The sequence below is a fragment of the Perca fluviatilis genome, chromosome 18 (genome assembly GCF_010015445.1).
Source record: "Perca fluviatilis chromosome 18, GENO_Pfluv_1.0, whole genome shotgun sequence".
In the NCBI taxonomy this organism is placed as follows: Eukaryota; Metazoa; Chordata; class Actinopteri; order Perciformes; family Percidae; genus Perca; species Perca fluviatilis.
The window spans coordinates 16,789,872-16,861,584 of NC_053129.1; the positions used below are offsets into that span (position 1 = coordinate 16,789,872).

General features: G+C 41.5%; 4 protein-coding genes across 11 annotated transcripts in view; 2 read left to right on the top strand and 2 right to left on the bottom strand.

The window, feature by feature from the left end:
- Window positions 1-2,566: 2,566 nt before the first annotated feature.
- LOC120547035 (estrogen-related receptor gamma-like) lies at window positions 2,567-33,194 on the bottom strand. Of its 2 annotated transcripts, none has more exons than XM_039782386.1 (8): window positions 33,013-33,194; window positions 17,624-17,878; window positions 17,341-17,498; window positions 15,815-15,931; window positions 10,012-10,122; window positions 9,305-9,487; window positions 4,835-5,104; window positions 2,567-4,395 (listed from the first exon to the last, which is right to left on the bottom strand). In XM_039782386.1, exons 2-8 carry the CDS (start codon window positions 17,863-17,865, stop codon window positions 4,151-4,153), a joined length of 1,326 nt encoding a protein of 441 aa, XP_039638320.1. In that variant the 5' UTR covers window positions 17,866-17,878; window positions 33,013-33,194; the 3' UTR covers window positions 2,567-4,150. The 2 variants fall into 2 exon arrangements, with proteins under 2 accessions (XP_039638320.1, XP_039638319.1); XM_039782385.1 differs by lacking the exon at window positions 33,013-33,194 and adding an exon at window positions 23,464-23,887.
- Window positions 33,195-35,780: 2,586 nt separating this feature from the next.
- Window positions 35,781-46,112, bottom strand: gpatch2 (G patch domain containing 2). 6 transcript variants are annotated; one of them, XM_039782296.1, is made up of 10 exons: window positions 45,914-46,111; window positions 44,812-45,055; window positions 43,844-44,391; window positions 43,152-43,216; window positions 42,873-43,070; window positions 41,691-41,802; window positions 40,414-40,453; window positions 40,170-40,243; window positions 39,855-39,943; window positions 35,781-38,190 (listed from the first exon to the last, which is right to left on the bottom strand). In XM_039782296.1, the coding sequence occupies exons 1-10, from the start codon at window positions 45,961-45,963 to the stop codon at window positions 38,021-38,023; spliced, it is 1,590 nt and encodes a 529-aa protein (XP_039638230.1). In that variant the 5' UTR covers window positions 45,964-46,111; the 3' UTR covers window positions 35,781-38,020. The 6 variants fall into 6 exon arrangements, 5 of the variants coding, with proteins under 5 accessions (XP_039638230.1, XP_039638231.1, XP_039638229.1 ...); XM_039782297.1 differs by having other exon boundaries at window positions 40,170-40,234; window positions 43,841-44,391; XM_039782295.1 differs by having other exon boundaries at window positions 43,841-44,391.
- Window positions 46,113-47,662: 1,550 nt separating this feature from the next.
- Window positions 47,663-66,742, top strand: lpin1b (lipin 1b). 2 transcript variants are annotated; one of them, XM_039781872.1, is made up of 20 exons: window positions 47,663-47,899; window positions 55,162-55,365; window positions 55,476-55,571; window positions 57,192-57,478; window positions 58,580-58,666; window positions 58,765-58,882; window positions 59,007-59,316; window positions 59,691-59,784; window positions 60,548-60,732; window positions 60,815-60,908; window positions 61,123-61,192; window positions 62,389-62,481; window positions 62,560-62,621; window positions 62,728-62,866; window positions 63,031-63,179; window positions 63,928-64,014; window positions 64,292-64,444; window positions 64,611-64,725; window positions 64,867-64,970; window positions 65,093-66,742. In XM_039781872.1, exons 1-20 carry the CDS (start codon window positions 47,825-47,827, stop codon window positions 65,265-65,267), a joined length of 2,697 nt encoding a protein of 898 aa, XP_039637806.1. In that variant the 5' UTR covers window positions 47,663-47,824; the 3' UTR covers window positions 65,268-66,742. The 2 variants fall into 2 exon arrangements, with proteins under 2 accessions (XP_039637806.1, XP_039637807.1); XM_039781873.1 differs by lacking the exon at window positions 47,663-47,899 and adding an exon at window positions 51,161-51,564.
- Window positions 66,743-68,336: 1,594 nt separating this feature from the next.
- The window catches only part of gnpat2 (glyceronephosphate O-acyltransferase 2), a 14,901-nt gene continuing 11,524 nt past the window's right edge, over window positions 68,337-71,713 (top strand). Inside the window, exons 1-3 of the mRNA XM_039781875.1 lie at window positions 68,337-68,470; window positions 69,886-70,086; window positions 70,195-70,371. Coding sequence (XP_039637809.1) covers window positions 68,459-68,470; window positions 69,886-70,086; window positions 70,195-70,371 — 390 coding nt within the window. The 5' untranslated portion in view covers window positions 68,337-68,458. The remainder of the gene's footprint in view (window positions 68,471-69,885; window positions 70,087-70,194; window positions 70,372-71,713) is intronic.

The following is a 71,713-nucleotide window of genomic DNA, read 5'->3' on the forward strand; positions in this document are numbered from 1 at the left end:
AAATTCAAAGATCAATCAAAAATAAAGCACAGTAGTTTTATATGTCTAATATGACCAAAGGAGATCTTTTTGACTGAAATGTTTGATGCAGTAACTTTGTAGAAAAACTCCTGATGGAGACAGTGGAGAGTGTTAAAGAGTTGTAAATGTAACATGTAACTCATATTCCAATATATATTTTCTCTAGTAGCATCAATGTTCCAAACTCCATTAGAAATATATTACTTTTGGATAGTTACATCAATTAAGGATGACAAACAAAAGCTGTTAATCAGAACAAAAACACACTTGAGCAAGTTAGGAAATCCTGATAATAACAATCATTGCATTATTTTATTTTCAAGGATGACATTGCCTTGAAAATGTGGGCTCAGCGTGGCCATTTCACATTCTTTGTGGTGAAACTCAGCAGGGTTAACTAAACGTAAAGACACAGTTCCTGTAACACAAGACGCACAACTAAATGTTTGAACGCAATGTTGCTCCATAATAATTATACCAAAACAAAGTGATTATTTAACACTTTCTTTGAATCTGTAGCCATCGACTCCCCAGTTCCAGACATCACCACCCCTTTATAAGAGGGGGCCCCCCACATTAACTAACTGCTCATTTGATTTATTTTTACAGAAGAGCTCTCCTCAGTCTAATACCCTAATCAGCATTCATACCTTGCTGTGATGATTCGGGACAATGCTTTTTTATTGAGGAAGTGATCTCACCCTTGAGTGCCAGAATCAGCCTTTTTTTACAGCCCATCTCCTCAGGGCCCCATCCATCACCAAGGTGTCTGGGCGACACGGCCGCTAGACACATACTAACTCATTTAAGGAGAGGGACATACAGGGATATATCACTCAAGACTCACTTATTGACGGCTGATGTGGTGAAACATCTCCAGCCGGTTCCAAATCCCTCGGTGTACTCCGTGAGTTTTAACCACAGGGAAATAGGGAGATTATTTATCTGCTGACGGATGAGGGGGGATAAAGGACAAATGGGTTGACTTGGATTTGGATTTGTCTTTCTATCTATTCATCCATCTTTATTCTTCAGGTTTTGCTGGCATTGTCTCCTCTCCTCTCCTCTCCTCTCCCCTCTTGTACTGTATACAAACATGCTCACAAGACACTGTATATGAGATATATTTTTATATATTAAACTAGAATCACTATTCATATGCCATATAATATTGTATACATTGATATTCAATGTTATTCTGCTATGGTATACTATTATTATTATTAGTATTATACAGTATTATTACTACTATTACATTGCACTATTACTATATTATATTTAACAAAATACGTTAAGCAAATATTATTTATGTATTTAAAACAGAGTATGTAATAATGTATGTAAATGCAATAAAACACAGCTCTTGGTTGTGGCCCCCAAGGCACTGCTCCAGAAGGTTGGAGCTCTCATCCTGGATGTTGATGGGTGCGCCATCTGCCCATCCTCTGAGGTCTGCAACCTTGGTGTAATCCTGGACTCCACCCTCTCTTTCCATGCTCATCAGATCCATCACCAAATCCGCCTTTTTTTTAATCTAAAAAACATCTCCAGACTTCGGCCATCACTCTCTGACTCCATGGCATGACTTCATTACCTCCCGTTTGGACTACTGCAATGGAGTCCTGTCTGGGGTCCCCAGCAGAACCCCAGACAGTATGTCCAAAACTCTGCCGCCAGGGTCCTCACCCACACCAAGACCTGGCAGCACATCACTCCAAACCTCATCCATCTTCACTGGCTCCCAATTAAGTCCTGCATCACATATACAAATCCTCCTTACCTACAAATCCCTCCATGCCCTGGCCCCACAGTACCTCTCCAACCTGCTCCATCCATACACCCCACCCCGAAACCTGCAGTCCTCAGACGCTGGCCTGCTCTCCATTCCCCACACCAGACTCTGTACCTTCGGAGACAGAGTCTTTAGTGTTGCAGCCCCATCCCTCTGGAACACCCTCCCTGCAAATGTCCGAAATGCTACATCCATGGACATTTAAAAAAAAACTCCTGAAACAACACCTGTTTACCACAGCCTACAACCTCTTTTAGTTTAGCCACAGTGATTCTGTAAAGTGTCCTTGGGTTTCTTCAAAGGCCCTATATAAATAAAAGATATTATTATTTGCTTACAACTAGTGTTATAACTAGTGTTTATATACTGCTTATTAAGGCTAAATAGGGGGTTTAAGTGAAGCATTACCAAAATGTTATTACTTTTTACCTGAAACTATGTGTTGAAAGGGAGTTTCCTTTCTCAGGATGGTTGTATGATGAAGCGATGAGTCGACCGCCTCTGCTTCCGTCAGCCTCAACAGGCATCTGATGACCAGCACTCCCCGGAGCCACTGTTAGACTTCATTACATTATAGCTGTTAATTATAAATCTCCATCCAACTGGGCTGTGATGGCCTAAATGTGCCATAATAGGCCTTACGTGGAAATGACAGTCCATTGTCAAACAGTGCAGAATTGACTGCAGCCACTTAATGAATTTGTTTCATAGCACTTTCTTCTCTTTATTGAGAAAGACAACACTGAGATGATATGAGCTTTGCATTAAGGGGATCATCTTTATTGCCCAAGAATCCACCTGAGAATGAAATAGCACGGCACAGCTCATCCAAACAAAGCTTATTTGCATCTTCAAACATCTCTGTTGGCATAAGACATGACGTATATACAGCAAAACGTACAGTACATACATTTAATCATCTTGTCACAAAAATATGCACATTGTAGCGCCACAGTACCTTGAGTAAAATAAAGGAGCAAGACGTTTTATTCATTGTACAGAATTTCCTTCCAAGTTTCATCCCTTCCTTTAATATGTGCGAAAAAAAAAGACAAATTTCAGATATAACTACTCTTCACACAAAACACACTAACAGATTAACAGAGCGCCATCACCAGTTTCCCCAAACGTTATGGCTAAAAGGAAAAATGTGTGCACAAATTTCATCCTACACATAGACTTCTACAGTAGAAAAGACATCAAATGCCTCGCTAATCCAGATTATACAGTATGGCAGCAATTTTACATAGTTAAAGTTATATCTACGTGTCTACCACAACTCTACAACATTATGATCTTCAAGTACGCACTCGTAATCATGTTGCCTTGAATTTCATGATATGGTACACATAGGTATCAGTGCTGTAGCAGAGAAGCTAGTAAAAAAATTATTCATTTAAATATCATTTAAAAATCTTTAAAAAAATTATTATCCACTGTAATTGCTTTAATCTACTCCTCATTAATGCCACATTAGTAAATAAAAAAACAGCAAACGAACAGAGCCACTTTTAAATAAATATCACTTTGCTATTGTACAATTGTATCATGTATCATTAAGTACTATTTCCCTGACATTTTCTACTAAAATCAGGAGGCCAGTTATTGTTTTATGAGATTTAATAGCTTCCCTTTAATCATTTATATATGAATGTACTGAATAGATACTTTTGGATTACACAACACAGCAGGGATGCAGGTTTACATGAAATGTCTTATAGGCCATATAATATTACTGTGGCCATATGCTGGTATTAAAAGTATGAGTCTTTACTCTTTGGCAAGACTTACCTCTAAGGACACATTTACCTTTCTATACAAAAAAAGGAAAACAATATCAAATCATCAAAAGGCTCTAGAATGCAGATTAACAGGCTTCAAGACAAATGAAATAATCCATGAGGATCTTCAAGTACCAGGTGGTCATTTGACAAAAGAAGCTCTACTTTTGGCATGTTACTGTAAATATCTCTAGAAGGCGATTTCTTCTGCTTTAATGCTCCCTGTCCGCCTGCCTTCGAACTTTCGAAGCAGGTCAACGCGCTTAAATTAGTGTCACAAACAGCAAAGATGACAATGTCAAGGAGACACTAAATGCAAATTAAACTGCTCCATTCAAACTTTCATTTTGAGTAGGAAGGATGTTGCTCTAAAACTGTTCCATCTGCTTGCCTACAGAACATACTTCCCGGCGATTGCAGATTCAAAACTTGTCAAAGCTGAAATGGAAAAATACATAGTGTCAAACCCCACCATTACCCGTTATCCTTCACTCCCTGTCATCCTAACCCGCTGCGTCGGGGGGCAGGACCAGGCTGATGGCTGTCTGTGTTCGGGTCAGGCTTTGGCTTCCAGCAGTTCGAGGAACAGTTTGTGCATGGGCACCCGGCCGTCCTGTTTGATGCTGCAGAAGTGCTGGACAGCACGAGCAGCCGTCTGACGGAGGAGAGGGAGGGTCATGATCAGTTTGCCGGCCCGCCGAGGGTCCTCTGGGTGGTGGGTGGCCTCGTAGTCCTGTAGGGCCCCGTGAAGGACGTCCTGGAGTCTCTGGACTGCCTCGGAGTCCTCAATTTGCATGGAGTCTATAAGGAGAGATGCAATTGAGGAATTAAGGTATGTCAAGCAATTAAATGTGAGTCAGGGGATCACCAAAGTTATTAGGATTCATTCTCTGGGGACCATGAATGTCTGTACATTATAGTGATGGCCAAATGAAGCTCCATGAAACTCCCTGAAGCCTTTTCTTTATTTTCCGAGCCCACTAAATGGAGCTCTCTGTTCAACAAAACCCTCGAACCCTCTAGTGTGCTCCAAAAATAAAGAAAATGGGTCACGGAAATTCATGAAGCTTCATTTGGCCATCACTGGTACGTAGTTTCATGGCAATTGAATAGTTGTTGAGACCAGGACCAAATCTGCGGACCAACCGACAGACATTGCCATCCATAGAGCCACATGCTATCATGGCTAAAACTTGTGCCGATACAGAGCCTAAGAGCCTCATAATGCCTAACTTAATACCTGAGTTAGCGAGCGCGATAGCCTTGAGGACCACAAACTCCTCCTTCTCCAGCCCCATGGCTTTATACTTCTTCACCAGCTGCAGGATGGCGTTGTTGAGGTCGAGCAGCCCAGCCAGCTTCGACTGCTCCTCGTCCATGATGTAGTCCTCGGCGTACACCAGCTTGTCCTCCAAGGCCAGCGAGCGGAACACCACTCGAAGAATCAAAATCTCCATCCAGCCGCTCTGCAGTAGACTCATCTGGTCAGCCAGAGAGAGGGAGGGGAAGCCTAGAGAAACGAGAGGATCAAAATGAACCAGTTACTTGGGATGCAGAAAAGAAAGAATTTAAAAAGGGGCACTCCGCATAGTGATGCATTCAGGTCAGTTTACTTGTCATGGTTAGTCCTACTAGGCCTGTAAAAACAGCTGTATAATGTCATCTTGGTTCGGGCGTGAGGCTGCTTAAAAAACCTGCTTTATAAACTTGGGTATGGAGTTTGAAAGAAGTGGGCATTTAAATTCTACTGAAAGATGCTATTAGGTTGCATTATGGGAATTGTAGGATCAAGCATTTTTAAAGAGTCTTACTCAAACAAGGGACCAAAAGTCGGGATATATCAGCCTCTGCTGCACAAATTCTTATTTTAATCTGTCCCTTGCAAATCGCCCAACTTTATGAAATGGCATTACGAAATTGCTGTAGAACTCCTTAAAATAATTTGGTTCAATTATTTCTTGTATCCAAATTCCCTCAACCTGCTACGTCATTTCCCATAGTTTCCAAGATTAATAATAATGTGTATTCAGTATAATAATATCATGATGATACAGATTCCCTCATATGAAGACCACATTGCAAAGGGAATGACAAAGGACAGAGGGAGTGAACAGGGGGTGAATTTAATTACACTCTGTGGGACACACCCACTTTGATTGACAATTACACCCCACAGGAGCATGATTAAACCTGCTCACGTTCCCCGCATAAACCTGCATACACACACTCACACACACGTTTACTGTAATTAAAACAGATGATTTTACAGAGCAAGGGGAGGAGGGGGAGGCGTTTGTGTTTTTGACACCATCGGTGATTGTTATCAGGATCCACTGCTCTTTACAATCACCACGAGGACGTCAGTGGCGCCCATTTCCCCACTATCGCTCCCTGATTGATTGGAAACGCTGTCTGTGCACAATTTCATTGGTCGATAGGGATCAGTATTCTGGCACTTGACCATTGATCAGGGACAGAGACCTGTGTGAGTGTGTGTGATGAAATCCCAGGCAATATATTGATAGATTTTACAAACAAATACAAGTTAAACCTTCAATAAAGAGAAAAGAGCATGTTTTAAAAGGAAAGAAGCAAAGGGCACTGGGGGCAAAAAGGAGTGCTGACATTTGGGGAAAATTCTCTTGCGGCATTAGTTGTCTCATAACAACCGCAACGCACAGCCAGTCACACCACAGTCGTTTTTAACACACACATTTGACAGCCAACTTGCAGCACAGACTCAAAAAAGGCCAAAAGCAAAGAGGGCAGTTGGTCTTTAGCCAGCTCATCTGCCAGTCTGGCCCTCAGACTTCAGACCACATGACCGTCAATCTGCCTGATAAGAGCGGACACAGAAGAGGGGGAGCAGCGAGGACAGTAGCCCCATCACACTCACCTCCCCCTGGGCAAATAACTCAGATGGCCCAGGCCACTTTGCCCAAGACCCTGGTTCTCCCAGCGATGGGGGCCGTGTGGCCTGCCACTCATCCAGAGCTGATGTGACATGGCCATTACGCTGCTAGGAGGGGGCAGTCTTTTTTTGTAATATTTATTCTCTGTGTGTATGTCTCTTCTATCTACCTTTCTTTCTTTGTCTCGTGTCAATGGAGTGGCCGTGGTCTCCTTTACCGTTTCAATCTGTTCCTTCAATGATGTTATTGAAACTTCTGTCTCGTGATCGCTGTCATCTCATCTCGAGTCAACCTCATTTTTTCATTTCTATCTTTTTCTTCTATATTTTTTTCTCTTTATCTGCCTTTGTCCGTTTTGCTCTCTGTCTTTATCTATTAAATAAAAAATGCTTCTGTGTATTTGTTTTGTACCTTTGACCAAATGAAATCCTTGATAAATAAAGTAAATTTGTATAGATTTGATTTAGTCTATAGCATCTTAAAAGTAAAGAAAATGCTCACTAGATTTTATCTCAGCACAAAATAATGAATTACATTTTGTCTGACAGGCAACCAAAAACATGAAATGTTTTATAATAATTACAAACAGAGGGAAGCTAATACCAGCATTTGTAAAAGGTGTAACCAGAGAATGTTTTGTATTTACTTAAATGATGAAGGACTTATCAATTGATTGCCACAAATCTATTAGGAAATACACGTATTTGCTTTCTTGTCGAGTCAGATGAGGATATCGATACCACACTCATATCTGCCTGTTGAATATGAAGCTTCTGCCAGCAGCCAGTTAGCTTAGCTTAGCATAAAGACTGTCAAGTGCTAGCCTAGCTCTGTCCGTAGGTAACAAAATCTACCTACCAGCATCTCTAAAGCAGTAAGTTATTGAAATCTTCACTGTGGCCAAGTCCAGCAAAAAATAATAATAAAAAAAAGACGGAATACAGCAAATTGTATGTTTCTTGTTTCCAGTCTTTATGCTAAGCTAAGCTAACCAGCTGCCGGCTCCGGCTTTGATTCTTTTATGTATAGACATGAGTGTGGTATCGATCTTCTCATCTAACTCGCAGTAATTCACTGACATGAACCGTAACTGCGTGCTTATGATCTCGGTTTTGAAATGCGCCTTTTGTTGCATTTTGTTTTGTTTTTCGTGGCGTTTCATAACTTTAAGTTAAATGAGCTTGGCAGTTTGATGAGTACATAGCTCCCTGTCTTTTTCTCTCCCCTCAGGTGGGTATCTGCTGTGTGTACGGGCGCTCTCCCAGCCAAACCCTCCACTGGCAAAAGGGCTACAAATACACCCATCAGTCGGACTCCGTCTGTCTCGTGCGTTGACAGTAAAGAGCCGTCAACAGGAGAAAAAAGAGGCAGACAGCCTGGGGGGGGGGGTGAGGAGGGGGAGGAGATGCTCTTCTTCCTTTTCTCACAGAACAATGGAAATGCTGATGAGGGACACCAAACACCAACACACACTCAAATGGTTGCTTCATGTCCACTTTGTAGAAAGAAAGAAATACAGGGACAAATATAGTACACACGCACACACATGCACACACACGCACACGCGCTCGCTCGCGCGCGCGCGCGCACACACACACACACACACACACACACACACACCTGCTTTGTTTGTTTTGTAAGCATTTCAGAGATAGGACATCAACAAAAAGCCCAGGTGTTTCCCTGGTGATGTTTTGGGTGTGGATAACCACGGCTGATAAAGCAGTCAGGGCTTCAGTTAGAGGGGAAAAGACGATGAGAAAACAGCACAGAAGAGAAATCCAGGGAGATGATAATGCCTCTAGTATACTGGTCATTGCTGTAAAATAATTACTCTACGCTAGAATTTAAAATACATTTCTGAAGATTTTCTGAGGTTGGTATATGACCGAACCCCTGGCAGACCACTGCTTTTAATTTATAGAACAGGCAACAATTTTGACAATCGATCGACAAAGTCATTTCTTGTCTCATCTTGTTCCAGCTTTGTAAAATGTGCTTTTTTGTGTTTTTTCAAACTGAATATCTTTGGGTTTTGGACTGTTGGTCGGCTAAAAGTAAGACATCAACTTGTGCTATGTGAGATTGCAATGGGAAAGAAGAAAAGAAAACACACGTCTCTGTGTGTGAAAAGTGCAAGAGCTGTTTTTTTTTTGGGAGTGTGAAGGTCTCCAAAGCCAAGTATCAAATAAATGTCCTGCAAACCTCTGTTGCCACCGCATACAATTACGATTACAAACAGCAACAGACTGTAGCTACATACCAGCGTTTTAATCCCACTAAGCTGTCAGAATGCACTTCCCGTCTCCTTTCCACTCTCTCATCCAAAGGGGAAAAAAAACTCTGGACATTCTGCTGTTCCTGTGTCAGAGGAGAAGCTAAGTGTGTTCCAAGTATCAGGAGGATTTCCGTAATTCAGAGACGGCCGCGGCCCAGGAAATGAATTAAAACTTCCAGGTGGCCACTGGTCATTTGGTTGTTATATTAGGAACACACATTGGTCAGCGCACACACACACACACACACACACACACACACACACACACACACACACACACACACACACACACACACACACACACACACACACAGAGGATGACTGACGGATAACACAGAGTCACGCCAACATGCCCTCTCTCCTGTGGGCATCTTGGCAACCACAAGTCACAACAATCTCCTCCTCTGATCTGATTATAGACTTAATGTGAGCTAATGTGTGCGGTGCAGTGTGTGAGCAAACAACTGCCTGACTTGACTGACTTGAGTGACTGACTGACTGACTGACTGACTGACTGTACCTGGGATGTGTTTGGCCCAGCCGATGTTGACCACCAGCTCTCTGTCAGCCAGGTCGCACAGCGTGGTCAGAGCCTTGATGTCGCTCTCAGGTACAGTGGGGTCCGGCATGGCGAAGATGCCCTCTGGCTCTGCCACCAGCAGCAGAGACACCACCTTGTTTTCTACCACACCGCCAACAATGACTGAAAGAGATGGAGAGAGTAAATGTTTTTATTATCATAACCACCTCTATCTAAATATAACCAGTTATTGTATCAAAAGGGATAAAGTGTTCCTTTATGGGTTGAGAAAACGTCCCTACTTCTAACTTGAAAACCCCACAGGATTATCTGAAAAAATGCATGGTATTATGTAAAAAAGATGAAAATGGGAGGGCTGTTTTTCTTAGTTAATGAGAAGTTGAAGTTTTGGAGATACATGGTTTTCACAGGACGGCAACATAGTCCGTTACAGCCATTCAAAGCGTTCCACGTCTCACATTAAAAAAACTAATGTTGGCATTGCTTAATGCCAACTTACTAGCAAATACGAGCTATACAAAATGATTGTTACGACAGACAAAATCACAGAGAGCATGATATGGACTGGCGGACCACAACACAGATAAAACCAGAGCCTCTGATATCTACAATAAAGGAATTCATCATCATAGACTATTACAGTCGGGTTCGCAATGCCCAATGTAAGTTATTTTTTGTACACTTACATGTTCTTTTTTGAGGCAAGGCATTCTGTGGGTGCAGATACGGGCTGTTCTCAGCGTCGATTCTCCTCTTGTACTTCTGTCTGCCGCCTCGAACCCGGTCCAGACGCACACCTACAGAAACACAAACACAGGGACATTAATGATGCATTTGGTGACAGTCACACACATCCCTGATAGATATGTACACAAAAGGTTGCTTATAATAAAGATTCAGTAATGTCAATTTGACTTTTTGATTAGTATTTCAAATACTATTGAAAAAAAGAATTTCACGTTTGATAGTGAGAGATGTAAGAGAGTGAAATCAGAGTAAACATGTTGAAATAGTAATATAAGTATAAGAAAAGTACGTAAGTATAATAATAATGTTCATTTGGAAATTGTGTGGATTTTAAACAAAGTAATCAGATTAGTTCATCTTCCTTCATTAGCATTAATGACAAGAGTGATGTCTGCAGTGACTCCAAACACAGACTAACAAACTACATTTCAAACTGCTAAACAGTTATCAGAAAGCGGCACCATGTGGCTCCAACCAATGTTGAGTCAACCATCAGGATGTGGCCCAATCATCGGCTCTCGGGTCTCAACGATCCAAAAGGAGACATGAAAGGGACATGTCTGATCGTGGCACAGCATCCTGTAACACGACACGCAGGAACTTCAGAGCAGCCGATGACAACTGCTCATCTTAACGAGCATTTTGGTAGCCTCATCACCACGGTAATGTGGATTTAAGTAAGCAAGTAAGTGTGTGTGTGTGTGTGTGTGTGTGTGTGTGTGTGTGTGTGTGTGTGTGTGTGTGTGTGTGTGTGTGTGTGTGTGTGTGTGTGTGTGTGTGTGTTTGTGTGTGTGTCAGTAGAACTGGTGTATCTCTAAAGAAAATGTGTCCGAGTGTGAACGCGACTCAGGGAGCCTTCAGTAGTGGTATTGAGTTACTTGATCTACACAGTGTAAACGGCCATAGTGACCCTGAATAGATCTGTATAATGGCACTCTGAGGGTATTATTTGCCCACTTGACACCTCACAGTGACACTTCATCCCTTTGAGCCTGCTGCCTCCAGTACTTATTCTTACTTATGCAGATATTTATGGAGAGCATGCATGAACATCCACATTAAATGACATAACTTCCTTTTAATCAGGCATTTACAATGTGTTGTAGGGCTGAAAGGTTTTTTTTGCATCATTGGTTTGTACAAGTTATTTTATAGTTAAGCCATTACCATAACAACACTTTTATAGAATTGCTGCTTTATTTGTTAATGTACCATGAACAGATATAGGTAAGATGGAAAGAGGGGGCCACTCCTAACAAAGAGATGGTGTGAGAATGTGATCTGTAACATTTGCTGTAAGCTAAAAGGCTCCCCAACACGACTGCTATAAAATATAAGGCTCAGATGTTGTATGACTGTCTACTTCCATTATTTAAAAAGGTGGACAACTGTGACAGATAGACGCTTGCAAAATCCCTACCGACCCACCTCCTTTAAGGTCCTTCTTATCTTACATGAACAAAATGTTCTGCAAACATATTTTACATAAGGGATTTGTATATTTGAGTTTTTCTCTAAGCTCTTCTGACTGGTTTGAAGTGGGTGGGGCTCAACTGGGAAAATAAGTGATATATCATGTACAGTATTTCCCTGCACCAATCAGGGTTACGACAATATTTGAATGAAAATCTGAAGACGGGTGTGGGGTTGTTTGCTAATGTTAGGAAATCTTAAGAAAAACATAAAATGTGAAACCAAGTCCTAAAAGAGTAATGGTTAACATATAAGCAACCACGGAGCTCACGTGTCAAAAGATCTATCGCCATGACAACTTAGCAAACTCCATCTGCTGATGAAGACATTGTTAGCCTACATGGTTGACAAAATTTTTTTTTAAAGTTTAAATCCTATTATATAAGTTATATGTACAACAACCAAAGACATAAAATTATCATTAAATCGATTTTGGATCATATCATCGAGCCCTGCTTCAAACCTTTGGACATTACATCTGGTTCAACGATGGTAAGATATGGGCAGGCAGTTTTAAGGGTTAAAAGGAAGAAGTGAAGAGCTCGTGCTGAAGAAGATGAAGGGGGAATTAAGGAAGAGATTGGTCGGGAAAACGTAATGCTCCCTGACCCTCTGGCGATGTCACGAAGGGGCAAAGAGGAAGTGTGGATTATCCTGGGCACTTGGCAGGTGCCACTCCGAAGGTGTGAGATGAGGGATGAGGGCGCTTACTTGAGCAACAGATTGAACACAAAATGCTGGCAAACACTGGATTAAATCAAACGACTACTTTGGTCACCTGATACGTTGGAAAAGTGTGATGTATACGGGTATATTTGTGTGCGTGTTTGTACTCAGATCTGATTCAAACACACACATCAGAGCTAAGTGTAACTCTTCACAGTGGAATGTGCTGACAACCAAAAGGCCAAGAATAGCTTTGGTGGATAAAGACACACACACACACACACACACACACACACACACACACACACACACACACACACACACACACACACACACACACACACACACACACACACACACACACACACACACACATCCTCCCTGTTCTTCTGTACAGCCCATCAGAGTTCGATAAACACAGACTACTCAGACATTGATCTATTTTTGGCCGCTTTCCTCACTCATCCTTATTTTGAGGGTGTCTGGATCTTCACACGGGAGGCTTTACTGGTTCCCAAAACACACACAGTGCAGCAGGATCAGGAACACGGACATCCAGTCTCTGATCTGGACTGATCCAGGTTACTGTGTTCTGTGGCAGCACTCCCCCCCCCCCCCACCACCACCACCGCCGCCTCCGTCACTGCTGCCACAACCAGCATGTGTTCAGTATAAACAATCCCCCGCGTCTCAGATATTGTGACAAATGTACACAATGCCACTGTGGCGTTACATTCCCTGTATACTGCTTCTCAAATGAAAAGGATTTGGAAAGTTGGCAGCGAAAAGCACACATAGTCTTTCCGTTCTGCGATGCTTTTCTCAGAATACAGATTAACACGGGATGATTAACACACCTGAGACTAAATAACTTCAGGGCAGGCAGCAGGAAGTGGGGATGAGTTGGGGAAGAAGAGACAAAGAAGGAGAGGAAGGTACTTTACAGAGGTATTGCTGCACCACTGACCATTAAAAGCATAAACCATTAAAATACAGGATCACACCATTACATCTGTATGATAAACTGTATCTTTAATATATTGCGCACATTTTGCCAACATACATGTTTTTACTGCCCTTAGAAGCGACAGCAACTGTAATATTGAGCACTAAACAGGGCTTAATCAAATCCTGCCCAGGGTCTATATGTCTTTTAGCCGTGTATATAATACGACTCTGACTCTCCCCATTAAACCTCACAGCTCCTCTGTCTCAGCCTTTACTGCGGCCTCTCCGGGGAAGAGGGGCATTACGAGACACGATGAAGCGCATTACGAGGGCGCTTACGACGGGAGTTACGAGGGGCAGTTCGCATTTCACGGAGGTCCAGGAATCCCACAAGGCATCTGGAGGAATTTACGAGGGGGGAGGGAAAGCAAAAGGGGGTGGCGAGAGAAGACGGGGGTTGAGAGGCGGACTGGGATGCTGTTGATTCCCCGACCCTATTAAAAGCAGCTAATTTAGAAAAATGGCACACATACACACTCACAAAAGCACACAGAGGTGTGCGCATAAAATGTGAGTGCAGGCTGACGTGTTTAAACCAACTCTTATACACAAACTGATACGCGTGTAAAGATGCTATAATTCTGTGTATCCATAACTCACACACACACACACACACACACACACACACACACACACACACACACACACACACACACACACACACATTTAGGAACACACAGCAGCAATAAACAGATGCTGCTGTGTGTTTGAAGATGAGTAGGTGGGATTAAAGGATCATTCCAGTTTATTACAACTGGGATCATATTTTCATAGTTTTGGACACCATTTCGATTGGTTATGATAACAATATACTTGTGATATAAATTGCTGAGAGCAGGAAATACGGCGACTGTGCAACAACAAAGTCTGATGGAGCAAGAAAAGGTCAGACAATGCGATGTGTGCACAACTGTGATAGCCGTACAAATGTGCCGTACGTTACAGCATGATATCAACAAAACGTTTGGATTAGAATTTATAGTTGACTCTTATTTTATCTTTTGAATAAATGTAGCTAACGTGCAGCTTTGTATAAAGGCCTGGTCACGGCAGAATCTAAAATCGCGAAATGTTTCTAAGTCAATTCATTTCATCGATTCAAGTTAAACTTTAAGAACTTTGATCTGAAAATTCACGCAGTTGACTGCTAGCGAGCCGGAGAGTCCAAAATGAAGGAAGCTAACATAGTTGTGTCGTGCCATCCACTTTAATATAATTCGTAAATGAACTGCTCCACAAAAGAAGCATGGTTTCTGAGACAGAAGTCGGGGGTACAAATACTTTTTTTTTCTATAAACTGCAAACTTATCACCCCATTTGCGACCTAGCTAACAAGCTGCTAACTGACAATCAGTAAGCAAGCATTTCTCCCCTTTTAAATAACTCCTTAATGACTCTGAAATGGTGTACACTTAAATGCTTCATCTTTACATTTACTATCTGTCATCGTACCGTCACAGACACATACACACACTTTTTATCTGCCCTCCCCTCTATATTATCATCTCGTGGCTCCACACAGCATGCAGCAAGTGGCTACAGTAGGAGGTCGCTAATGTTTTCCTTTTTGAGTCACTTCTAAATCTGGACAACAATATGTCACCAGACAGGCACACAGTCAGACTAAAGGAGCACCTGACCGCTGTCACAGACTCTGTGTGGTACATGTCACCACTCTTAGTCCATTTTTTTGATCATATGTAATGAAGTTTGGCACCGTAGAGAATAAATTAGCCGTACAAAAGATGTTGGAATGTGAAAGCCTGCTAAGATTATTTGTTGTATTTTATATTTATTCAACCTTAAGTTATTCTGTGCATTGGTATAAACCACTGTAGCAAGGCACCACTGTGTCTATAATTCAGATTCAGAAATTAAATAAATAATTATTGTCCAGCACAAAGCAGCATGCTGGGTTAGTTAGGTAACTTGTCCCATTCTCATTAAAGTCCCCACTTGTAAAAATGTATCTCCAATTTTTTTTCTTTCTTTAAATGTCCGCACATTTTCATTTTTGCAAAGTCTTGTCCCAGGAGCCCCAGCAACGATTCGCTCGATTATTTCGCGAGCTGCTGCAGTGTTGCGCACACACCTACATGTGCACACACTGGCAGTTTTCCAAAAGCTATTTCTGAGAAACACTTGGAAGCAAAAACTGACACAATTGAACAGTTAGTAACCCCCTCCTCCCTGTCAAAGACGCGGATATGCATTGTTCAGCCCTATGTTTACTACACATACACAGACCTACACACACATCACAGCTGGCACGAAGGGGCTGAAGTTTAACTGTCATAGGTTTTAGGTTTCACTGGAATCTACAGAACTATGGTACATGCCATCGGCAGTTTATCAGGTGAGGCATTTAGAGAATCACATCTGGTAATTGGGGTATTGCTTTCAGGAATGCACAACATAGAAACTGCAGTCAGACTTGTGTTAGTGTTTACCCTCTGGGTGCTTTTTCTCTGTCTCAACTGTTTAAAGGATGAGGTTTGAACTTCTGCCAAGACTACCAACAGATCAATTGCAGAAAAAGAAACTCAAACAATGTTTTGACCCAGGTCTGAAAGTGATTTTTGGTGTATAGCTTACCTTCTCTCAACATGCCTACAGACAGACATTTCACAAATCGACAGGCCTGGCAGGATTTTCTCCTTCTCTTGGTGATTTCACATTCATTGGACGCTGGGCAGCTGTATTCAATGTTACCTAGAGAAAAAGAGAGTAAATAATGTTTTTGAAATTGCAGTGAAGCAATAATTGAACATTATTCTTACATTTTTTTCATTTAATTTTGACAATATTATCTCATTGAGATTTAAACTTGACTTTCACTAAAATGTGTCACAGCACACAATCTTAAAGGGGTACTCTAGCAATTTAGTGTTGTACTTCCATAAAGTTAGGCAACTCACAAGAGACAAATTAAAAAAAGAATCGTCGTAATTGAAGCAGACGACACTGAGATATCCTGGCTTTTATTTCCTTGTGTGGGTCATGCCCTCAAAACACAGGATCCTACACTTCCCATAATGCAACTGAAAAGAGTCCATAGTTGCCTGGTAATTATGTACACCTTTTAAACTCCACACCACTATTTTTTGTGCCTCAGGCCTTCTGTTATAAATTTGCGATCTCAAACAGAAATGGAGATGACCCTGATGATATCACTATGACATCATCAGGGTTATTTTCTCAGACTTGACAAAGCTCCCTCCAAGCTTCAGACTTTACTAACTGTTTTTACAGGCTGTGAAGTATTCCTTGTAACGAGTAAACTGATCTCCATGTGTGAAATCAGTGGAGTGCACCTTTAAATCATTGGGCATAAACGTATCTTGTGATTTGTAAAACACATTTAAAAAGACATTTTTTACAATGACAATTTGACTTTCACTCACAATCATCAATGCAATCACATACAAAAACACATGTTCCTAACACCTAATTGGGAGTAATAGCCATGGCAGCCAAAAGTGCGCGTTAAGCCTGATGGCGTTCAGCCAGTTGCGGTCACTCTCAGCTGCCACACTCGATCAGAAACAGGAAGTATCTGATGAGCCAGACATCAGATCTCCCCGGTTGACCTGACAGTCATTCATCCTGTTTGCCCTTTGATCCCATCTACAGTAGCCAACTTCTACAGACCGAAACGCATCGCAGGTCCTGCCGCGGCCGCAAGCCCACAGAGAACAGGACAATCCTTTTAAAAACACCCACACTTGCATGCTACTGCCCGCTGCCCCTCTCAACTAACAGCTTTCAGGGGTGAAGTGATTGCGCATACATTCAACACCTTATGTTATCTGAAGCTTCAAAGCCCAAACTTAAACATGTTGACTATATACACAATGCTACAACAGCATATCAGCTGTTTGCAAACAGGTCTTCATTTAAAGCCTTACTGCAGTTTGAGACAGGAGGCGGAAGCTGTGAGCTAACTGATCGGGGTTTGTTATTACCAAAACACATGACTGCATATGAACCATGTTGCTAGCAAAACAGGTTTATATGATGCAGGAAGGCATTATCAGCCATGCAGAATAAACTAAGTATAAAGCTGAGCGTGGAACCTGCGCCTAAATTTGTTTTTTGTGTGTGTGTTGTCTCTCTCTTACCCTGGATGGTCCTCTTAAAAAAGGCCTTACAGGCTTCACAGGAGGCCACGCCATAGTGGTAGCCCGAGGCAACGTCACCGCACACCAGACACACGCGCTTGGCCACCGAGCCCAGCATGAATTCACACTTCACTTGGCTTTCTTCCTCCACAAACCTCCTTGATAGAGGTAGAGAGAGGGAGGGAGGAATTGAAGGGGACACAATCAGAGGAATGTGCTCAGATAGTAATAGTGCTTTCCTTTAAACACACAAAATAAGGGACAGTATAATGTATACACCAACCTATTTGCCCCTCCATTGTTGGCCAATGCCGCTGCGTGACCATAGAGGCCTGGCGAGTCCAGCCCATTGCTGTGATTGTGATGGCCTTTGATCAGGGGCCCGTAGCTGGAGTTTGTGTCGGAGGAAGAGCTTCCAGGACTGGGCTGAGCCGGGCTGACGTCGCCCTGAGAGCTGGGGCTGGGGCTGGAGGGCTCACGCTTTATAGTGGAGGGACAGGTGGGGTCCAAGCCCCTCACTGACATCCTGTCCAAATGTCTGGAGAAAAGAGAGGAGAAATATGCACCTTATTGTAATACATATTCATGATGGTGAACGATTTGACTCTCAGGTCAGCTTTATATAATGGGTCACCTTGGTATTGTCATAAATATTAATGACTGGCTAGTTTTATTAAGTCAGGCATAATTAACACAGATAGTAATAATGTAATTTGCAGCTTGGAAAAATCATTACCATTAATCTATGGATTCATGTGTATTTTCTAACCATACACAGAGCTACAAACGAGCTACAAAAAAGGTTCAGAAACCTCATGATATTTTCTTTCAACTACACCCTTTTTTTTCTTCTCCCGATGCATTCGCCGACCTCCGCCTCTCCATCTCCACGCCCCTTCATTCATGCATCCATCCATCCCAGTCTTATCTAAACCAGCCGTTTGTGATTTCCCACGTATGCAAAGCTGCTGTCCATTACACTGTTTTGTTTTTAAAAGAAAAAGATTGCTTAAGCAAACGTAGGGAAATAGACAAACCAGCAATCATCCGCTTTATCATCGCCATGTTCAATCCAGACATGGTCGTCTTTCCCTTTTGTATTTTTCTCTCTCTCTATTGTTTCTTTGTGTCTCTCAGTTACTCGTCATACTCGACCTATCAAACACTCTACAGTCTACAACAGTTTTACAACAGCTTTTTTTCTTACTTTTAGGAAATCTGGAGATATTAAAATAATCCATTGAATGAGACATGAACAAAAGCTTTGTAATGCAATAACTAAGAAAAAATGTTAGTGCTAGTTCATTTTTGTGGGTATTGTGCATGGACAGCCAACGTAAAAAACCCTAAAAAGGACAATAATCTAGTTATATATGTTCTAATGGGAAAAATAGACATGTCTTTTCTTTTTATGAATACATCCGTTATAAGTGCTTGAAATAAATCTTCCTCTGCCTGCATGTTAAAGCGTGTATCATTACTTTATTATTGGATCGAGATGTGACCACAACAGACTCTCTGTCACCACGACAAGGAGAAAAAAACCAGCTGAGGTGTACACTAGCCTCACAGGCATGTGATCCGCACTCACACACGCACACTCACACACATCCAGAAAACACACACACACAGTGGCGTCAGGCGTTCATGTGTGGATGTAAAAATAAAAACCATAGACAGGCTCCGACTTTTCTACACACACTTCAGACTCATGGGATCAGGAGCATGTTCAAGCTCCCTGCACACGCACACTTACAGACACATTTTAAAGCGAGTGTCTTCATAAACACCCCGACACATACTGGTATGCAACTGTTTGCCGCCAGGCCAACTTTAAAAAGACCCCCTCTGTCTCACTCTCTTTCGCACACTTCACACACACACACACACACACAGTATCCACACAGTCGCACATATCTCCCACTCTAATCTTGTCCTAGTGAGGTGGATGTCCAAATCAGTCTATTTCCTGCTATGTAAATCAGTCTTTTGGCTTGGCCACAAGTCATTTGGTAGGTAAAAAGACTGGCTGCTTTTAACCACCTCCAGAGTAAACTATGGGCACGCACTATTGACCACTCTACAAACCCACAAAGACAGACACACAGATGCACAGACAGACAGACAACAAATACCAAGAGAGCCAACAGTAGGCTTCTCTGTAAGAAAACCAAGCAACTGTAGCAACGTAATCACCACCTGCCGTCTTAGGTGGAGCTATCATTAATTTACGTATCGGCAGTGCAACACTTGACATAATTTCCCTTTATAAAACCTGCAATTTTTTTTGGCCCATTTACACAGCAGACTCAGAGCAACATTAGCATTTATTTGGAGTTGCGTCTCTTGTCATCTGATGAATGAGTCCAATAATCACTGTGCTTTTAGCTCTGTTTTGGTCTCCACAGACTCCTGAAAGAAATATCTCTTTAGCTGCAAAATGCTCCACAATGTTCAGCAGACTTGTCAATTTTGTTACTCTTTCCTTAAAAAGCTCTACGGTTGGAAATTACCTCAATAAGAGCAGCAAGAGTGAATCAAAACAGTAAAATTGTGGACCATAAAACCAAAACAATTAGCCTATGGATGCTAAAAAGCTCTGCAGAGTTGGGGGGGAGGGGGGACTGTGGTGATAATTTGCTGTGAGTAATTTGATCCATTGCTGGTATAAAAAAATTAAATTAGTGCAGCTTTAGATGCCAAAAAATATTATTTTATCGTCAGTACTGATAATAAGGTATCATATCAGCACTAGTAATGAAACATTCCCAACAATACCCAACTCTTGTCTTAAGCAGACAAATTTTACCGCAATAACCAATGAACAAGAGTTCCCCCCCCACCACCACCCCCCCTTACCATCTTTCACCTCTCCAATCCACTTTGAAGACGATAAAAACAGTACAGTGTAGAGATTTTTAGTTTGCTTTTAAAGTGACTCACAGGTTTACTTATTGGCTATCCATCACAGGCGTCCATATTGCTGTGTCAAGTCTCTGACAGGTACAGAGTGAGATATACTTTGTGCTCTCCCATTATAATGCATCATGGGGAGGAGGAAGAGGAGGAGAAGGAGGAGGAGGGAGTGTTGGTGTTTTGCTTTCATAATGAAATGGCATTAGAGTGGGGTGATCAGATGTGATGTAATATTCACTCTGACAGATTACTAATCTACAAGTCCACATAAAAGCCCATCAAAAGACTGTTGGTGCAGCTCCTACAGCGGCATGCAGCAGGCATAAATCAGGGAGGTGTGTGTGTGTGTGTGTGTGTGTGTGTGTGTGTGTGTGTGTGTGTGTGTGTGTGTGTGTGTGTGTGTGTGTGTGTGTGTGTGTGTGTGTGTGTGCGTGTGCGTGCGTGTCAATGAGCATTCAAAGTTATCGTACCTTACCCCTTTGTGTCCCAGTATCCAAAACAACTCTAATTGCACCTTGGCAACAAAGGCCAAAATTCAGCGTGAAACGACAAGGAGACAGAAAGCGAGAAGAAGAAGAGAGGCGGGAGGAAATTACAAGAGAGGCAGACAGATAGAGGGAGTGTGAAAAGGCAATGTAGGGACAGAAGGAAAGGGGGCAGCCCTGTGGCTCATTAACCTGGGGGTGTTGAAAGAAAAGAGAGAAGGCAACACTCACTTTCAAATGAGAAGTCATAATGCAGACAATGACCCAACGGATGGAGGGAGAGTGAGAAGAAAACAGGGAGTGAAAGAAACTACAGAAGGGAAGTGACCAAGATATATAAAGACAAATCTAAAGGCCTCGAGGAAGTGAAAATAAAACTCAACGCGACTAAGATTCTCCCTGCAATATCACAAAAAACCCCACAAATAATGACAAACCTTTTAGCCCTAGCCCTGACCCTGAGGAGCAGTTATTTAGGTCAGCGGGGTCTCAGTGGTGTTTTTTACTAACAAGCCAGTAAGAGATGAGCAGGGATCAGTGGCACCCCTAGCCAGCAGTAAGAGCCTTAGTCAGGCTTTGGACGAAGCTGTTAGCAGGGAGATGAGGTGCCTGTGGCTGGAGCTTTGGAACCCGCAGGCTCTGGATAGCGTGCCATACCGGAGCGGTCATCAGCGGCTACTGCAGCCTTTTCTCCCATTATCTGGTTACTTCTGTCACCAGCAATCAGCCGGCATGTACGTCCACACGTCTGCTCGTCTTCTCCCCTCTTTTTGGTCCGTCTCCAATTCTCTTCTCATCTTTCTCTGCTAGGGAATGCTACTTTCAATCCCAAAAATGCATAATGAGATGTTTTCTCAGAGCAGAGTGATTATGCCACAGCTGATGAAAGCGCAGCAGTGATGATAATGAAGGTGATTTTTTTTTTTTTTTATGATTACAGAAAAGAAAGGCAATCAGAAAGCTGTCCCGGGGTAATCAAACAGCTGCTTCGCACATCTTTTCACAGGTTTTCGGCTGCTTTGTGAACGTCGGGAAGATTTTCACCAGCCTTGGATGACTCAGGCTGTTCTCAAACTGGTCTCACCCTCACTATCAACAAACAAACAGGCTGAACAATGACAATTGTAAGCAATGCAAACAAACCTCCTCACCAGGGAAATGTTCATCTAAACTTCCCCAAAGCACAGAGGAAGAAACTTTATAGACTAACACTTACTGACGTTAATCGTTTCCTTTTACACCTCAATAGAGTTGAAAGGATTAGTCAAATCATTAACTAATCGGTCAACAGAACATTATTCAGCAACTATTTTGATCACTGATTAATAATTTGAGACATTTTTAAGGAAAAATGCCAAACATTCTCTACTTCCTTAATCTAAATCTTCTCTGTTTTATATATATATTTGGATTTTGAAGGTTGGTTTGACAAAACAAGCAATTTTAAGATGTCATCTTTGGTTTAAAGAAAGCAGGATGAGTGTTAATTACTATTTCATAGACTACAGGATTAATTGATCAATCGAGAAAGTAATAATAGATGCTGCAAGAATTAGAAAAGACTGCAGGCATAAAACTGGTAATCAATGACAAATATTTACAACGGCTTAATTCAAAAGAAGATAAATGGCAAACACAAGTATGATTTTAAACATTTCTGCTTGCATTCCTATAAAAGACACAATGAGACTGTGAATTATAACAAGTGGATGAGCAAATTTTGTAAAAGTAGAAGTCAACAAATTTTCTGTAAAGGTAGAGGTTTAGTTTAGTTTATTATAAGTATCCCCATTAGTTGACGCCTAGACGACCAGTCTTCCTGGAGTCCAAAACCCAATCAGACAATATTTAAACATTTCATGACATGCAAAATACTTTTACCACTTGTGTTATCCTTTCTCAATCACACTCATGTGATGGACCCTGATTCTCACGCTCCAACTCTCACAATGTGCTGAGTCATTTTAACCCTCATGTTGTCCTCGGGTCAAATTTGACTCGTTTCCAAAGTTTTTATATCATAAATTTGGATATATTTTAACCAAATTGCCCCAAAATAACATGGATGATTCCATAACACACTCTTCACAAAGGAAATTAATGATCAGATCTCTATTTTCATAGAATTTTGGGTGCTGTATTAAATGTTATTGCATTATCCTGACTAAACTTTGACAGATCTGTGCTTATCCATTACCTTCATTCCTCTGATCTTAACCATTAGTCAAAATCATTCACAAATTCTGCTTTTTTCTTACACAAAAATGTCATATAAATGAGGTTTACTGACCATGAATTCCAAAAATAAGTGTAAAACTATTGCAAATAAATAGGTCTAGTGGTGAATATACTGGTGTTAATGGGAAAAAAAGTGCCAAAAACATTGAAATAAGAACCAAAACCGTAAAAAAATAAAGCACGCATAACGTGGGGAAAAAGCAACAAAAACGTAAAAACAGTTTCTAAAAGAGTGTTCATTTTGACCCGAGAGGACAACACAAGGGTTAAGTTGATTGACTCAGATCAACTTGAAAATCTAAAGCATACAGTGCATAATACCTGTGCAGCACAGACATTTTAAAAAAGAACATTTATCTCAGTCAAGACATCATAAGGAAACAGTCATAACTTTCACACTCAACTTTTTGCTACACCTGTGTGACACTTGAGAGTATACACTTCATGCTCTGTGCAATCATTTTTGCAGGGTGAAAGTACTTACTCTGTGTCAGAGTGGTAGGTGAAACACTCTGGGAGGTAGAGGTCGACTAAATCCATGTGCACTCTGCCACCATGCTCTGACGAGGAGAAAAATAGACGTCTGTTTGTGCCTGCTTGCTCTGCCTCTTCTTTCTCTTTATCACTTATCTCCCTCTCCTCTGCAGATTTTGAAGACTGTAGGCTATCTCTCACTGCACTGTTTGTCACTATCTCTTTACTCTCCCTTCAAACTTTGTCTCCATCTACTGCCCTCTCCTCTGTGCTATCACACTCTCAGCTCCTCTCATTGTCCCTGCGTCTGTCTTCCTGTCACTCGCACTTCTCACCGACAACCCCCCCCTGCCTTTGAAGTCCTGACTGGTGGACTAGCTGACTGTGTGCACGACAAGGGTCTCCAAGCGAAGCTGGCCCTCATGAATACTTAGCCACACCATTTGAATGGCCTCCCCCCCCCCTCCTCCCACTCCCCCAGAACGCTGAGCTGGCAGCTGATTGGCTGTCCTCTGAGCCAATGAGAGACAGTTTCTCACTGGGGCAGGTGGATATGACAACAGAGGATGTTTTAGATTTTAGTTCTTAGAAAGAGCTTCATATGGGAATGTGGAAAGTGACTTCTCACATGAAAGGCATCAGAAGTTGTTATTATAGCACAGCATTGTATATTGTTGTATCGTTGTAAGTTATTGTAAGACCTGGAAATTGTATGCTGTATATGCATATATATTTGCTTTGTAATAATATGATTTTGTGAAACAGGGGTAGGACCAAATAAGCTATTTGCTTCCGCCTGCTCCTTCTCAAACTAATCCTTTTTAGTTTTTGTTAAATTCTGATTGTTGTGTTTTATTTTGTTGTTGTTGCGTTTTTATTTTCTTTTGCAACATTGTTGACTGTTCAAGATAAATAATAAATGAAACTAAATGAAATAGTCATTACTTATATATGCACTGTTTTTGTGAAAAGCTTTTACTCATTTTTTTGTCAACATATCACAAAACCTTACAGTCAAGCATCATTATGGTCTCATTCATTTTTTCAAAAGAAAATGTGATAAAAGAAACACCATCAGACAATTTTAATCTGATCTAATTCTGGATCTAATGCTTGGTTGATTAAGATTAAGATTAAGTGATACTTTATTGATTCCGCAAGGGAAAATTACATTTTTACACTCGGTTTTTATTACACACAGGCCCGAAATACACACACATATGCCCAGAACAACAGATGATTAGACCTACAGAAAATAGATCTACTTTAATAATTAATTATAGGCATTTATCAAAGAATATATTCTGTTTTCATCTCTGTTTTCATTTCAAGTCAATGCTACGTCTAAAATAAAATCAGCATCTTCCCACACATATATGAATGAACATATGGGCATCCAAACAGTTTGAAAGCAAGCCTTAATGGACTTACTGCTAGTACTTTTATCCGATCTAATCAGCTATGGCTATGTGCCTAATGTGATGGTCTTCGCCTTTCGCTGACATCGTACACATGCACGCAAGTGCTTGGCATGGAAAAAAGGTTAACATGTGCAACAAGATATAGTGTGAAAGAAATGTCAGTGCACAGGAAAACTGGACTAAATGTACAATGCACTTTTCACAGTTACACTTTGCTGTGTCCAAATTCAAATTTCCCTTTCCCTATGTTGTTGGTTCATACAATATACAGTATGTAATGGGGATCGATTTTGATCACACTTGAAATTCTACAATTTACCCTGCTTTGGTTTGACGAGAATCCAGTAAATAATACCTGTAATATTATAAAACAGTAATTCATCTAATCCATCCACTAATAAATACTATAATTTCTCCAATGAGAGTAAGTAGCCTGGGGTCAAATGAGTCTTATGCAACCTGTTGTCACTATACGTCCTAATCCACTTAAAAGACAGATGCACAGGTGATTGAGTCCATGTCCACAAAAATCCCTCTTTATGCAGAAAATGAGCCTTACAATGTGTTTGTTGAGCAGTCATGGGTCAAATTACGATGGTTACACCCCGAGGTCCCAACACAGGCCTCAGTGTGGATGCTTGCCACTGAATAAATTATAGTAATATCACAGTATAGAGTAGAGTGCATCAAATATTTTCATTCCACATTATTCCGGTTGTTTCTGAATTAATATAGGACACAATGATAGGTTGGTACAGCAATGACTCTCCATCAATGTACAGGAGAATATTTCCACTTTCACAGCAAATTCCACCTAGGTTTTAGAACACAATAGAGTCTGATAGAGAATCCAACTTTGTGGATTAACTTTCTCACTGAAAATGCACCCTGTGGCTTTTAACATACAGTGATGGAAGAACAATAGCCAAGAATTCCCCCAAATTAATACAGTTTGAAATAATAATGTAGCATCAAAAATGCCCATATGTCAAAGTGAGTTTGGTACACGTAAACCTCAGAATTTCTGCTCTTTTCATGTCAGTCTCAGCCTGTCTCTTCCCCTCTCGTCGACATGATGTTGTTCTCGTGCTCTGAGCTGACCCTAGCCTAACCAACCTCCACAGGAATGAAATCACCTGCACTAATCTGTTGCTCAGATAAAGGCCAGACAGCAGACTGCATGGAGTGGACCTTATCTCATTACTCGCCACATGAAACAGCTCGCCAACAGAAAAACAGCAGCCACACACACACAGACATGCAACACGTGTAAACAAACATACCAACGCACGCACATGCAAACACAAAGGAGAGAGCACATATACAAACCCACAAAAGATAAAGAGTGTGTGATTTCTAACCGTAAAACGCAAGAAGCCAGACACTGAGTGCTACTATCGTATCAAATCTCCTGAAGTTAACTTATCACATAAAACATTATCCACACTGAGAAATTATCTTTTATAAACCATTTAGGGAACTGGATGTTGACGTTAAAGTAAGTGGCTGTTATCGCTCAGTGGCTTTTAGTTTGGCAGCTGCCATCAATGGATTCTTTATTTGCTCAAGCTTTTCACATATTCAGGTTGAAATCAAAACTTGAGATTAATAACTTTTATCAATGGTTGACATTTTCCTTGGCACCGGCTCAGTGGTCTTGAGACGTACCACAACAATAGCAAGGCACACTTGAGTCAAGCCAAAGTGGCGTCAAGCGAGCCACTTGAAGGACCAAAAGCTCCAGAGTAGTTACATTTTTCTGATAATTGACTCATTACTGTACAAAAGCTTCTTGTTTCACTTTGCAGTGGCTCTATTGTCAAAGCTTGATGTTGTTTGAGGTAATGTAAATAAAAAGGTTACAGACTGTAACTCATTGAACTTAACTGGTTGATTTAAAAAAGGTTGAGAATAAATTCAGATTAGGGCTGCAAATAATGATTATGATGTCAAATAATCTATCAAATTTTTAGCCATGCTACTGCCATGGCTCCAGGCATGGCAAAAATATTGGCCTGTCAGTCGGCTGGTCCTCCATTTTGGTCCAGTGTGAAATGTTATAACTTTGGTTATCCCTTAACTTTAATCTAGCGCTATAATCAGGTCAACATTTTTATGTGGTTTATGACTAAATAGCCTCAGCTGTAGGCTAATTTGTGTTTACTAATTAGCAAATGTTAGCAGGCTAACACGTTAAACTAAGATGGTGAACATGGTCAACATTACCTGCTAACATCAGCATGTTAGCATTGTCATTCGCTTGTTAGCATGCTGACTTTAGCATTTAGCTCAAAGCGCCGCTGTGCGTACAGCATCACAGAGCTGCTAGCATGGCTGTAGTCGTTTTATTTGATCACTGATTAACAAAGGCCCTCACAAGTTCACAGAGTCCAACATAACATATTCCATTAGCTTGTTTTGTCCAAATAACAGTCCAGAACTCAACTGTATTTAATTTAAAATGATATGAAGCACAGAAAAATAGCAAATTCTCACAGCTGAGAAGTTTTTTCTTCCCTGCAGTTTTTGACATTTTTGCTGGGTAGCCTAAGTGAAGTTTTATGATTGCTGTTGATATATTTCTGTCGATTGACTAATCAATTATCTAATTCAGATTGCACAATACATTTGTGGGATCTTAAAAAGGTGAGCTAGACCGATAAATCATCCATTTACATCTGTTTTACATCTGGCTGGGGGACTACTGATGAAAATTAGCACTTTTGAGCTAACTCAGGCACATTTACATTGTTTTAATGTTGATTAATGTTCACTGTCCCCTTTCAAATAAAGACAACAAAAAATCCATGCTGATATACCAACCAATGTTAGCTTATAGCAGATTTACACTCACCTAAAGGATTATTAGGAAGATTTCTAATTAATGCAATTATCTAATCAACCAATCACATGGCAGCAGCTTCAATGCATTTAGGGGTGTGGTCCATGTCTAGACAATCTCCTGAACTCCAAAATGAATGTCAGAATGGGAAAGAAAGGTGATCTAAGCAACTTTGAGCGTGGCTTGGTTGTTGGTGCCAGACGGGTTGATCTGAGTATTTCACAATCTGCTCAGTTACTGGGATTTTCACACCTAACCATTTCTAGGGTTTACAAAGGATGGTCTGAAAAAGTTAAAACATCCAGTATGCGGCAGTCCTGGGGGGCGAAAATGCCTTGTTGATGCTAGAGGTCAGAGGAGAATGGGCCGAGTGATTCCAGCTGATAGAAGATCAACTTTGACTCAAATAACCACTCGTTACAACCGAGGTATGCAGCAAAGCATTTGTGAAGCCACAACACGCACAACCTTGAGGCGGATGGGCTACACCAGCAGAAGACCCCACCGGGTACCACTCATCTCCTAAAAATAGGAACATGAGGCTACAATTTGCAGCAGCTCACCAAAATTGGACAGTTGAAGACTGTAAAAATGTTGCCTGGTCTGATGAGTTTCGATTTCTGTTGAGACATTCCGATGGTAGAGTCAGAATTTGGCGTAAACAGAATGAGAACATGGAGCCGTCATGCCATGTTGCCACTGGGCAGGCTGGTGGTGGTGGTGTAATGGCGTGGGGGATGTTTTCTTGGCACACTTTAGGCCCCTTAGTACCAATTGGGCATCATTTAAATGCCACAGCCTACCTGAGCATTGTTTCTGACCACGTCCATCCCTTTATGACCACCATGTACCCATCCTCTGATGGCTACTTCTAGCAGGATAATGCACCATGTCACAAAGCTCGAATCATTTCAAATTGGTTTCTTGAACATGACAATGAGTTCACTGTACTAAAATGGCCCCCACAGTCACCAGATCTCAACCCAATAGAACATCTTTGGGATGTGGTGGAACGGGAGCTGCGTGCCCTGGATGTGCATCCCAGAAAATCCCCATCAACTGCAAGATGCTATCCTATCAATATGGGCCAACATTTCTAAAGAATGCTTCAGGTACCTTGTTGAATCAATGCCACGAAGAATTAAGGCAGTTCTGAAGGCGAAAGGGGGTCAAACACGATATTAGTATGGTGTTCCTAATAATCCTTTAGGTGAGTGTATTGGTATTGGTTTAATAAGGTCATTAAGTAACAAGAAATTGCAGGAGGATAGAAATGCCATTGATATGTTTAAGATCATTTAGAAACACTGTCTGTATTCTACATAGTCTGTCTATCAGAGAGCATTGACAAGTTTGTTTTGAAACCGTAAATAATGGATGGTTTAAAAAAGTATTTTTTAGCCAAAATATATTTAAAAAAATTAAACTTGCAAAAAGCAATATCGGTATCAGCCTCAAAATAGTAGGGCTATAAAGGAGTTTTAAAGTTACTAACACCAATTGAAACCTCCTGCTGGATGTCAAAAATGTATTTAGACCTAGTAAAGAAAACAAAAAGGTACAAAAGGGCAGCTTGTACAGTTCAGATGAAATAAAACCTAAGGGGCTTATAAAAAACATGTAATGAAAAATGACAAAAGCGCAGAAGACAAATGACAAGTAAACTGAGCAAAGAGGACAATGACATGAAGCAAAGCAAAATCCAGAAATAACAAGAAAAGGAAACAAGCTCAATGCAGCAAATGAAATTGAACATGCATGGCTGCAGTTAAACATCGAAAATATTTTTACACCACTGAGGCTGAACCGAAGACAGGAGTTCAATAGCTGCTCCGGATGGACGCTGCCTGTAACAGGGCGCCCAGCTGCCAGCTATTGACCAGATGCATCCCGTTTTCTCTAAAGAAAAGTACGAGTGAAGCAGACACCCTTTGCAGTGAGTGTGTGTGTGTGTGTGTGTGTGTGTGTGTGTGTGTGTGTGTGTGTGTGTGTGTGTGTGTGTGTGTGTGTGTGTGTGTGTGTGTGTGTGTGTTCACCCCTTTCTCCTCATCCCTAAACTCACAGCCACCAAATCTCAGCCTCCGGGGACAGCTGTCGGATTGACTTCCAAAACTGGACAGTCACTCTGCAACTCCAACCCCCACCACACACACATGCACAGGCGCAAAGACGCACAGGCGCAAACACACACATGCACACACACACACACACACACACACACACATGCGGCCACAGCACACACACACACACACACACACACACACACACACACACACACACACACACACACACACACACACACACACACACACACACACACACACACACACACACACATCAGCCCTCAGATCTAGTAAGTGTAATCTGCTTAGTTTATGCCTGACTCACAGTCATCCATCAATTACTGAGACAGAGGGAAAGACTATTGACACTGTGTGCAAACACCATTGTCTCGCTGCGACACACAGTACCTCTCAGACACTTAAATGGTTCACAAAAGAAGTGTGTGTGGGAGGGGGCATTGGGAAGTAAAAGAAGAGAAAGAGAAAAGGAAGAAAGCGGAGAAGAGAATTGAGAGAAATCTGATATAGAAATGGAAGAGCTTTGTTCTGTATGCATGCTGTACAGTTTGGTATCTTTAAATAGATGGATGGGAGGGAAATGATACATAAAATGATGCATTGAATGACAGATTGAAATAGGATCAGTTTCACTATATTGATCTGGAGCGCACCGTACAGGGATCAAAGGTCACACACACCACGTCCATACCAGAAACCTTAGAAAGCCTCTGGGAGAAGCTTAAAGCAACGTAACCACTGAAATGTCACTTAGAGCTACTGGGACCTGCTGCAGCTATCCTCAGGAGGGTCAATGGTCTTTAAATGGTTTTCACTAATCTGGACATCCTACAGGAGGAAGTGAGTCAGTGCTGGGAAACATTAATGCACAGGAAGGCATTTAGGCAGGCAGAATTTCATTAGGGCTAATTTGGGATCATTTTATGAATATTTGAGACTAAATGCACAGAGAAACACTGTTGAAATGCAGGCTCTTACAACTTACATACACTAATATCTTGGCTCGACTGCCCCCTAGTGGACAGATATCTTTGACATTCACAGTACAGCATCCTGCCTTCAACTGACCACAAGCTTGATAAGGGTTGCTTGTTTAAAAGCACTGTTAACTCTAATGGAACTGTAATGTGACTGAAGTTTACCCTGATTATGGAGTCGAGAACATTTCATTGTTTCCCCCGTCCAGTCATCATGCCATGCTGTCTTCTGCCCATATAGAGGTTCTTAGGGTGATTATGTAACCAAGCCTATCCTGACAACCTAATGTGGATTATTGCAGCATGGCCCGTTTATATTCACAACAACCTGTATTGGATTTACTTGTCAGCCTCTGGTCTCTGGGTCACGAGAGTCTTATTCATCCACCACAGTTTCAGTGTTTTAAATCGGAGATGGGAAAGAAGGGTAATGGTGTAGTTGATTCTTTAGTCCAATTGTACGTTTGTGTCTTCTTTCCAGGTCTTTCTGGTCCAGAGGTCATTGTTTGCACTTTATTTACCGATATTATAGTCATTCTGGTTTTTGATATAATATGATTTATTTCGCTGTACTCTGTACATACGGCATCTAATGCATGTCTTTGCATTTCCTCTTTCAGATTTAACTTTTGACCCTTTGGAGGGGCTTGACCCCTTAGGTTGGAAAACACTGTACAAAACTACCTAACTGTATAAGAAGTAGCTCCACTTCCACCAGCTACAACAATAAAATGCTGCTTACACATTGTTACATCAGTATTAACAGTCTAATATAATATCAGTAATAAGGGTGATTTTTCTGCAGAACGAGTATTTTTGCTTTGGATACTTTTACTTGTAATGGAGTATTTTTACATTGTGGTAGTGGTGCTTTTACTTAATTAAAGGATAAGAATATATCTTAAATAAAAAGACCTGCTCCGGTGAGGATCGGTGGGTGCGGGCCTAACACATAAAATCCTGGTAGTCAGCACCAAACACCTACTGCTGATGTCAGGAACTATTATACACACTTTCACATAACAACACACAACGCATCTCAACGTCTATCTCATCATATCACTTTTATCTCCACAGGTGGCAAATTTAGCCCTCTGGCTCACTGTCAGCATGTCTACAATAAACAAATGAACACAGACAGAGACTAAAAGAGCTATCCTGTCATGTTGGTTTAGAAAAGAAAAAAAAAAAAACACACACACACAGCTACCACAGCTTTGTGTATTCGCCTTCTGGCTTTCTTTCTATCTCCCCCATCCATCGAGCCACCCCTCTAACGTGGCCTAACACATTCTGTCAGGTGCTCCACAGGTGAGCCAGTATCAGCTCACGACGCCACCTCACAGCATGGAGAGCTAACGCCAATACTCGTCTATCTTTCTCTGATTCCATTACCTCCTTCCCTTCTTTCTAATGCTTCACACTGTGCCGCCATCCGTTCCTTCCTTCCTGTCCTTCTTCATCTGATCATACAGATGCACCCGTGGGGGCATTGCTGGGATTTCCTTGCTTTTGGGGAAAATGTGACACCAGGCCCATTTCCTCATGGCTCTGCCCCCTCATCCTCACCCTACACCACCCTTCACCAGGCTTTGGGGTCCTAAGTAACCCCACCTTCCGGTAATCCTTCAGCCCGCTCAGCACAGTCCACTGGTTCCTGGCCACGCCAAGGTACACCAGTCAAAATGTAATTTTCTGCAAGATTACACATGATAATGACTCGCTTTGGAGGGTTGCCATGAATGATGACTTCCAAATTGAAGATGCATAACTATCGATCTGTCAACAGAAGCAGCGCGGGAGAGGAAAGCAGCTTTAGAGATGTACAGTAATGTTATGTTTACTGACATGTTCCTTAACGCCAAACAGACACACACAATGGCACAGTGAGCACTGCTGCAGACAAACTGAGTAGCTGAAGAATTGCAACTGAACTGCTTACAAAGTCCTACATATGCTGAAAAGCAAGTATTGATGGGAGCCAATAAAAAGCTTGAGAGATGAGTGCACCTGGGAGCAGAGTAGCCCTTCACCTTGGTCAACACACACACACACACACACACATATATATTTATATACATATATTGTGCGCACCTCTGTTTCCATTCAAACACCTCACTGGAGTGTTTCTAAGCAGACAGGAACAAAAACACATTGGTCCATATGCTGCAATTAAAAGAAGCCTGCGCCTACTTCTTCCCGTTCGCTCATCTTATTGCTTTTTTTCTCAGCACTTACTGTCAGTTTCATCCACTGGCTGGATGGCCGGTCCTCCGCTCTACAGCTGCAGTCAGTCAGTCAGTCAGTCTGAAGGACAAACGCTCCAGCTCTCCTCGCCTCCGGTCTTTGTGGCTCAGCGATGCAGCAGCGCATGCACACTCTCCCAACACACACACACATACATAAACACACACGCACACATTCCCCTCTCCCTCTCTCTATGATCTAGTGCTCTAGAGTTTACCTACCTACCTACCTAGCTTGCTGGCAGGGGAGTCCTGAGAGTGTGTCAGACAGAAAGTGTGTCTAAGAGAAGAGGGGTGGGATTGGGAGGAGGAGAGGGGGGCAGCCAGCGTTCTCTTATATTCAGCGGGAGGTGGTGGGTGGAGGGGAGGGTAGAGGACACACAGCGCTCCTGTATTCCCATAGATACAGAGAAGGGATTTCTGTTGCAACCTTGCAAAGATGGGAGAGAGAGGGAGAGAAAAGAGGGAGTGAGGGAGGGAGACAGAGAGAGCATCATATTTCAGCGATGTTGAGTCAGCATGTAAATGTGACGCATGTGTTGATAAGAGTTGGAAATACTTAGAGGGCATGTGTTCTTATGGACAGTTAAGGAATAAAAAAAGAGCTGAGAGTGTGTTTGTGCATAATGCTGTCATCAGGAAACTCTAGAAGGTTCTCCTGGTTTGTACACACCCCAATTCCAATGAAGTTGGGATATTGCGTAAAACGTAAATAAAACCAGAATACAATGATTTGCAAATCCTTTCCAACCTATATTCAATTGAATATACTAAAAAGACAAGATATAAACTGATAAACTTTATTGTTTTTTTGCAAATATTCACTCATTTTGAATTTGATGCCTGCAACACATTCCAAAAAAGCTGGGACAGGGGCAACAAAAGAATGGGAAAGTTGAGGAATGCTCAAAAAAAGCCTGTTTGTACCATTCCACAGGTGAACAGGTTAATTGGCCATGATTCGGTAGAAAAGGAGCATCCCCAAAAGGCTCAGTCATTTACAAGCAAGGAGTTGTGAACAACTGCGTGAGCAAATAGTAGTTTCTCAACGTACAATTGAAAGGAATTTATGGATTTCATCAACTACAGTCCATAATATCATCAAAAGATTCAAAGAATCTGGAGAAATCGCTGCATGTAAGCGGCAAGGCCTAAAACCAACACTGAATGCCTGTGACCTTCGATCCCTCAGGCGGCACTGCATTAAAAACCGACATCATTATGTAAAGGATATTACCACGTGGGCTCAGGAACGCTTAGGAAAACAATTGTCAGTTAACACAGTTCATCGCTATATCTACAAGTGCAAGTTAAAACTCTACCATGCAAAGCAAAAGCCATATATCAACAACAACCAGAAACGCTGCCGGCTTCTCTGGGCCCGAGCTCATCTCAGATGGACTGACGCAAAGTGGAAAAGTGTGCTGAGGTCTGACGAGTCCACATTTCAAATTGTTTTAACTCATGGACGTCATGTCCTCCGGGCAAAAGAGGAAAAGGACCATTCAGATTGTTATCAGCGCAAAGTTCAAAAGCCAGCATCTGTGATGGTATGGGGGTGTGTTAGTGCCCATGGCATGGGTAACTTGCACATCTGTGAAGGCACCATTAATGCTGAAAGGTAAACACTATATGCTGCCATCCAAGCAAATACTTTTTCAGGGGCAACTCTGCTAGTTTCAGCAAGCATCAAGAAAAAGCATCCTCAGTTCCCAAATGCTAATTGAGTGTTGTTAAAAGAAAAGATGATGTAACACAGTGGTAAGCATGCCACTGTCCCAGCTTACTGGATGTATTGAAGGCATCAAATTCAAAATGAGTGAATATTTGCAAAAAAAACAACAAAGTTCATTAGTTTGGACATTAAATAGCTTGTCTTTGTAGTGTATTCAATTGAATATAGGTTGAAAAGGATTTGCAAATCATTGTATACTTTTTTTATTTACAATGTTGATGTCCCAACTTCATTGGAATTGGGGGTTTGTATTTGATCAGTGGATGTCATGGAAGGCCATGAATCAGCTTCACTACCACTGGATTTTAACTATATTTCAACAGGTTTGATTTTGCAGTTGTATTTGAGTTTGATAAGTGACCACAGACTGTAAAAAAATAATTTCAAACAATAACAAAGGTTTCTGTTGGCAGCTGTCAGAGTGAGTTCAACATATTTGCAGACATGGGTCAAATTTTTTTTAGGTACCAGCACCTCTAACGCTCCATTATGTTATATGTTGTTAGTTTAATTTGTAGAAAAATGGAAGTGTGGTTTTACAGAGGTATATTGCTGGACTATTGTCATTGCTGGAAGGTTGCCAGGCAACGAGCACAAAATCCAGGAAGTGACTGCGCCAAACACACAAATTATTTTTACCCTTTTAAAACAAACAAATTATAAACATCTTTGTTTGATTAAACAAACAAAGATGTGTTAAGAACTTTGAAAGGTGCTAGTGGCTGGGGTTTCTTCCATTTGGACACAACAAGGCTAGCTGTATCCCCGTTTACAGTCTAAATGCTAAGCTAACCAGCTACTGACTATAGCTTCTTATATCTTTTCATCCCATTCTCAAGCAGAAAGAGAATAAGCACATTTTCCAAAATGTCAAACTCTTCTTTTTAAATGTGGATTGTCAATAATGTTTTTTTTAAATGGACACAGCAAATTATGTTACCTGTTTTTAACTCTCAAATAGTGATATTAATATTGGTTTCCAGCATGGATCAGGCACTAGTCAAAATAAAAAAATCAAACAAGCCTTTGGTTTAAACCACCTGATGAACTAGAGGGGTGGGATGAACCTAATAGTTCAATAACCACCGCATAGTTTAGGCAGTCTTTGAGTTTAATACTTGGTTGTGTCACTGACATCTCACACTTCTATGAACAGGCCTAATAGGGTAGAAGACCAGCCATCCGGTGCTCAATGGTTACAACAACAAAGTAAGAGGAAACAAATATTGTTACATTTACAGTACAACTTCCTGCACATTTTTTAATTCATAATGTCATTCGTTATTCTAGACCTTAATCTCTCTACCTGCACTTAAAATAATTTCAAATCTGCATTCAGGACAATCTATGGTTGCAGGTAAGCTAGATTAGCAAACATACTCTGAATAAACACAAGAAACAATATCACAGTTAAGTAAATGACAATGGGTCTAAAACTAAATTGTAATGTAAGTAGCTCTTCCTCTTTTGTTTTAGTTAAGGACCTGCCCAGTCACACAGGTGTTTTCACTTCTGTCTCATTAGACTTCAGTCTATATTCACACAATGCTAAGAAAAGCTCCAATCAGGCTAATTAAAGTGCTCATATTATGCTTTTTGGTGTTTCCCCTTTCCTTTATTGTGTAATATATCTTTTTTTGTGCATAAAATAGGCTTCCAAAGTGAAAAAGCCCAAAGTCCACCCCAAAGGGTCTTACCATCTCCAACAGAAAACACTGTTCACAAACTGCTCCAAACAGCTCTGTTGTAGTCCAGCCTTTACTTCTGTGATGAACGTGAGGCACGTTGTAACACACGTTAAAATGCTCGCCTAGCTGCTAGCGTGGCGCGCCCTCATACTCTGCTTCTGATTAGCTAGCGGTCCTTACGTAGCTACTGCGCATGTGCGACTCCCAACAAAGATGTAAGAGAAGTGAGAGGTCTCACTCTGTAGCTAAAACTGAGAGCTCAACACACAGGGTGAAAAGAGGAGCTGCAGCAATGTGCAGTACAACAAAAAGTTTTGAAAATTAAACCATGTAAACCTATTCTGATATAGCCTCTAAATACAAGTATTACCCTGGAAATGAGCATAATGAGCATTTTAAGTGAAAACACCTGTGAAACAAAAGGTATGTAGGGCCTTTCCATGTGTATTATGACAGCAATATTTCATTTTCTTAAACTTCTAAAGACATTGAAAAGAGCTACATTTATTAATTCTCTCTCTCATTCACTGGAATCTCCAAACCTGTATGGAGACACTAAAATGCTTGTAAGCTGACAATCGTACAGCCATTTTGTCACGTACTGTATGTAAAGTCATTGAGCATGGCTGTGGTAGGCTAAATACTGCTGTCTGCGGTGCAAACATGTGCCAGGATAAAATACCTAAAGAAATTGCATGAAATAAGACAGTCAAGCAAGTCATCGCAAGACTTTACTTCACGTCCCAACGTGTTTTTTCTTAGTACACATCAGCAGAACCTGCAGCAGCCACAGACATGCATACATCGTGGTGCTAATTGAAGGGAAAATTCAGTTGTTTTTTTTTTTATCTTTTTTGATAGATAAAAACATTCTGATGAGATGACTTCTTCCAATAAATGAACAATAAGTAAATGGGGAAAAAATCTAGAGATTCCAACACACATCCGCACAGTGTACCCTTACCTTCGTTACCTTAAAGAAGAACCTAAAATGAATCTTGAGGTATGGCCTACTAAAATAGTCTTTGATTCCTAAGTTCTTGTGCAATACCGGACAAAACCATTTATCGTTAATTCACTAACCGATACCGCTGATTGAAAACAAACTCATTCATTGGCTCAGTATTTGGTCGTCATTTCCCCAGTTTTCAAGCCAATTACAATGGCGTCTGAGGTAACAGGGCTGAGGCGGCATGCCAGCTTTACAAACTATCAATGAGGCACCAATGTCTTACTTTCGCCAACATTTCTCGAGAGAACAGTCTTTTCTTCTGCTCAGTTTCATTCACTTCCGCATCATTCGTGTGTGTGTGTGTGTGTGTGTGTGTGTGTGTGTGTGTGTGTGTGTGTGTCCCAGGGTTCTCGCCGTTTCCCCAATATGGGAAAGTTTCTATTGTTAGGACAAGCCTCATTCCTTCCCTTCTTATGACTCAGATGCCTGGATTATTCTTGACCGTTTTTTTTTTGTTTTTTTTGTATCTTTCATTGCCCTCAGCAGCATCTCCCTCACTCCTATCTCTTGGGGAGTCTTGTCCCAGCATGACTTCAGGTTCAGGATTCAGAAATCCGGTTGGTGTTCAGTTGAAACCCAGACCCGTGCCTTTGGGTCTCTGTGTGGCCCGGACTGGCTCGGTGATGCCCCTGCCCTCTGGACCCAGGCCCATTCCCGGGTTCCAGCCCATGCTCTGTAATATGCGGCTCCCCATGTTGGTGTCAGGGATGGGAGGCGCATTCTCCCCGACCACTCCTGAAAAGAGAGGTGACAGGTTAGATAAGAGAGGGATTTCATATCATTATATGAGCGTACGTATCTATTATATGGTCGCAGTTGTACAAATGTGAGGATTTGGTCTGTTTTACATCATTATAAATTGGATATGTTTGTGTTTTGAAGACATCACCTAGTTACTTTCGATGAGCATGTTTTGTTATAATACATTAATCGAGCATGAAAAGTTGCTCGTTTCACTCATTTCGGTTTTTGTCTATGTCTGGTAGTGGCTCTACTGTATATGAAAGTCTGTAAAACTTGCTGCACTAAAAGATCTACTCCAGTAACATTATCACTCCATTTAAATTGTTAAGCTCCTCTGAACGCCTCTGATACATCTAAGAATAATACTAATTTAATCAACATTTCCCATCCTGTGAAGGACAGTACACCTGCATCTGTCTCAAACTAGACTAACCATTTTGTCCTCGCCCTTCCTGGAAGTTCATGGTCCAGTCACAGATGCTGACCTATTACCCTTTTTAATCCCGTCTTGATTTGTATTAAGCACAGGGCAAAGTCGCGCGCACGCACGCACGCACACACACACACACACACACACACACACACACACACACACACACACACACACACACACACACACACACACACACACACACACACACACACACACACACACACACACACACACACACGGTTCTGTTGACGTTACACTTCCTCTGCAGACTGATCTCAAAGTGGTGTATGTATGACACGCCAATTCATATGCCATTTTGCGTGTTATCAAGACGCATAATCGCTTTACATAAAACATTAAAGAGCAACTAAAAACGGTCATGAAAATAAAACAGGCTAAAATAAAATATACAAATACAAGAATAAAAGTTACAGTAAGTAAGAAATGAATAATTATTTAATTAAAAAGATTGGATGGGAGAGGGAGGGGTTTTATTTGTGTGTAAAATGTTCTAAATAAATATATGTTCTAAGTAAATAGGATAAATAGCTTTGGAATTATTTTTACAATGGAAATTATTTTTTGTTATTACAGAGGGAATGTACTGAAAAAAGGTACCGTTGGGTACCAGAACCGAATTTCAGGTAGCAGTATATGAAAATGTGAACGCTATCCAATCCTAACTACATATATTATAATTGGAGTTGGATCTAACAGTATTAGGCTTTGCTACCACGTCCTTCCTCCTCTAAAAGGATAAACTGGCCCAGAGGTGAAGAGAGTGGTTTTGGGGAGCGGGGTGATACACAAGTGTTACTGGCCAAGAGCTAATCCAGTATCTCTGCTCTGATAGCATGACTAGCCAGCTGACTCTTGTCTAACAAAGCTTAGGAGGAAAGGGGGTTAAGAGCTAAAGCACGGCTTAATAATGAGAGGGGAGGAAAGAGGGAGCAATATGGAGGATGAGGGACTCCCTTCTCTCAATTAATTCTTCTACAAATGTGTAGTGAAAGCCTCATTTTTCATCCCAGTCCCTTGTGTTTATGTCAGTGTATGTGCGAGACAGAAGGAAATGAGGAAAGCAGGCTGGTGAGCATACTGAGCTTAACCAAGAGGGGGAGGAAAACGGGCGAGAAAGTGAGAGCCAAAAATACAATAAAAGGGGCGGTTGGTAAAATGTGCCAGATGGTGTGTTAGGTGTAGCTAGGTTTGCATCCAATACCTGAGGGGGCGGTGGAACCGAGGGGGGCAGCTTTTCGCCTCCGCTTGACATCCCCTGTACACAGAGAGCCGAGGTGCCCGCTGGTCTGTCTGCAAAACCAGCCAAGCAAGACAAAAATGTGGGAGCATTAGTTTCACCTTAAATAACACTGGGAAGTATTATTTTTCATTTGGAAAATACCATTAAACATTATGAAAACAATAGGGGGTTTGGTCAATGAGACTGCAGCAGAGACAAAAGCAGGAACTAAAAAGGAAAAGATCCTGAGTTCTGGTCATAAATCACTGTTGTTTTTAGTTAAACTGTTGTTCTCACCTGCTGGCTGTTTTTACTGAACAGCTTCTCCGATGCCCTCTGTCCGACCGTGGGTCCCAATGCAACTGAAGTGGCAGCGGTTAAAAAGATAAGGAAAAACTAAAGTTAAATGTTCAAGCAGTTAGCAAGAAATCCTTACAACACTAGTGTGTTTAACACCAACCACATAGGTGCTTGTAATAGAGCTACATCTAAAATGTGCATTTGAAAAGGGAATAAAATGAAGAAAAGCAACACGGCTCACCTGTCCGTGTTCTCTCCTCGAGCCCGAGCTAAACCAAGGCCTGTTGAAGATATAATAAGTGTAATTAGGGCCCTCAAATTCCCATCAAGGCAGCATTTCATCAACTGCTATTCATCATCATGTCTTGCCTTAAGTGAACTGTTGGACCTTGTCCATCACAGACACTTTTACAGAAACTCAAGAACCTTTTTAGACTTTAAAAAGATATGTGCAGATTGGTCAGTTGCCGTTTATAAACACACAGCGTTTAAAATTGGCCACTCCTTCCCCGCCTCAACGAGCCAGAGAGAGAGAGAGAGAGAGAGAGAGAGAGAGAGAGAAAAAAAAAAAAAAAAAAAAAGCGAAAAAGAGAAAGCTTGGTCCAGTGAACTAGAGAGTAAATGAAGAGAGGGAGCTGCATTAGCGAGAACAAAGCTGGGAATCAGGATTGATCGTGTTTACATTCTACATCAACATGTCCGCAAAACCCACTGCTGAGTGTTTTATGTGCTTCAGTGTTTCCCCTGCTCCTGGTCGCTCTCCTCTGCCGTGAGGAGTTGCTGTGCTCGGAGGGTGCGTCGGTATCAAAGGCCGCGGGGCGTGACAAAGGGGCAGTACCTGGGAATGAGAACGTCCCGCACACCTGGCTATTGGCTGGGGGTTACACACTCACGGCGGGCCCAAAGGCTCTTTGCTGACCCCCATAAATGCCCCGCACACAGAAAAATAAGAAAAAAATAGAGAACGCTGGCCTCTGCCGATACAGACTCTGTCACACACTTCTAGTGGGTAATAAGTTATGATTGAGAGGGATTACTTTGTATTAGTCTGTACATTGTTTTTAAGGATAATCCTGCATACTATACCTTTAACTTTGGAACCTTATGTGCATTTGGACTGCAGGAACTTAGAGTTTAATACTTTTAGTTGATAAGGGAATAAGGGACAAATGTGGAACCAGTGATATGAACATGATGAAAATTGGTATTGTCTGTGTTCCAGTTTACTTTGCTTTTATCCTAATACTACTTTTAAGACATATTCTTTGTATGTTTTGGTTTTATCTGACCCCTGCTGTCTGCAAACCAAAACGTGTGTACACGACAATTAAATCTAAACTGATTTAAGGAGGAAAAATGTGGCTCGCCGGTCGCCACTTTTCTCAAGTCTCTACCACTTTATTTGTTAATAAAATAAAATACAACTCAAACTGCTTCACAATTATGAGAGCAGATTAGGCGGAAATACGTTTATAACAGTCAGAGTTAATAGAAATTTAAAAAAAGATGGGGACTCACTCATGGGAGTCCTGGGTTTGTCTGCCCAGTCTGTCGTTGAAGCCTTGGCCGGAACTGCCTGCCTGAGACGCCTGCTGGTTTCCATGGAGACGACTCAGTCGGGCCTGGAACACTGACAAATACCTCTTTCACACCAATGACCAGGGTCGGACCAGGGCGTTCAACCCTTCCTATGTCAATTCAAACCAAGCCAGTCAACACGGGTTGATCCCGACAATTCAGATTCGACCTTGGTCAAAAACCCGGGAGAGACGCGGGGGGGTTTACACGCCATATTCAGTGGACAGCTAACGTTGTCGCATACGTCCAGTCCAGCTGTACTAGTGTTTTGTTATTTAAAACGTCTCATTGTACAGTATATATTACAACATCACAATAATGAACGCAGCTAACTGTGACATAAAAAAAATAAAATAAAAACTGGTTTGGCCTATGATATTATGATTACTTTGTTCCAAACATAACATTTTAAGATCAAAAATCAAAACACAACCACAGACTGATGCGTTCGGAGGGCTTAATTCTGCAGTAGCTATGTATGGTATACACACACACAAAAATGTGTCAGTGTTGTCAAATGTAGACATATTCAGAGGCTTTCTTACCCCATTTTATAAATTACAGACTAGAATGCAGTTATGATTGATGCAAACCATTGGACATGACATCACCGACCCCATTACATGTAACGTTAATTCCATCATTTCTGCTGGCAATGGCGTTTCTTCGGGCGACAAATATCAGGACATTATTATTGAAATGATAAGATGTGTTTGATTATTTTACTTGGAATATCAGTAAGTGAAAGAAAGGCATTATGCCTACTGGTACACAAGGGTGACCACTGAGGATGGACTGTATCCTGAGAGGAACTTGGATATTTATGTAAACATTTGTTAGGTAGGCATTAGTTTTATTTGTCTGTATCATTTATGTTTTCCTTATTTGTACTGCTTGTTTAACCCATAGGTAGAATATGTCATTCCCTATATTTACTATAAAACTTTAGAGTTCATCTTACCATATAGACTCCTATATTATCTTCATTTAATTTCATAATTTGTTAAGAGCCACATTTAAAAAGAGAATTATTATTGTGTGTCTGAGTTTCTAAAAAAAAATAAGAATGCATTTAATTAATTTTTTTATTAAAAGTATTCAGTCTGCATGTTTCCAGCCTACCTCTCTGTGCTCCAGGGCTCATGAGGGGGAAGGATCCAGTGATGATGCTGTTGAAGACAGGATCAACTAGGTCCAGCTCCTCTGACCCCGTGTCCCTCTCCCACCAAGGAACCACTCCTGCTATCGCACATGCACCTCCGGGTGCTGGGGCGGCGCCTGGCTCCCCCTCATAGAACCAGTCGCTCTGCTCGTCATCGGCTGGAAGAGAAACGTACGTACCAAATGTAAAAACTGTGAATGTCTCTTAGGTTTGACCAATCGATTTAAAACAGTATGTACCTTGCCTCCCCTCATCGTTGGTGTAGAGGCCTCCGTCACTGCTGTTACTGACACTGCTGGTCTCACTGTAAAACAAAGAGCAACAGACACATTTCTGTCAAAACCCCAAAAAGTGTTGATGTTCAATACCAGGGTTTCTGCAGGTTTCAACAAGTCAAATTTAAGAGTTTTTAAGACCTTTAGGAATTAAATTTAAGACATATCACAACATTAAAGTACAACGAAATGCAGAGTCACAAAAGTACTTGCAAAGTAAATACATGTATTCAAATTGAATAAAAGCCACACAGAGTAATAATAATCTGTGCATATCCAGCGAATTATATTTGGACTAGCAAAAGAAAGAACTACAACACCACGGAATAAAAAAAAAATGATTTCAATGAGCATTAGGGGTAGCGTTACATGATGTAAGAAAATTAAGACCTGTTTAAAATTATAAAAGACCTAGAAAACAATACTTCAGCGAATATAAGACTTTTTAAAGGCCTAATTTTTATTTTATATTTTTTAAGACCCAGTGGAAACCCTGGTTACCTAGCCACACACACACACACACACACACACACACACACACACACACACACACACACACACACACACACACACACACACACACACACACACACACACACACACACACTTTTGGAAACATGGGGCATGTAAAAAACAAAAGTCAAAACACTAACCACCTGTCACTCATGTCCTCATCCGAGCCCTTCTGCTCCTCCAACTCCATCTTGTCCTTGGACCCTTCCGTTGGAGAAGAAATGTGGTCCTCACTCTCCACCACTACCCCTTCATCTGTAGCCTCCATGCCCAGCCTGTGGGGAGCCAGTTTCCTCTTCTTCACCCTGTTCTTTCCTCCCCCTGGCCCTATCAGTCCACCTCCACAGAGTTCCATGGCAACCCTGCCCTCACTAGCACCCAGTCTATGCGGCCTGGCACTAGCACGGGCTTTCGGGACAGGTGGGGGCCCTAACATGGTGCAGGAGGGGGGTTCTGGTTCTACAGGTGGGTCTACAGCCATACGTTTGACCTTACGTCTTCGTCTAAGGCTGCGAGTTCCCTCTGCGGATCCCAGGACACCCAAGTCGTCTGGCCAAAGCGGCCGCTTGCTTCGTCCTGTGTCAGCTGTTAGGAGGGTGCGCCGTTTGGGGCCAAGTTGTTCATCCGAGTCACTGTTGTCACGGGCATGGCTGTTGGCAGCAGAGACACCCCCTGTACTGGCACGGTAGTCCTGCAACAAACGTCATGGAAAATATCAGCCGGTGATTCTGATGCTAAATTAAGAAACTCAAACAAACTTAAGGATCTGGTCTCAAGTTACGTGGTCCATAACACTATAAGACAACTGTCACTCTAAGAATCTGTACTAAGTGGGCAATTCCAACTTCATGTGAAGACTAGCCGATTAGTTACCAAAGGACCAGACCAGTTTAAGGTTTCTCTGCTCTTGTGGGGTATCCATTATGATAAAGGGAGCAAGTTGTGAGAATATCAACAGAATAGCCTGGTTCCAGATCTCAAGACAACAACATTTGTGGGTGTTTCCTTTCAGTTGGTTTGTTGACAGTGTTTTTAGCTGAAAGGTCCTGGGTGAAGAACTGTGTAACTTAACCACCAAATCATTATCCTCCATCCACTCAATCCAACTCACCTTGTGTTCTTCCACACTAGACTCTGAGCCCTCACTGAGGTGGCCTGTCTCCCAAGGCGGGTGTGGATTGTCCGAGCGTCGTTTTCTGCCCCTCCGCTTCCGAGCCTGCCTCTTCAGCAGGCAGCCCACGGCCAGTGCGTGGTCTCCTCCATCACCAAAACCACCACGCGCTGCTTGCTCTGAGCTCTCCTCCAGTGCTGACACCAGGTCATGGACCAGCTCGTCCATCGTCCGGTGAAAGTGCCTGAGGTGGAGGGGGAAAGGAGACACTATTTAACACATGCACGCCTGGACACTTTAAGCATTAAAGAATGCAACTTAAGTGTTTTATTGCTAAAGTTATCAGCAGTGCGTATGCTACGGGTGCTGTTGTGATACTTATTGGCATAGCAGGCCGCAAAACATATCAGTGTGTATGTAGGAATGATTTGCAAATTGTCATTGGGGATCTGAAACGACAAGCTAGTAACGTTATGGGACCGACCTAAAATCCAAGCGCCGTAACGTCAATTAGCTTAACGCTAGCTGCTGTCAACGATGTAAGACATGGGCAGCTACGACACTCACGTTAGCCAGATAGCTAATTATTCGCATTTTGCACATCATCCATCTCTTTTCGTCGAGCGAAGTTGTAACGTTATGCAACAGCCAATGAGTTCACTGCCTTTTGCGTCATGCTAACCTTAATACATCTCCAGAGGTCTGACGTAACGTTAGGAGCCTGCGGTGTCATGTGCAAACCTCTCTGTAATAACACTAACATTTCTCTTCTTTAGGGTTGTTATTAGCGTCATGAGCTAACGTTGTCTTGCTAGCTAGTTAGCTTAGCTAAGTCAACTAACGTTAGCTAACGTTACAGCAAACGTCCAATTGACCCTGAAAATATTAGTTAACGTTAACTTACGTAGCTAACCATTAAGAACCTAGATTCACAGCTTTACATTAAGGTAACTTTAACGACTGTCGCCGGAAAGTAAACAACGAAGAAACCTTCGATATTAGTTAGGCAGTTAGCATAACTAGCTTTAGCTCTCTAGCTGGCTTATTCACAAGAGTTGAGTGGACAATGTGTTACGTCTCACTGGTTTCAAAGACCACCTACCAGCCGGTTCCCGCTTTGCCGATGGTTTTTAGATTAGCTGCACCAAACATTAAAGCCCCCAAATGCCAGATACCTTTAGCCAGAAACTACGGACAAACATTTACACACCACAGACACCATTCTGACACAAAAGCTAACGATCAGCTAGCTAGCTGGATCAATATGCGACAAGAGGAGGACAGTATGGTATTATGCTGCCTTCAAGTGCTGCAGAAAATGTCACCTTCGTATTTTAGAGAGCAGAAGCCTAACATTATTCAAATATTGAATAATAATGATCATATTTTTTTGATTTTGATTCGAAAAGTTACCACTCATCAGCCAGTAATTTGTACTACTATTTTATAGAAACATAATGTCATGTTTTCATCAACCATTCAGTCCACAGAAATACAGTAAATGAAACAAACCTAAACCTAACTGAGCAACCTCATCTTATGGGCCTTATGAAAAAGCTACAACATTGACCTTGATATTTCCTTTGTCAAATTTAACCAACAAAATCCAACCAGACCTAAATTTAAAATGTAATATAATTGTAATCCAAAAAAGTGAGGCTAGGCTCGGCTTAACTGTAAGTGAAGAGGCATTTTATTTGTGTTAGTTGATGAAAGTAGACTGTTGTTTTTCATAGAATATGTGACTGAGAGGATACGTTCTGTTGGATATATTTAACGTTAGATCCCTATTTTACCAAAGACACATAAGTATGTTTGTCGCAGTGTAAATGTAACAAACATGTCTATGGTAGCAAATGAATGCAACTAGCCTTTAATTCCAAATTCGCATGTAGTTACCTTTTTTAACCACTGGATGGCAGTGTAGACTTTTATTGAAAAGGCTTTGCAGTTGAGGTGTGCCATGGATGCAAGCAGTCAGCTGGTCTATCAAATATACACCAAAGGTTACCAGTTAAAAAACATTAAGTGGTAACAGTGTACCAGGGAGACTTGGGGTAGTCCAAGTAAGTATCCCCTCCCATGTAACAGGTGTTGTGATCTTGTCTGAATGTCAGTGACTGCACCACCGTCATGGGGTCAACAGTAACAACAGGTGTCACAGTCACTTACAGGGGCGTAAATGTAGATAGTGCAAGCAGCACAGTTGCACTGGGGCCCCTGAGTTGGGGGGCCTGTAGAGAGAGACATGGTATGTATTTATTTATTTATTTATTTGTAAAATAGTCAGTAGCAATCTAAAAAACTATTCAATTAATGAATGTTGTCTTACTTTTTGTTGGGTATACAGATTATGCAATGGTAATTGCTGAGTAATATGTATGTCGATGTCCAATGTCGAGTTTCTATTTGATCATGTGATGAGTCGATATACGGTAGATAGTTTAGCCGCAAAATCTGTCAAGGCTGAAAAACTGAGCACATCTGCAAGCCAAGCGAGCAGTCATGCATTTCAAACATAAAAGCAGCAGTAATGCACTGGGGGCCCGTCATAACTACCTTACGCCACTGGACACTGTTAACTAATGAGGAATTTACACATTGAAAAAACTGTGGGAGGGGGAGCTCTGTACCAAGGTAATTTGTCATCTGATTAGTGTGTGATCAAGTGTGTGTGTGTGTGTGTGTGTGTGTGTGTGTGTGTGTGTGTGTGTAAAGTCCACTTAACTAACATTCTGACAAACAATCCTAACAAGTGCCCCCCTCCTCAAATGCCTAAGAAGTCAGAGGGTCTGGTGGACGATGACCAGTCTCAGGTTTCTGACCAGGGGGCTCAGGTAAATTTAGTCAGACGCTGTCCACTTGCACACGGCAGTCAGACTCTTGACATGCTCACGGAGCGAAGACTTAAGTTGTAGACTGGATCGGACTTGTGGAGTTTCATACATACATATCTGTTTAGAGGTAGCTAAGACCTGAGACCTGCAGCTGGGATCAAACACATTATGGAATCATGACATCAGCGGAGGACGATGAAGAGTTTGATGAGGCCGTTGAGCGCTATGCCAGTGACACCACCTGGAGCTGGGTAAACTAGTTTGTAAATTCTTTGCATGTGTGGAAGAAAAAGCATGAAATATGGATAAAAGAGGGGTAGGCTACATCTTGATGAACACAATGGATGTAAAGGTGAAGGATTGTGTTTTTACATGCATCTAGTTGACAGCAGGAATTGAGAGAAATGCACAGAGAGGAATAACCGTGTCCAGGCACATGGATGCAAGCTCATGTGTTTGTGTGTTTTGTATCACCACAGAGCAGGACTGAAGACATAAGTTTCCATCATTCAAAATTCTATTCTCTTTTTATTAAATATGAACATAAATAAAATATCTGACTGAGAGCATTTGAGAGTAAGGGGGTCCTATAGCTAGGGACATAGGGGGAGACAGGACAGCAGGGATGTGTGCCCCCGTAAGGCGATCTGCTCTGACTGAAACTTGGGAGGGAAAAGAAGGGTGTAAAGGGGGGGCAAGAGGGGACAGGTTTAAAGTGGGGTAGAGGGATAGCCTGGTGGATGAAGTGATCTTCTAAACCCATCTGTGGTTCTTCTGAGTTTAGGTTATTTTGGTAAGAAGGGATCCTCGGAAGAAAATAATATGTGTCATACAAAATGGCAATTGCAAGTCAGACTCACTAGGTGAGGTAAAGGTTAGGAGATATCTATGGCAATTTTTTTATTTGTGAGTGTATTGCATATATGTATAGGATATTCATTCATAAATAGGCCTATACAATTTTTCTTTCTTTTTTGTGGGATTTTGTGACATGCCAATATTGATTTCAAGTCCTGGCCACATGATTAAAAATGTTCTTAATCTTGTCTTAATCATGTGGCTTTTTCTTGTGACCAAAACATCCTAAACGATATTTGTGGATCCTTGAGTTATTAAAAAGTATGTCCATCTCAGTTTCTCCTCCTTTTCAACATCCACAGCCATAACACAACAATGTTTATCCCAAGAAGGTGTTCTACACTTATAATCTCACTAATTAAGGACAAATAATCATTCCTTTTAATCATCCTATCACGGTTTGGCAGATCCAGCTAATAGTCCAGCTCATAATGTTTCTGTCAGGCGACAATAGCCTGTGCCAATCAGAGGCCTTGATATCAACCCAGTGTGTTAAAATATTATGCAATGAATTTGTTGAAGCACCGTCAATGGGTCAAACAAACACAGGACTTTCACCTTAGGAGACCCGGGATTGTGTCCTACGGCAAGGCTTTTGAACAAATTGTTGCCGTACTACAGTGTGATTGGTGCATAGGAAGCAGTCAGCTCGTAGCTACAAATCTGTATATCCAAAGTTGTGATTGGCTGTTTGCATGGGACCACACCAGACAAGACACTCCTTTCGAGTATGGAGGGTGAATTTTTTTGGTGCAATGCTAAATGAGGTCAACCTACAGGTACCAAATTAGGCAAATTGTAAGTCTGTGTAAATGCATGTAACAAAAAGTCAAGTTTTAGATATTTGAGGGTTTTAGAACATCCCAGCAAATAAAACCTGAATGTTTTTTTTGTTGAAATATGTTGCTGAGTGGTTTAGTAACAGAGACTTAATGTTAAAGTGTCAACGTGTTTGTCGTAGCCTGATACCGCTCACAGCACTGACCATGCATGTTAAAAATGAAATTGCTATCATGTGCTGTTTGGTGTCAAGAGTACATTGGCTGAGCACAGCTCTTACTGGCAATCAGCTTTTAGAAACACGTCTAAGGGCAGCCGGCTCATATATCCTCAGAGAATCTTAGTGACATAAAGACTGATCTCTGCACATGTAGCAGTGCCAGAATGGGCTGACCACTGCTAGTGTTGAGTTATAACAATATGTGTCATACGTACAGCATTATTACTGTTTATACTTTATAATCTGGATGGAGACATTTGATGTCACATTTTCAAGCAAGTGGCTTGTACTGTGATGAATGAAACTGAACTGTAGCTGCACAGGGGAGAAGAGCTTCCTCACAAATGAGAAACAAATGCTCAGTAGGAGAGAGAAATTTGAAGAGCACACTTCATATTTCGTGGGAAATGTCTCATTTTAAACAAGGTTGAATGACAAACCACATGATAGTACGTTTTACATAACATATGCAATAAAAGGAACCACCAATCTATCCATTCATAAAACTGCATAATGTCAGATGAGGTTGCAGGTTAGTGCAGGGGCAGCAGTCTAACTTCTCACTCAAACTGGTATTGAAACTAAACATGCTGAACCTGCAAGCTTGTAAACCACAAAACACGCACACGCACACACACACACACACACACACACACACACACAGACAGCCGGAACAGTGCAGGATGAGACCGCAGCTCTGACATTATGTGACATGTGACATGGTGACATGCACTGCTTGCTACTCAAGAAATTATCAACTATTTCAAAGTTATCAATGGAACACATCTTTGTTTTTATCTTTATTTCTTTCGTGCCACTTGGCATGATCAGTGTGAGCATTTGAAAAGTACACAAAAGCCCCACAAGATAACAACTAAGGGCTCAGCTCAACTCTTGAGGAAAAACCCTCATAAAGACATAAATTCTTCCTTTTCTGGTTTAGCCAAGAAAGTGTGCTTCATGGTCTGGAAAAACCATTAGATCTAATGCATGCACGCACGCACGCACGCACACACACACACACACACACACACACACACACACACACACACACACACACACACACACACACACACACACACACACACACACACACATGTGGCTACTTCCAACATCGCATGTGCTATCATACAGGGCTGTGATTGGCCTGAAAGATCACCTCACTGCGCCAGAGTGACTGAGTGACTTCAAACGCTGACGTAAGCCCCGCTATTTCCCGCCGTCATAGTATAGCAGCTGCTGGACACAGTTTTATTCGGTGCTCTTTAAACTGAGACATTGTAGAGTTGTAAGATGTTGCTATTAATGTATCGTTTAACATGTCATATAGACCTACAGTCTTCGCATGAAAAACAGAATAATATATATAGCCTAAAGATATAGGCTATATATATATATTTATATATATATATATATATATATATATATATATATATATATATATATATATATATATATATATATATATATATATACAGTTTTGAAATTACTATTACACCGTATTTCATAACTTTTAGATACCCTATCCAGTGACAAGTTGTGACCTAATGAAGTCAATGCAGAATTAGTGGTATTTCGTGGCTCTTGTCGACTAAAATAATAACGAATATAAGCCACAAAACACGCCAAACGCTACTTCCACTTTGAGAATACCAATTTGACGCAACCAGTCAACTGTCTGCAACAATGTAAGCAGCTGTAATTGTGTTGCCACTGTGGCAGCTGAAACGATGCTTTTGGCAACTCAACAGCTCTACGCTGATTGGTCAGCGGGGGGGGTTCGATGCAGATGATGTCATCCACTGTCAAGGCTCGCTGAGCTAGACAGAGCGAGAGAAACAGACGGGGCAAAGGGAGAAGTTAGCATCGCGTTGACTTAAAATAATTTTTTTTTGTCGCTGAAAGGCGGTGACACCAAGTCAAGGCTTTATCAAACACTCAGATATCACCTCTATCGGGAAATTCCGCTTCTATGATGTGTTGTTAAGCTGCCATTCACCGCTGAGGAAACGCCAGTCTCCGTAAAGGCTGTCTGCATACTCAGCTACTGTATAGAAGGTATGAGCCTGTTTTGTATTATGGATTTGACTGCACCTGCCTGTCTGATGATATCTGATTTTCACTCAGTTATAGCTACATATCTGTTATGATCAATAATGTGTCCTCAAACTCATTATATGGCCTACTCGTCATCATTTATCATGCATTAACATTGTCTATTTGCACTGTCAGGATGTTATGAGCTAGTTATAGTGTACATCTATTGGATTCTTAAATGTATTTCTCTTTAAATGTGCGGTTGGGAAAACTGTAGCTGATTGGTGTGAAGCACATATATCTGTCGTGACTGCCTGTCTTTTTAACTAATAATTCATTACATTCCACTGTATAATTGGGGAGTGTATAATATCGTGTGAGCCATGGGTTATGTAGGCTATGTGTAATATGGTCCTTGAGACTTGGTTAAAGTGAAACAGTCTGTCTATACCTGAAACACATCATCCACTAAGTGGCCCAGCCAGAAGGACAAGGAAATCTTCATAACTGCAGCTTGTAAACCCATTATCAAACTAATGGCCATACCAGTCACTGGTTTTTAAAAATAGGATTTCCTCAAGGAATACTTTTTATCCACTACCACTCATTTTTGAAACAAAGCAGTTTTCAGACCTCATCCCTCTTTTTATCTCATCTGTAACACAAGAGAATCTATTTTTGGATAAGGCTGCTCTGCAGCATGTAGCACATTAAAAGTCCTCTGCTTTGAAAATCAGCTGGGTTCGCTCACAGCTCTGTAACTCAATGCCTCAATGATAGGTGAAATGAAAGATTACAGACAGTTAAGGTAATCTATAAGAGGCATTTCAAGACTCAGACATTGTTATGGCTCCTCATGTTCATCTGCTGCTTATAAATTAGAACTCCTGTTCTTCTGTAAGGAGCCTGTTCTCTGCCCACATGCTCAAAGGTGGGAGGTGGGGGTTATTGTTCCAAATCTTCCCTGTTGCTGCAATCATTTTGGTGGCCCACTGCCAGCTGAGTCAAGTTCAGACCCCCTTGCCTGTTATTAGACAGCTGCAAACCCCAATAAGGCGGGAACGATTTACAAATGGGATTTATCACGTTGTTTGTTTGCATCATAGAAATGTAAATAATGTTGTCATCATATGAGGTTGAATAGATAGGCTACTCTTGAAATGGTTTTAGTTCTTTTCCTTACCTTCTACATGCTCCTCATAGTTTGTTTTAGAGTTGAGCTGTCACAACTAGTGGGAAATGTGATCAATTGAGAGGATACAGAAAGATCAATACTAGAATGGAGAAGTTAGGAATTCATGTCCAAATGTTAAATGTTTGTTGGATATCAGACAGAACAAAATATTATTTTCTTTTCCAGGCATTTTTTGATGTTCATCTGAGAAAGCATTTGGGCAGTAAACATTGCTTGTATCAGAAATGGATGAACAGGAAACAAGCGGCAGAACTAAATGTTACAACTACAAGAGGAAGTGTGTGTGCATTGTTTAAAGCCCCTGAAAGCCTGGCTTCAAATCATAAGTGACTGCTCTCAAAAAAACTCAGATAATCTGCTTCATTAGGACTGTGTGAGTGTGGTTTGATCAGTTTAGACAATTTCAGAAATCTCTAATGTGAAACAAGCAAAACTGTCATAAATTTGGCAGAAAACTGTGTCTTCATGTGGGATCCCCTCAGTAAGAAGATGATAAGTGTTCAGGGGCTTTAAAGGTCCCATGACATGGTGCTCTTTGGATGCTTTTATATAGACCTTAGTGGTCCCCTAATACTGTATCTGAAGTCTCTTTCCCGAAATTCAGCCTTGGTGCAGAATTACAGCCACTAGAACCAGTCCCACAATGAGCTTTCCTTAGGATGTGCCATTTCTGTGTCTGTAGCTTTAAATGCTATGGGGGGGAGGGGGGGCAAGAAGGAGGGTGGGGGTGTGGCCTTGACCAACTGCCATGCTTCGCTTGTTTGCAAGCCATGTGGCATTTTTCCGTTACATGGTACCTGCTCGACTTGCCTCGACTCTACTCGCCTCGACTCGACTCGGCGCACTGTGCGTCCCTTTTCCATTGCAGATTTTAGTACCGCCTCAGCGTGGCTGGTCGTCATAGCGACTGCCGTGGGCGTGGCTTGGTAGCATTGCATTTCCCCCCCGTCTCATTTCCTGGTTCCCCTTCTCCATAAACAACATGAAATCAACAAGATAGTTAACTTTTACTGCTCCAGATTTCCCACCATGGTCAGAAAGAACAGGGCAGACACTTTGTTTCTCTCACTATATGACTCTAGAGTCACTACTCGCTGCGGAGCTAATCGCCGGCACTCTCTCACTTCTCCCTCGCTCACCTGCTACACACACACACACGGCGACTCGACACACACCAGTATAAACATCAGGCCACTTGTATGCTACAGAGAAAGCTCTGCAAAAAAACACCGCCGGCTAAACTATTTAAAAATGCCGTCTGTCGCTAGCAATGCAGTGACGATTCTTTCCGACCAATCTGTAGCCTGCAGGGTTTCACGTCACCTTCTCGGCTCGCCTCAACTCGCTTGGAATCTCGACTGAGGAGGTACTAAAAAAAGTACCTGTTAGCAGGTACCAGGTACTTTTTTTCGTAATGGAAAACCAAAAAAGGCGAGTAGAGTCGAGGCGAGGCGAGTATGTACCATGTAATGGAAAAGCACCAATGATGTCTCTCTCTTTCTCATGGGCGGGCCAAATTCTCTGGGTGGGCAAAGCACAGAAAGGGGAGGCAACCTTGCCCCTTATGACAACATAAGGGGGAGATTCCAGATCGGCCCATCTGAGCTTTTTCTCAAAGGCAGAGCAGGATACCCAGGCCTTGGTTTACACCTATTGCCATTTCTAGCGTCCTTTAAGTAGTACATTACTTTTCTCTCTAAGAGGTCTAAAGCTGTTAGAGAACAATGCAAAGATGAACAATCATCATTCTCAGACTAATGTGTTCAGTCTAGTTTTGGCCTTACAGTATCCCTAACCTTATTGGCGACATTCACATCTTATGTCTCCAAAAGGCATTCTGCTGTAGTTCCCATGATGCCTCAGCTCAGCCAATAAACATCATGGAAGGTTATGATCACCTAGCCCAGACTGGTGTAACTTGGTTTGTCCTTTGACCTGTGTACTGGGGGTTGCTGAATGAAAAACAGTCGGATAGGATTTCAACACTCATCAGGAAGGAAGGGGAGAAGAAGGTGGGAAGGTCAAAGTGGCAACAGGTTCTTGCCACAGTATGTAGGCCACAGACAGTCTTGGGAGAAACTTCAAGTAGTACTGAACCGGAACCAGCCTCCATGTCCTCTTTCCCTAGCTCAAACGACAGATCAGAGTATTGGAATAACTTCACCCCATGCCCCTGAGGGAGAGTTATGCGTCATTGGTGGTTTGATTGACAGACTGAAGAATTTCACAGCAGATGCTGGTGCATCAACACCTCCTCCTCTGAAGGTTGAAGGAGTTTTAGACAGTATTGTGGAGCTTAGTGATCAGGACTATATTAGGTAGCGAATCTGGACCTTTTGGTATGGATGTAGTTAATAGTTTTAATTACTAAAGAAATTCATCTGTCCCGTCTTGTCCCCCTTTCACACTGTTCCTTCCCCCAGACCCTTCAGACCATGAACTACGTGGGCCAGTTGGCGGGCCAGGTGTTTGTCCAGGTCAAAGAGCTGTACCGAGGCCTCAATCCCGCCACCCTTTCTGGCTGCATTGACGTCATCGTAGTGAGACAGCCCGATGGATCCCTGCAGTGCTCACCTTTCCATGTTCGCTTCGGCAAAATGGGAGTCCTCCGCTCCCGAGAGAAAGTGGTATGGGCAACTTCCTTTGTTGTTACATTGAGAAAATTGTGGACTTTCAGATGCTTGATGTTTAAAGTCTTGTTTTTCCCCCTATTTTCCCCCTTTCTCCGGTCCTCCAGGTGGACATGGAGATCAATGGAGAACCAGTGAATCTCCATATGAAGCTTGGGGACAACGGGGAAGCATTCTTTGTGCAAGAAACAGAAAATGACGAGGTAAGCATGACCATAACTGAGCAGTGAGCGGCTATGTAAGATGCTCTAGTTCAAAGTGTAATACAGCAGCAGTTAAATGGCAGACATTGATTCAAATAAAATCAACATTTAAATAAAAACACACGTCAGTCTCCACCCTCCTGACACCCTGAAACCCAGACACACCCGTGTTTACAACCGAGAAGGGCTATCCTAACTATCTTCCTCCTGAGGCGCAGTCATACTGTAGTAGCTTGAAAAAGGTCACGCTGTGTGCAGAGTTGGCACAGCGGATAGGAATTTTTTTCTTTCCTTTTGGCTAACCAGCATTCCTCTGTTCATTAGTGAGGGAATGAGTCCTGAATGCAGCATCTACCAACCCAGGCTTTCTGACCTAATAAATGATGGGGCCTAATGACTGACTGAGGATCATCCTAGACTTGAGTTTCCTGGCTAAGAAATTTCCTTTAAGTAGGACGTGTGTAGAGAAATGGTTAAAGGTTGACAATAGATGTAGTAAGAAATACCCTCCTCTTTCTCATAAATTGTTACACTTGTTATGTTTTTATGTTTATGAAGCCCATGATAGCCATTCAAAACTCTAAAATTCATGGAAAACTCTGAAAAAAGTCTGTTTTTTTTTCTCAGTTCTTGGAAAGCGGACTTATTTCAACATCACTTGTTTTCATTTGGTTTTCCTAGATTTTGAGCTGCAGGTTGAAAAAGCCAAGTTGTGCGTACTGTCATTATAAAATGTTTTCTACGCCATGGTATGCACATAAGGATGTGTGCAGCTGAACGACACAAACAAGCGGTGAACTACTGAGGCCGGGTGGGGGCCTGGCACCAACAAGGGAAATGGGTGATTTATTTCCCCAGAGTGGTGTCAGATTCCCACAGGCCTGGAAAAGTAAGGACGGGGGAGGGCGGGCTCTGAACCATTTTTTCAAACGTGAGACCACAAATCAAATAGTTATCCCTCTCTCTCTCTCTCTCTCTTTCCATATGTCTGCACACACATGAACACATTTACAGTCCCCCACAGGACACCCTCCTGGAAAGCCTTTTTATTTCCTAGAAGGAGGTATTATACACAGAACTGAGGAATGGAGTCTGTTTTGGATGGGCTGTTTGGTTTTGCTGGCAAGGGTCTTCTTAAAGGAGAAGTGGCTGCAACAGTTTGGCAGTGATTTTACACAGTATCCTCGGTTAAAAAAATTGTGCAAAACACTAACAGTAGATTCGTGTTCCAGCGGGAGTTATTCCAGATTTCCAAATGTTTCTTTCAACCCCCTTACAGAAATCATCAGGGTGGATGCCAGAGAAGATATGTTGGCTGTAGTATTTTGTATTTTAGTGTTTGAGGTATAATACCTAATAACTAATGCAGGTGGCACAGTCAATTTTTCTTAGGCCTGGACGTGTTTCAAATAAACTGCACAGCACAGCACACAGGGTTCTTTGTGTTGCTTGCAAATGCACTTAACAATTCATGTGAACACAAACAATTCAGGAATTTATAAATAATAAATGCCCATTTACTTGATGTTGAGTGATTCAAATCTCATCTCAAAACCTAGTTAATTCTCAAAGGCGTTTTATTGATGCATCTTTGCCCTGATTTAATCTAATTTATCACAGGAAGTGGTTCCGTCCTACCTGGCCACCTCTCCGATCTTGTCAGATGGAGCCATTCTGATGAGCTCCTCCCTGATGGGGAAATGCTCCGGGCCAACCATACAAACCCTGGGCTCCTCGGGGAGCATGGGAGAGACCGGAAGTGTAGTGACGAAGAAGAGGAGGAAGAGGAGGAAGAAGACTCGGGCGGACAGCTTGAGGAGAGAGGAGAGTGGGGACTACTCCGAGGATGAAGACATGTTCACCATAGACATCAGCTCAGATGAAATGACGACGATGCAGAGCAACAGGTGAGAAAGTGTGGAGAAGGGGAAGGAGGAGATGGAAGAAAGGAAGAATAAAGAAAGCAAAAAGAGGAAAAGCAGTACACGGGACAAAATAAGGGAGGGGGTAAAAGGGGTGGACAGTGGAGCAGTGACGTAAAAACTATAATGCATCAACGAAATGAGCTTTAAGAGCAGCTGCATTGGAAGTGGAGAATGAACAGACCAGCGTCTGTAGTGGAGAGGCTTCCAGCTGTGGCATTGGCACACTCTGAAAAGACACTCAAAGATTCTCTGGAAACCACTACAGTACTTCAGCCATGTGATGGTTAAGAAACACGAAACCGAAAAGAAGAAGCTTTGCACTTGAAATAGCAGCAAATAGGGGTGGTTGTTGTTGTGTGTTTTTTTTTTTGGGGTGTTTTTTGGGGGGGTTTTGGGGGGCGTGTTTGTTTGCTTTGGTGTGCTTGTGTGTGGTACTTGATCTAAATCAGACTAGCACGTGTGTGAACCGGTCAGGCATGCAGCTATAAGAGCCATGCCTCTCCCAAACTGTAAGTGTTTAAGTCCATTTATTATGAATGAAAATAGCAGCTGTTGTAAATAACTGCTACAAGGCAGATTTATTTTCATCTCTGCATGTGTGTGTGGGATACATTACATCTAAATTTTGGGTCATCTCTACTGTAAAACAACACTAAGCGTATGCAAGTGCAGTTATTAAAAGAAAAAGATGTGCAATGTGTAAACACATTGTTATAATGCTTTGTTATTAAAGGGAACAGTCTACCTTAAACACCAAACCACTATTAATTTGCCTATTTTTTTAACTTATTTTAATGTTACCTGTTCGAACCAAACATAATTACAATTTGGGAGTCAAAAAGAAACTCACTATGTGGACTCACAATATGCACATATGTTCAATCATAATACAGTATTCTAGCTACAAGACATGTTATGTTTTGAGTGCAGGCAGAGTGCAACAAGTTCAGGCATGATCTCTGTGGGTCTGAAATGAATGAATGAAAAGTGAAAGGTAAATTACATGAAATAAAAGACACAATACATGATAAATGACATGCAATGATATGGTGTACATGTACAGCATTTGTTCTGTGTTTTTAGGACTTCATCTCAGGACGTTTTAAGAGATGAGACAACAGACGGCTCTTTCTACACTCGTTCAGATGGAGAGTGGAGCCCTATTCAGAGGTGCTTCACTCACTCATACTGTATGATGAAGACCGACATGGTATTATTTAGAAGAAACAGCTCTTTAATGGTTGGTTTATCCTCCATTCCTCTCTCAGCCCTGGAAACTCTCGTCCCACCTCTTCTAAGAGCGACTCTGAACTAATGAGCAAGCCGTCAAACAATCAGAATCCAACCATGCACTGGGCGTGGGGAGAGCTGCCACAGGCTGCCACGGTAACCAAAAGTGTCCACTGTGCATATATACACAGATAGAATAACTATATATATATATATATATATATATATATATATATATATATATTTATATTTGTGTTCATTTTGTTTCATCCTCTCCTAGCCATCCTTCCTTCCAGTGAAATCCAACCCTCAACCAGTGTGCCCAGTATCCATCCCTTTTTCTGAAAGCACACACTTCCGTGTGATAACTCACGAGGCGTCTTCGGAACAGTGCGGACCCTGCTCAGAAATATCAGCGCTCAGACTGCTGATGCCAGAGGAGACCAGTGAGGAGACAGTTGAGATGGAGTCCGAATCCATGAGGATGGAGACCCAGACAGCCGGAGGTGCGGCAACTTGTATGATGTCTGACACGGAGGAGACAATGTGTCGTCCACCAGGAAAGACAGACTCTCCATCCAAGAGAAAAGGTAACCAACATAATAAACTGTATCATTCCTTTGGGAGTCTTGTCGATCTAACCAGCCATCTGTTCATTGGCTGAGGTTTTAAGCTGTCAGCTGTAGTTCTCTCTTTTGCTGTTTAGCTCAATGGTATTCAGTTTGTATCTAAATATAATGATAGTTACTCAAAATAACCCAACCCAATCTGCTGGTTTTAAGAAAGCCTTTTTTAGTTTAACACAAACCAAATACAGCAACAAAAAAAATGGATGGCTAGAAGAAAACCACTTCACTGTCAATTCAAAACCAAGCTGTCAAATGATTTTGTCACGAGTAAACCCAGGAGAAAAGCAAATACAAGAAGCTGACAATTTATCTCAAAAGTTGTCTCTCTGTTGCAGACAAGAGAAGCCGCCATCTTGGTGCTGATGGAATTTACCTGGATGACATCACAGAGCTCGAGCCTGAAGTGGCGGCCCTTTATTTCCCTAAGAGGTATGACAGAGTCAGAAACGTATCACATTGAGCTTAACTATACTTAACAAAACCAGTGGTGGAATGTAACTAAGTACATGTACTCAAGTGCTGTACTTAAGTACACATTTAAAGTACTTGTACTTTTCTTTTCATGCCACTTTGTACTGACAGCTTTAGTTACTATTTACTTTACAAATTAAGATTTTGCACACAAAACACTTGTAGTGTGTCAACTACCCAACACTATATAGGCCTACAAGTACATATGAAATGATTAGACAATTAAACAGTTTCTAAAATGTGAGGATCTTTCTGTATTGATTACTTTTATTTTTAATACCTTAAGCACATTTTCCTGATTATACTTTTACTTTTACTTTTACTTAAGTAACATTTTCAATGCAGGACTTTTACTTGTAACAGACTATTTTTTAAAGTGTCGTATTAGTACTTTTACTTAAGTAAAGGATCTGAATACTTCTTCCACCACTGAACAAAACGGGAGTGTGCCTAAGATTTTTTTCAAAATTAGGCCCTATGTTCCCCCAGTTCCTTTTTCATAAATTTATATCAGATTTTATCCCCCTTTCTCCCACTTTGGTAGCCAGTTACACCCAACCTATTATCCAGTAACAATGGACTACAGATGGAATGTAACCCGAACCCTAACATAGGGCCTAATTTTAAGAAAATTCTTAGAAATGTGGGAACATAGGGCTGTGGGACCTATGGGCTGTGGGAACATAGGGCTGACCCCGAACAAAACACCTCTCCTCTGAAGTGACGGTGGTGCAGCAGTGAGGAGCATCTCGGACCCGGGCCTCCACAGCAGCAGTCTGTCCCCACAGTCACTCAGCTCTGGAGGGGACAGCGGAGTGGACAGCTACTGCGACCCCTTGGCTGACATGCCGTCTATCGCCATTTCCTTGTGTGGAGGACTCAATGACAACAAGGAGATCACTAAAGGTAAGATGCTGACTGCAAACATCACGCACTGTGTTGTAAGCTGTGGGCAAAAGGGAAACTGAACATGAAATTTTTCTTACAGAGCAGTTCCATGAGAAGATCATCTCTTACCAGCAGTTTTCGGAAAACCCCTCCATCATCGACGACCCCAACTTAGTTGTGAAAATTGGCTCCAAGTAAGACAAATTTGCTAGAGGGAAAACATGTTTGTGTCAAAATATAGTAAAACCAGCAGGCTATAAGCAGTTTATAATCCACTGTATGTTTTACAGATTGAACTGCCACACATTGCAGCAGAAACTGCAGTGTCTGCAGGATTGTTTGGGCTCATAAAGTGTTTTTTGCTACGGTTATGAAGTTGATAAAAATAAATTTTGTTTTCTCCCTCAGATACTATAATTGGAGCTCTGCGGCTCCACTTATGCTGGCTATGCAGGCCTTTCAGAAACCGCTGCCAAAGGTAAGAAATTGATACACAGCACAGATACTAATGACTCAGACCGTGGTTGTGCTACATGAAAACCACTCCCCCTTTTGAGTGAAACCGGTACTGCACCCTTTCTTTCTTTCTTTCTTTCTTTCTTTCTTTCTTTCTTTCTTTCTTTCTTTTTTCATTTATTATACAGGAAAGTTAAAAGTAACATTAAGTTACAATATAAACGGGCCTGACTCATTTTAAAAATTGGTTTCCAGCAGGTTCCTGTTTTGCAGAAACATAAAACATTAGACACAACTTACAGTACTTAAGGACAGAAACATTTGTACAGGACATCTGCATAGACTAGACAGATACAGACAGCTAAAACAACAATACAGTTTCGGCACATAAGGACAAAAACATTTAGTACAGGACATTAGCGTGGGCTAGACAGATACAGACAACTGAAAACAACAATATAGACAGTGCAAACAAGACTTGGACAATACATAAACAATCAGTGTGTGCAAGTCTAACTGTTGAGAAGGAACAGTTTGTGTGCCTTTTTGAAATATGTGATAGATGGTAGTGCTCTGATGTGATGGGGAATGTCATTCCAAATGTTGGTGTATGTATGAAAAAAGGATTTCTGACCATAGTTGTTTTTGTATGAGGGAACTGGAATGAAACCCTGTCTGTTTGTATCCCTATGCACCTTAAATACTTCTACCTATCATTAGGTTGCATAATGTGCAATCTATAACCTAACAGTCTAAATCTTCTGTTATTGCAGCCTCAGACAGACTTTATGTTGTGTGACAAACATCCACTGAATCTGTTTTCCTTAAACCCTGTCTTCCCCTCTGTTCCCCTCCCTTCCCATCCCATTGGTGCATGCATCCATCCATCCATCCATCCATCCATTCATCAGTCCTCCTGCCTCAGTTATATTCACTCAGCTTTAGAGTTTCTTCTCTGTTGTCTGACTGGTGTGCTAGGCTACAGCTCAGTACGTCAGTCACTCTTTTGCCTCTTTCTCCTGTTTTTACTTTCTCTACCTTCCCCATTCTTTGTCCCGTATCAAACTACCAAGCGCCATACATGCTTTGTTTTCCCCATTCCAACCACAGACACATTGTTGCTTCTGTGTTACTGTTTGTTGATTTACGGTCTGGTTTGGCTTAAGTTCATTTTTGAGTGTGTTTTGGTTGTTTGGGGTTGTGTGTGCTCTGCTCCAGGCTACAGTGGAGAACATCATGAAGGAGAAGATGCCCAAGAAAGGAGGGAGGTGGTGGTTCTCCTGGCGAGGCAGAAACAGCAGCACCAAATCGGTAATTTCTTCTCATCAGTTGATAAAGTTCCACTACATGAGTGAGTAAAGCAGATTAACACTGTTTGTCCTCCTGTAGGATTCCGTCTCTGAGCGTGGGGCCTGTGGCTATGATGAGCAGGCTGGGAAAATGTCAAGCAGGTGAGGAACCCTGAAAACCATTCAATGCCAGAAAATATCCTCTAAGTTAGCGAGCGCTGACAGGACTAAACATCCTTTAACACATTGTCAACCTGTCTGATGTTAGACGCAAAGAAGAGTCGTCCTCTAGTGATGAAGACCACAGGGCAGCCAAACAGAGCTCTGCCACCATCCAATCAGAGCCTGGGCTCACACCGGGAGGCGTGACTTATAAGAAAACACTTCGGCTCACATCAGAGCAGCTGGTGAGGAGTTTGGAATGAATACACTGCAGACTTTGAACTGTTTTATTTATTATAGCCATCGTTTTTACCTCCATGTAGCGTATCTCATTCTCCCTCTTTCTCTCTCTCTCTCACTCCCTCCCTCTCACACACACGCACACACAAACACACACAAACACAAACAGCTGTCTCTCCAGCTGCAGGATGGTCCTAACGATGTTGTGTTCAGCGTGACCACTCAGTACCAGGGAACCTGTCGCTGTCAGGGCACCATCTACCTCTGGAACTGGGACGACAAGATAATTATCTCTGACATAGATGGAACCATCACCAGGTGTGTGATACATGTGAATACACACATACTTTTACAGTAGGGGAGTAAAAAAAAATCGATAAACTTGAATATCGTGATATTTTATTTTGCAATACTGTATCGATTTTCCAAAAGGCAATATCGATTTATTTTTTTATTACAAAAAAAAATATTCATGTAAGACAGTGGTTCACATTTATGTTGTGTTTAAATCCCCTACCGCTAGATGGCTATGCTGAGACGCACTACTAGTGTCCCTGCCTAACAGTGCCTAGCAGTGCCTGACTTTGTGCTAGAAGCTAACAATGTAGCTATGGCTGAACTTTGGCCTACTTTAGCATATACAAATTTGCTCACTAAGAACCTGTGAACCACAATCCCAAACTGTCAGTTTGATTTTCTGTGTACTGAATTGTTTACCTAAAGTAATCTTCTTTGACTTTTATGAACATCATGTCTTTTTTTAAATATTAGTTTTTCTAAAATTATACTTTAAAATTCCCAATATATCGCCTTACGCACAAAATCTAAATATATTGCAATATATTGAATCATGACCCATGTATGTGATACGTATTGTATCGCCAGATTCTTGCCAATACACAGCCCTATTTTACAGCCACCTTTACTAGATAGTTTAACTTGGTTTGGGCTGAAAATGTATATAGACAGGGTCCAAGATGACAGGGTCATCTACAAGCTGTGTGCAGGACATACATGAGCCTGAGCTCACATGTCTCAATGTCATTTCTGTGCTGTGTATTTCCAGGTCGGACACACTGGGTCATATCCTGCCCACACTGGGGAAAGACTGGACCCACCAGGGCATAGCACACCTCTACCACAAAGTCAGCCAGTAAGCACTAATTTACTAACCCAGTGTCGGATGTGAATTGCTTTGAATAGTTTCACTCAAAGCAAAGCACAAAAGGCACACATTGCTTGAAAATAGGGTAAGCATTTTTCACTAAAGAGGCCGAAAGAAGCTCTGAAAAATGCTCTGATTTGTTGTCATTAAGTGATCATTGTTATACATGTGCTTGTTCTTTCTTCTTCTTTTTTTTCTCTCTCTCTCTCTCTCTCTTTCTCTCTCTCTCTCTCTCTCTCTCTCTCTCGCTCGCTCACTCCATCAGAAATGGCTACAAGTTCCTGTACTGCTCAGCTCGAGCTATCGGCATGGCTGACATGACCAGAGGTTACCTACACTGGGTCAACGAAAGAGGCACCATGCTTCCTATAGGCCCCGTCCTTCTCAGCCCGAGCAGCCTCTTTTCAGCTCTGCACAGGTTTCTCTCACACACACACACACACACACACACACACACACACACACACACACACACATCCCTCCCCCTTTACTATAGTCATGTAACAATGTGCAAGAAGATGCAGGAGACTTGAGCATTGTTGTACTCAGCTGATGGTTGGTTACTGATTGTTTGTGTTTGACAGGGAAGTGATCGAGAAGAAACCAGAGAAATTCAAGGTGGAGTGTCTCAACGATATCAAGAACCTCTTCTACCCCAACACACAGCCATTCTATGCAGCATTTGGCAACAGACCAACGGTACGCACACACATATAAAATTTGGTTCATCTGGAGTTTTTTGGGTTGAAAATGAAAGCCATCTTTGCTGTAGATTCTTTTAGATAAACGTCATTTAGATAAACGTCATTTCTAACACTCAGTTCTCATTTATATTTGCAGGATGTATATTCCTATAAAGAAGTAGGAGTGCCTCTAAACAGGATTTTTACAGTAAACCCTAAAGGAGAGCTAGTGCAGGAGCATGCCAAGACCAACATCTCATCGTAAGTACCGCATCCAGTTTGCACGATATATTCTAGGAGGAAACATCGTAATGACTTCAGAAAAACAAGGCTTGGTTTGCTCATTTAATTCATGTCTGATTGTTACCTCCTCATCTCTTCAGTTACGTCCGTTTGGGTGAGGTGGTGGACCATGTGTTTCCTCTGAAGATGCGGGCCTCCTCCTCAGACTTCCCCTGCTCAGACACCTACAGCCACTTCACCTACTGGAGGCAGCAGCTCCCCCGGGTGGAGCATCAGGGCACTACACCTCCACAGTCTCCCCGTCCCAGCAGCTGACTACCCGTGGCCTGCTGAGCGGCTCCTAGCAGGCAGAGCACTGATGGGTGTGATATGAATCTGTAGATGTTTGTAGAACATGTAGCACTTTGAGATCACAGAGAGAGCGAGAGAGAGAGAGCTGCTGTGAATACTCTTATAACGCACAAGAGGGATGTAAGCGCACTTTCATGAAAAGACGGCCTCTGTAGCCTTCTGACTAGATGTATGTATTTGAGCAATTATAATAATTTATTCAGGCAGCTTAGCACATGTATTATTTTTGACATTATTTAGGTAGCTAAAGGTAGCTTTCTAGGCAGACAGTTGCATTCTGCATCTAACAGATGATATGGCTTCTGTTCAGAAGTGCATCACACAGACACACTGTGCACACATAAGAGAGCAAGTTACTTAAACGTGTGCCAAATACTCAACGTAGAATTTATTTTCGTATTTCGTTTTTTCAGTCCAGACTGTTACAGATCCTGAATCAGCATGGAAATGCAGATATATACCTATATACAGTACATACATGCAGACTAATTTGACTTTATAGCAACACGTGTGTGTAATCTAATATTCTGTTTGAAAAAAAAAACAGTATTAGTTACATATTACATTAAAATGTATTACAGAGCACAATGATTGAATGATCATCTATCTATATAGCTTGACATTATCCTGACAGAGGGTGCATTATAAAGACGGTTTGGAATGAATATTTATTGTTGAGACAAAATAATGCTGATAGAGAACAGAAAGAAAAACATTTTCAGTGGTCAAAATCAAGAGTATCTGTGAGAGGAACTGCTAAATCATTTTTATTTTTCTATTGACATCCACACTGTCTATATGTTGTGATCATTTCTGTTGTGGCCTTCATGAAACGCCTTTTAATTTATCCAGTTCATAAAATAAGTCTATGTGACGTGTTCCACTCTCTAAGATGTATGCTTGTTTCCATAAATGCCATAGAGTATATTTTATTTATTCATCTGATGACATACTGACTGATATAAAATGTAGCTTACATATACATTAGCCATTGGTTCTTTTACTGTACTTCCATGCCCTAGTAATGTCACTTAAAGCAAAGCCCTCATTGGACTATCCATAGCTTAGAGCAGACAGTAGGCCACAGTACACACAGACACTCGTGAAGTGATCTTTATTTCTTACAATACCACAGATAACCTGAGGTCATATACAGTATATGTACAGGAGCTGCTATCACAGTGACTGTGACCATAACTATATGAACAGTATCATCATATCGAGTAAGCCTGCAGTTTATAAAAGAGGATGTGTGCATATAATGCTTTTTATTCTTTCCATGAAAGAGCTACTAAACATAGCCTGAAAGCGTATTATCTTTGCCTTAACTGTGAACAATATGATCAAGGATTTGTTCATTTATTCCCTCCACCCCTTCTCTTGACCAGTTCACTGTTACATTTATGTAATCAAACTTATTAAAAAAATATGCCTTGGTTCACCAGTGAGTGAGTGAGTGTGTGTCAATATCCACTGACTCCCTGTATTAACGTTCAGCATGGCAACACTTTATTCACCTGTGTACAGTGGTGGAAGAAATATTCAGATCCTTTAAAAGTATTCAGATACTTTAAAAGTCCTGCATTCAAAACCTTACATAAGTCAAAGTATTTAAGTATTATCAGCAACATGTACTGAAGGTATTAAAAGTAAAAGTACATCGTTGTGCAATAAAAATATTCCCTGTAAGTGTTTTCCTATTACATATATTGTTTGTGGATTAATATTACTGCTGCATTACATAATGTGAATGTTGCATTTTACTGCTGTAGATGTTTAAGGTTGTGCTAATTTGAACACATTTATATATATTTATTTGATATTAATGTTTATTATGTTTGTTTATGTACGCACCAACCATCAAGGCAAATTCCTTGTAAGTGTTACTTGGCAATAAATCCTTTTCTGATTCTGATTCTGATTCTGATAAACTGTTAGGTAGTTTGATCTACAGTGAGGTATGTATTTTGTAGGATCATCATGTTTGCAGTGTCGCTATCCTGTGAGAACGGCCCCTATATTCAGCTTTGTGACAATGCGTTTTCCAGCTCATCCAAGAGGGTTATATAATAATAATAATAATGATAATAATAATAATTCATTTATGTTAAGAAGTAGGATCATTTTCTCAACCCATGAAGGAACACTTCATTTTTCAGTTTATCAGAAACATCTAATTTAAAAAACACCAAATTTGGAGATATAATTGTAATCTGAAAAGTGACTAAAGCTGTGAGGCAAATGTAATGGGGAAAAAAGGTACAATATGAAGTTGCATAAAATGACAATACTCAAGTAAAGTACCTCAAATTTGTACTGCAGTACAGTAGGCTGAATCTACTCACCGGTGGTCACATTACACCACTGCCTGAATAGCAGATGCATTTTTAAACAAGAGGTACAAAGTTTAGGTCCATTCAGGCTCCAGTTGCATCTCTTCACTCGTCTGTCATCACTCAGCGTGATGCGTCAGCTGCTCACAGACAGATAGAGGAGGGGGGGTGAAGGCTGACAGGATGCAGGTTTACCTAAGCAGGGACTTATCTTTCCAGCCTCCATCAGTCCTTGGAGAAAATAAATAGAGAACGCCTATAAGAATGATTATAAGCCCAAAAAACACAGACATTGTTCGGGTGACACAAGTATCAGTCCTAATGACCTCAGATTCACAAGAATCAGAGGAGAGTCACTAGGCAAGGTGTGATCTCTGTTTTTTCTTTTTGCTTATTTGTTTGTTTGTTTTTTCCTCGAGACCCGCAGAGGGTGGGGGGTGGGAGAGGGTTTTTGATATTTTTCTATTATGTTATGTATGTTCAAAAATATAAAAATAATAAAAAAAACAATTGAGCACTACACACTTTATCTTAGTCTCAGACATGTGCATGCTCATATTATCTGTCTATCTGCAAGCTGCAAAACGCAGATGTTCCACTTTGCTACACACAATAGTGGGGGGGTCGTAGTGCTATTCAAGAGCAAAGGGCTGCACATTACAATACGCGGGAGGAGTTTCTAAAACCAGCGCTACCATTGGCTTGGCCCCGTGGGGGTGCTGAGCTCTGCGCAGGCTGTATCGAAGGGAGCTTTAAGTACGGAAAACGAAAGTCGATGAGGACACAGCTATCTGCGAGGGTTTATGTTTGTTTCCGTAAAGAATGACGAACACGGTAAGACACCTGTCAGCACCTGTTGAAATAAGTTTGGTTTCATGCGGAATATGTTGGCATCCTTTCAGACCGCTTTGTCGCTCGCTCTTGTGCACAGTACGAGCGTATACGCTTTAAAAGTTAACATTATAAAGTATATCCAAGTGCTGACATGGAGACCGAATGAGCGAAATGCATGTGATGTGTTAGCTGTGTTTTTTAAGCTGAGGCCATAGTAGCTGCAAATAGTGCAAACATGTATGTCCAATAGAGCTGAGGCTATTTAAACTGCTGAAACTTTGGCCTACATATTTGAGTAATGTTGCTTAATAGGTTGCTTCCAACCGACATTAGAGGGTCATAGTACTAAATACAAAAGATAAGAGTCAGTGTTTGTTTCTGTTCATAACTAACTGAGATGAAGACCCTCATTGACTCCTGGGTGTTTAAAGATCTCCTTCAAACATGTTTTAAGACCTACAACGTTAGAAATAATCTGGAATAAAAGTTTGTGTTTAATATAGATAGATAGATAGATAGATAGATAGATAGATAGATAGAATATTTACAGCAAATATATAAAAATACATCTATCTTCTCCACCCACCAGGCTTTTTAAAAACAAATTTATAAAAATAAAAGTTAAAATTACATCTGGCCCAAATAGTTTATATGATTTATCCCCTCTCATTTAAAAATCCAGAATCTATGAAAATGCATATATATATATTTTTTTACTGCTACCCAAAAGTCCATTCTGTGTGTGTGTGTGTGTGTGTGTGTCTGTGTCTGTGTCTGTGTCTGTGTGGGCTGGATGTTTAAAGTTTTTCACATCACTTCACATCATCTTAAATGCATATTGGTCCCTAATTGGCTTCCGGTTAATCATGCCTATATGTACATGTGTTAAACTCAGAAAAAAAACATTCATCATCCTGCACACTAAGGGTCAACCATCCAAATTACATAATAATAAGCACAACACATTGGTTCAGGTTAAGGGCCTTGGTCAAGGGCACCTCAGTGGTGCTAATGAGGGAGGGGCAAGCGCTGCTCTTTCACTTTCCCCACCCAGATTTTATCCTGTCAGTCTGGGGATTGAACCGACAACCTCCTGGTCACAAGCTCACTTCTGAAACCTTTAGACCACCACTGCCCATTAAATGGCCTCAACCTTCCACAAACCACTGTTTTTACAATCTGTAAAATCTTTATGTGTAATGGACAGAGGTTGGAAATGTGGTGCTATGTGTTGCCGGGTTGCTTTTTGATCCCTCAGCAACAAGTAATCTCCCAACATTTTATTTTCTCTTTCTTTCCTCCGTCTCACATACATGAGTCACACAGTTATCTAGCTGTGTTTTTGTTCTTTTAAAGTTGTCAAACATCAAACTTACCATTAATGCCTTAAACATAAGCGTGACTTCCTCCTCCAGTATAGGGATTCAGGCAGAGCAGGGCTGGAAAATGCGGAGGAGTTTGTGGATATGTTGGAGAAAAGGAGGTGCAGCAGTGATCTGGGCCATGCCCTCAGGACGTACAGCCCCAGCCCTTACGAAGGAGCCCTGTCCTGCTCCACGGCTGACCTCAACAAAGCCGTGCTGGAGTCCCAGTATCTACGCTACGTGACCAAGGAGGTGGGATCATCCCGTTGGGGTGGTGTGATTTAAGAAGATGTAACCGAGAAGGTTCACACTGTTGCTTCATCAACACAGAGTCAGTCTTTTTCCTGCGTTCCTCCTCAGATCGCCACGGAGACGGGGTCATCGGTAGAGGATGTGAGACAGGAGGTTTGTAGAATTTTGGAGGAGATGTCTCAAAATCTGCAGCTGGGGTCCATCAGGCTGATGGCCTACACACTTACCAAGGTGTTAAAGAGACTCTTCACCGGCATCTTTGTCAACATGGAAGGACTCAACATGGTGAGGACCAAATTACTGATCCATACTGTGTTCAGAACAGCAGCACATTACAATATACACACCACTTTCATAGGGCCAGTTCAGCACAGTGTCCACTGTAGGCATGGGCCGGTTACCGGCTTCAAAGTATACCGCGGTTTCAAAACCACTAACATTTTCTGTCATACCATTCCTAAGGTATGAGCTGAGTCTTAAAGGACATTAAGTGCAGTTTAGAAATGTGTCTCCCTGCCAGTGTGCAGCAGTGTGTTTCAAAATAAAATACATTGTGTTCAATGGAAAAAAGGTTTTTGTTTACCCAGACATTTCAAAAATAATACATTTGTAGCTGTAATTGCAATACCGTAATACCGTGATATTTTTGCTGAAGGTTATCATACCGTCAGAATCTCATACCGGCCCGTGCCTAGTCCACTGTCCACTACAATGTACAGCTTCTAAGTAACTCTTAGCTTATTTTATGTAAGGGATAATGTAGAGCAAGCCGGTCATTATAGCGAATGTGGATCTGGAATAACCGGTCTAATAATAACCAGCCGAAGTCTGCATATTTAGGGGGCCGCGTTTTTTTCAAATAACCCACACTTTCGCCGCATAAATTGGCGATTTCCACGCAAAATATGCGGGGCTTGCACATATTTCATAATCCCCGCATTTTCGTTGCAAAAAAGTCACATATACCGTAGTAGAAAGTTAAAAAAATGTTGCGTTTACTTCACACAAGAGCAGCCATTTTCCTCTGTTGCCATGGGAACGTCATTGCGTGACGTAATTGCGTGACGTGAACATCATCAAAAAGCAGGGTGTTGGGGGAATCACTTTTTTTTCTCTTTTTCATCAAATGCAGTTTTTGCAAGTTCCCGCAATTTTTGCAAGTTCCCACAATTTCATCGCATAAAATTGCATAAATATCCCACATATTCCATTGCATTTTTTAAGAAAATGTGCCACATAATCAAGGATTTTTGCCTTCAACAATCACAATAAAACTCTGTATTTTTCCAGAAGAACTGATAAGAGAAAAACGTGCTCTGGTTTATTGACATTTCTTTAAACCGATCGCATTTGATAGGCGCCGGACAGAGCAGCAGTGCCTCGGGGGGGGGAACATGTGTACGTTCAAAGGTTGTTTTAGTCGTGCAACAGACAACTCCGATTGAACAGATAGTCTAGCTAGCTGTCTGGATTCTGGAGATCTGAGGAGCAGTTAACCATAGTCTTCATAAATCGACCGGAGTTTAAAATTCCAACACAAAGAAAAGAAGGGAAGGAAGGTGACGGACACCCGGCCGAATATCTGGCAGCATCTGAACAATCTCGGAAATGAAATGTCCACTTTTTG

Coding starts and splice junctions, on each gene's coding strand:
- lpin1b (XM_039781872.1), top strand. CDS start 47,825: ATGACATCAGCGGAGGACGATGAAGAGTTTGATGAGGCCGTTGAGCGC. Junction 60,909..61,122: donor GTTGTGAAAATTGGCTCCAA/GTAAGACAAATT, acceptor TTTCTCCCTCAG/ATACTATAATTGGAGCTCTG. Junction 62,622..62,727: donor GCTGGGAAAATGTCAAGCAG/GTGAGGAACCCT, acceptor GTCTGATGTTAG/ACGCAAAGAAGAGTCGTCCT.
- LOC120547035 (XM_039782385.1), bottom strand. CDS start 23,519: ATGGATTTAGTCGACCTCTACCTCCCAGAGTGTTTCACCTACCACTCT. Junction 15,932..17,340: donor TTTTAAGAGGACCATCCAGG/GTAAGAGAGAGA, acceptor CTTTTTCTCTAG/GTAACATTGAATACAGCTGC. Junction 5,105..9,304: donor CTGGGCCAAACACATCCCAG/GTACAGTCAGTC, acceptor TCGTTTCTCTAG/GCTTCCCCTCCCTCTCTCTG.
- gpatch2 (XM_039782295.1), bottom strand. CDS start 45,963: ATGTTTGGTGCAGCTAATCTAAAAACCATCGGCAAAGCGGGAACCGGC. Junction 45,056..45,913: donor GGCAAAGCGGGAACCGGCTG/GTAGGTGGTCTT, acceptor CCTCCACCTCAG/GCACTTTCACCGGACGATGG. Junction 38,191..39,854: donor CGGTTCCACCGCCCCCTCAG/GTATTGGATGCA, acceptor CTCTCTTTTCAG/GAGTGGTCGGGGAGAATGCG.